We start from the raw sequence: 70,481 nt of genomic DNA, 5'->3' as shown, positions 1-70,481 counted from the left end.
AGGGTGGCTAGCGGAGAAGGAAGCGGATAGCAGGAGTGGCTAGCGGAGAAGGAAGCGGATAGCAGGGTGGCTGGCGGAGAGGAGGCGGATAGCAGGGTGGCTAGCGGAGGAGGCGGATAGCAGGGTGGCTGACTCAGAGGAAGCGGATAGCAGGGTGGCTGGCGGAGAAGCGGATAGCAGGGTGGCTAGCGGAAGGAGCGGATAGCAGGGTGGCTGGCAGAGGAAGGCGGATAGCAGGGTGGCTAGCGGAGGAAGCGGATAGCAGGGTGGCTAGCGGAGAAGGAGCGGATAGCAGTGGCTGACTCAGAGGAAGCGGATAGCAGGGTGGCTAGCGGAGGAAGCGGATAGCAGGGTGGCTGACAGGAAGCGGATAGCAGGGTGGCTGGCGGAGAAGGCGGATAGCAGAGCTGGCGGAGGAAGCGGATAGCAGGAGTGGCTAGAAGGAAGCGGATAGCAGGGTGGCTAGCGGAAGGAAGGCGGATAGCAGGGTGGCTGACTCAGAGGAGGCGGATAGCAGGGTGGCTAGCGGAGAGGAGCGGATAGCAGGGTGGCTAGCGGAGAAGGCGGATAGCAGGGTGGCTAGCGGAAGGCGGATAGCAAGTGGCTGAGAAGCGGATAGCAGGGTGGCTGGCGGAGAAGGCGGATAGCAGGAGTGGCTGGCGGAGAAGGAGCGGATAGCAGGTGGCTGGCGGAGAAGGAAGCGGATAGCAGGGTGGCTGGCGGAGAAGGCGGATAGCATAGCTGGCTGGAGAAGGAGCGGATAGCAGGGTGGCTGCGGAGAAGCGGATAGCAGGGTGGCTGGCGGAGAAGGCGGATAGCAGGGTGGCTAGCGGAGAAGGAGCGGATAGCAGGGTGGCTAGCGGAGAGGAAGCGGATAGCAGGGTGGCTAGCGGAAGGCGGATAGCAGGGTGGCTAGCGGAGAAGGCGGATAGCAAGGTGGCTGGCGGAGAAGAGCGGATAGCAGGGTGGCTAGCGGAGAAGGCGGATAGCAGGGTGGCTGAAGAGGCGGATAGCAGGGTGGCTGACTCAGAGGAAGCGGATAGCAGGGTGGCTAGCGGAGAAGCGGATAGCAGGGTGGCTGGCGGAAGGAGCGGATAGCAGGGTGGCTAGCGGAGAAGGAGCGGATAGCAGAGTGGCTAGCGGAGGAAGCGGATAGCAGGGTGGCTAGCGGAGAAGGAGCGGATAGCAAGGTGGCTGGCGGAGAAGGCGGATAGCAGGGTGGCTAGCGGAGGAAGGCGGATAGCAGGGTGGCTGAGAGAGGCGGATAGCAGGGTGGCTAGCGGAGAGGAAGCGGATAGCAGGGTGGCTAGCGGAGAAGGCGGATAGCAGGGTGGCTAGCGGAGAGGAGCGGATAGCAGAGTGGCTGGCTAGAAGGAGGCGGATAGCAGGGTGGCTGGCGGAGAGGCGGATAGCAGTGGCTGGCGGAGAGGAAGCGGATAGCAGGGTGGCTAGCGGAGAAGGAAGCGGATAGCAGGGTGGCTGGAGAAGGAGCGGATAGCAGGGTGGCTAGCGGAGAAGGAGCGGATAGCAGGGTGGCTAGCGGAGAAGGCGGATAGCAGGAGTGGCTGGCGGAGAGGAGCGGATAGCAGGGTGGCTGGCGGAGGAGCGGATAGCAGGTGGCTAGCGGAGAGGAGCGAATAGCAGAGTGGCTGACTCAGAGGAACGGATAGCAGGGTGGCTGGCGGAGAGGAGCGGATAGCAGGGTGGCTGAGAGGAAGGCGGATAGCAGGGTGGCTGGCGGAAGGAGGCGGATAGCAGTGGCTGGCGGAAGGCGGATAGCAGTGGCTGACTCAGAGGAAGCGGATAGCAGGAGTGGCTGAGAGGAAGCGGATAGCAGGGTGGCTAGCGGAGAAGGCGGATAGCAGGGTGGCTAGGCGGAGAAGCGGATAGCAGGGTGGCTGGCGGAAGGAGCGGATAGCAGGGTGGCTAGGAGAAGGAGCGGATAGCAGGGTGGCTAGCGGAGAAGGCGGATAGCAGGGTGGCTAGCGGAGAAGCGGATAGCAGGTGGCTGGCGGAGAAGCGGATAGCAGGGTGGCTAGCGGAGAAGGAGCGGATAGCAGGGTGGCTGGCGGAGAGGAAGCGGATAGCAGGGTGGCTGGCGGAGAAGCGGATAGCAGTGGCTGGCGGAGAGGCGGATAGCAGTGTGGCTGTCGGAGAGGAGCGGATAGCAGGGTGGCTGGCGGAGAGGAGCGGATAGCAGGGTGGCTGGCGGAGAAGGAGCGGATAGCAGGGTGGCTGGCGGGAGGCGGATAGCAGGGTGGCTGGCGGAGGAGCGGATAGCAGGGTGGCTGACTCAGAGGAAGCGGATAGCAGGGTGGCTAGCGGAGAAGGCGGATAGCAGGAGTGGCTGGCGGAGAAGGAGCGGATAGCAGGGTGGCTGGCGGAGAGGAAGCGGATAGCAGGTGGCTGACAGAGGAAGCGGATAGCAGGGTGGCTGGCAGAAGGAGCGGATAGCAGGGTGGCTGGCGGAGGAGCGGATAGCAGGGTGGCTAGCGGAGAGGAAGCGGATAGCAGGGTGGCTGGCGGAGAAGAGCGGATAGCAGGGTGGCTGGCGGAGAGGCGGATAGCAGGGTGGCTGGCGGAGAGGAGCGGATAGCAGGGTGGCTAGCGGAGAAGGAAGCGGATAGCAGGGTGGCTGGCGGAGAGGCGGATAGCAGTGGCTAGCGGAGAAGGAAGCGGATAGCAGGGTGGCTGACTCAGAGGAAGCGGATAGCAGGAGTGGCTAGCGGAGAGGAGCGGATAGCAGGAGTGGCTGGCGGAGGAGGCGGATAGCAGGGTGGCTGGCGGAGAAGGAGCGGATAGCAGGGTGGCTAGCGGAAGGAAGCGGATAGCAGGGTGGCTGGCGGAGAGGAAGCGGATAGCAGGTGGCTGGCGGAGGAAGGCGGATAGCAGGGTGGCTAGCGGAAGAGCGGATAGCAGGGTGGCTAGCGGAGAAGGAGCGGATAGCAGGGTGGCTGGCGGAGAAGGAGCGGATAGCAGGAGTGGCTAGCGGAGGAGCGGATAGCAGGGTGGCTAGCGGAGAGGAAGCGGATAGCAGAGTGGCTGGCGGAGAGGAGCGGATAGCAGGGTGGCTGGCGGAGAGGAAGCGGATAGCAGGAGTGGCTAGCGGAGGAAGCGGATAGCAGGTTGGCTGGCGGATAGCAGCGGATAGCAGGGTGGCTGGCGGAGAGAAGCGGATAGCAGGGTGGCTGACTCAGAGGAGCGGATAGCAGGGTGGCTAGCGGAGAGGAGCGGATAGCAGAGTGGCTGGCGGAGGAGCGGATAGCAGGGTGGCTGAGAGAGAGCGGATAGCAGGGTGGCTGGCGGAGGAAGCGGATAGCAGGGTGGCTGAGCGGATAGGAGAGGCGGATAGCAGGGTGGCTGGCGGAGAGGAGCGGATAGCAGAGTGGCTGACAGAGGCGGATAGCAGGGTGGCTAGCGGAGAGGAGGCGGATAGCAGGGTGGCTGGCGGAGAAGGAGCGGATAGCAGAGTGGCTGGCGGAAGAGGCGGATAGCAGGGTGGCTGGCAGAGGAGCGGATAGCAGGGTGGCTGGCGGAGGAAGCGGATAGCAGGAGTGGCTAGCGGAGAAGAGCGGATAGCAGAGTGGCTGGCGGAGAGGCGGATAGCAGGGTGGCTAGCGGAGAGGAGGCGGATAGCAGGGTGGCTGGCGGAGAGGCGGATAGCAGGGTGGCTAGCGGAGAGCGGATAGCAGGGTGGCTGGCGGAGAGGAGCGGATAGCAGGAGTGGCTGGCGGAGAAGGCGGATAGCAGGGTGGCTGGCGGAGAGGAGCGGATAGCAGGGTGGCTGGGGGAACGGAGCGGATAGCAGGGTGGCTAGCGAGAGGAAGCGGATAGCAGGGTGGCTGACTCAGAGGAGCGGATAGCAGGGTGGCTGGCGGAGAAGGAGCGGATAGCAGGGTGGCTAGCGGAGGAAGCGGATAGCAGGGTGGCTGGCGGAGAGGAAGCGGATAGCAGGGTGGCTGGCGGAGAAGCGGATAGCAGGGTGGCTGGAGAGGAAGCGGATAGCAGTGGCTGGCGGAGAAGAGCGGATAGCAGGGTGGCTGGCGGAGGAGGCGGATAGCAGGGTGGCTGGCGGAAGGAGCGGATAGCAGGGTGGCTGGCGGAAGGAAGCGGATAGCAGGGTGGCTGACGGAGAAGGAGCGGATAGCAGGGTGGCTGGCGGAGAGGAAGCGGATAGCAGCGTGGCTGGCGGAGAGGAGCGGATAGCAGGGTTCCTGGCAGATAGAAGCGGATAGCAGGGTGGCTGGAGGAGAGGAGCGGATAGCAGGGTGGCTGGCGGACAGGAGCGGATAGCAGAGTGGCTGGCGGAGAGGAGCGGATAGCAGGGTGGCTGGCGGACAATAGCGGATAGCAGGATGGCTGGCGGAGAGCGGATAGCAGGGTGGCTAGCGGAGAGGAGGCGGATAGCAGTGGCTGCGGAGAAGGCGGATAGCAGGTGGCTGGCGGAGGAGCGGATAGCAGGGTGGCTAGCGGGAGGCGGATAGCAGGGCTGGCGGAGAGGATCGGAGAGCAGAGTGGCTGGCGGAGAGAAGCGGATATCAGAGTGGCTGACGGAGAGGAGCGGATAGCAGGGTGGCTGGCGGAAAGGAGCGGATAGAAGGGTGGCTGGCGGAGAGGAGCGGATAGCAGGGTGGCTGGCGGAAAGGAGCGGATAGCAGGGTGGCTGGCGGAAAGGAGCGGATAGAAGGGTGGCTGGCGGAAAGGAGCGGATAGAAGGGTGGCTGGCGGAGAGGAGCGGATAGCAGGGTGGCTGGCGGAGAGGAGCGGATAGCAGGGTGGCTGGCGGAGAGGAGCGGATAGCAGGGTGGCTGGCGGAGAGGAGCGAATAGCAGAGTGGCTGGCAGAGAGGAGCGGATAGCAGGGTGGCTGGCGGAGAGGGGCGGATAGCGGAGTGGCTGGCGGAGAGGAGCGGATAGCAGGGTGGCTGGCGGAGAGGAGCGGATAGCAGGGTGGCTGGCGGAGAGGAGCGGATAGCAGAGTGGCTGACGGAGAGGAGCGGATAGCAGGGTGGCTGGCGGAGAGGGGCGGATAGCAGGGTGGCTGACGGAGAGGAGCGGATAGCAGGGTGGCTGGCGGAGAGCGGATAGCAGGGTGGCTAGCGGAGAGGAGCGGATAGCAGGGTGGCTGGCGGAGAGGAGCGGATAGCAGGGTGGCTGGCGGAGAGGAGCGGATAGCAGGGTGGCTGGCGGAGAGGAGCGGATAGCAGGGTGGCTGGCGGAGAGGAGCGGATAGCAGAGTGGCTGGCGGAGAGGAGCGGATAGCAGAGTGGCTGGCGGAGAGGAGCGGATAGCAGGGTGGCTGACTCAGAGGAGCGGATAGCAGGGTGGCTGGCGGAGAGGAGCGGATAGCAGGGTGGCTGGCGGAAGGTAGTGGATAGCAGGGTGGATAGCTGAGAGGAGCGGATAGCAGGGTGGCTGGCGGAGAGGAGCGGATAGCAGGGTGGCTGGCGGAGAGGAGGGGATAGCAGGTTGGCTGGCGGAGAGGAGCGGATAGCAGGGTGGCTGGCGGAGAGGAGCGGATAGCAGGGTGGCTGGCGGAGAGGAGCGGATAGCAGGTGGCTGGCGGAGAGGAGCGGATAGCAGAGTGGCTGACTCAGAGGAGCGGATAGCAGGGTGGCTGGCGGAGAGGAGCGGATAGCAGGGTGGCTGGCGGAGAGGAGCGGATAGCAGAGTGGCTGACTCAGAGGAGCGGATAGCAGGGTGGCTGGCGGAGAGGAGCGGATAGCAGGTGGCTGGCGGAGGAGCGGATAGCAGTGGCTGGCGGAGAGCGGATAGCAGGTGGCTGGCGGAGGAGGCGGATAGCAGGGGCTGGCGGAGAGGAGCGGATAGCAGGGTGGCTGGCGGAGAGGAGCGGATAGCAGGTGGCTGGCGGAGGAGGCGGATAGCAGTGTGGCTGCCGCAGAGGAGCGGATAGCACGGTGGCTGGCGGAGAGCAGCGGATAGCAGGGTGGCTGGCGGAGAGGAGCGGATAGCAGGGTGGCTGGCGGAGAGGAGCGGATAGCAGGGTGGCTAGCAGATAGGAGCGTATAGCAGGTTGGCTGGCGGAAGCGGATAGCAGGGTGGCTGGCGGAGAGGAGGCGGATAGCAGGGTGGCTAGCGGAGGAGGATAGCAGGGTGGCTGGCGGAGAGGAGCGGATAGCAGGTTGGCTGGCGGAAATGAGCGGACAGCAGGGTGGCTGACGGAGAAGAGCGGATAGCAGGGTGGCTGGGGGAAAGGAGCGGATAGCAGGGTGGCTGGCGGAGAGGAGCGGATAGCAGGGTGGCTGGCGGAGAGGAGCGGATAGCAGGGTGGCTAGCGGAGAGGAGCGGATAGCAGAGTGGCTAGCGGAGAGGAGCGGATAGCAGAGTGGCTGGCGGAGAGGAGCGGATAGCAGAGTGGCTAGCGGAGAGGAGCGGATAGCAGGGTGGCTGGCGGAGAGGAGCGGATAGCAGGGTGGCTGTCGGAGAGGAAGCGGATAGCAGGGTGGCTGGGGAGAGGAGCGGATAGCAGGGTGGCTGCCGGAGAGGAGCGGATAGCAGAGTGGCTGAGAGAGCGGATAGCAGGGTGGCTGGCGGAGGAGCGGATAGCAGAGTGGCTGGCAGAGAGGAAGCGGATAGCAGGGTGGCTGGCGGAGATAAGCGGATAGCAGGGTGGCGGGGGAAGGAGCGGATAGCAGAGTGGCTAGCGGAGAGGAAGCGGATAGCAGAGTGGCTAGCGGAAGGAGCGGATAGCAGGGTGGATAGCGGAGAGGAGCGGATAGCAGGGTGGCTGGCGGAGAGGAGCGGATAGCAAGTGGCTGGCGGAGAGGAGCGGATAGCAGGGTGGCTGGCGGAGAGGAGCGGATAGCAGGGTGGCTGAGAGGAGCGGATAGCAGGGTGGCTCGCAGAGAGGAGCGGATAGCAGGGTGGCTAGCGGAGAGGAGCGGATAGCAGGAGTGGCTGGCGGAGGAGCGGATAGCAGGGTGGCCGCCGGAGAGGAAGCGGATAGCAGGTGGCCGGAGAGGAGCGGATAGCAAGTGGCTGACGGAGAGAAGCGGATAGGAGGGCGGCTGACGGAGAGGAGCGGATAGCAGGGTGGCTAGCGGAGAGGAGCGCATGCAGGGTGGCTGGCGGAGAGGAGCGGATAGCAGAGTGGCTAGCGGAGAGGAGCGGATAGCAGGGTGGCTGGCGGAGAGGAGCGGATAGCAGGGTGGCTAGCGGAGAGGAGCGGATAGCAGGGCGGCTAGCGGAGAGGAGCGGATAGCAGGGTGGCGGAGAGGAGCGGATAGCAGGGTGGCTAGCAGAGAGGAGCGGATAGCAGGGTGGCTAGCGGAGAGGAGCGGATAGCAGGGTGGCTGGCGGAAGGTAGTGGATAGCAGGGTGGATAGCTGAGAGGAGCGGATAGCAGGGTGGCTGGCGGATTGGAGCGGATAGCAGGGGGGCTGACGGAGAGGAGCGGATAGCAGCGGGGCTGACGGAGAGGAGCGGATAGCAGCGGGGCTGGAGAGGAAGCGGATAGCAGGGTGGCTGGCGGAGAGGAGCGGATAGCAGGTGGCTGGCGGAAGGAGCGGATAGCAGGTGGCTAGCGGAGAGGAGCGGATAGCAGGAGTGGCTGGAGAGGAGCGGATAGCAGGGTGGCTGGCGGAGAGGAGCGGATAGCAGGGTGGCTAACGGAGAGGAGCGGATAGCAGGGTGGCTGGCGGAGAGGAGCGGATAGCAGAGTGGGTGACACAGAGGAGCGGATAGCAGGGTGGCTGGCGGAGAGGAGCGGATAGCAGGGTGGCTGGCGGAGAGGAGCGGATAGCAGGGTGGCTGGCGGAGAGGAGCGGATAGCAGGGTGGCTGGCGGAGAGGAGCGGATAGCAGAGTGGGTGACACCGAGGAGCGGACAGCAGGGTGGCTGGAGGAGAGAAGCGGATAGCAGGGTGGCTGGCGGAGAGGAGCGGATAGCAGGGTGGCTGGCCGAAAGGAGCGGATAGCAGGGTGGCTGGCGGAGAGGAGCGGATAGCAGGGTGGCTGACAGAGAGGAGCGGATAGCAGGGTGGCTGGCGGAGAGGAGCGGATAGAATGTGGCTGGCGGAGAGGAGCGGATAGCAGGGTGGCTGGCGGAGAGGAGCGGATAGCAGGGTGGCTGGCGGAGAGGAGCGGATAGCAGGGTGGCTGGCGGAGAGGAGGGGATAGCAGGGTGGCTGGCGGAGAGGAGCGGATAGCAGGGTGGCTATGGAGAGGAGCGGATAGCAGGGGTGGCTGGCGGAGAGGAGCGGATAGCAGGGTGGCTGCGTGAGAGGAGCGGATAGCAGGTGGCTGGCGGAGAGGAGCGGATAGCAGGTGGCTGGCGGAGAGGAGCGGAAAGCAGGGTGGCTGGCGGAGCTGAGCGGATAGCAGGGTGGCTGGCGGAGAGGAGCGGATAGCAGGGTGGCTGGCGGAGAGGAGCGGATAGCAGGGTGGCTGGCGGAGAGGAGGGTATAGCAGGGTGGCTAGGGGAGAGGAACGGATAGCAGGGTGGCTGGGAGAGGAGCGGATAGCAGGAGTGGCTGACGGAGAGGAGCGGATAGCTGGGTAGCTGGCGGAGAGGCGGATAGCAGGGTGGCTGGCGGAGAGGAGCGGATAGCAGGGTGGCTGGCGGAGAGGAATGGATAGCAGGGTGGCTGGAGAGGAGCGGATAGCAGAGTGCCTGATGGAGAGGAGCGGATAGCAGGGTGGCTGGCGGAGAGGAGCGGATAGCAGGGTGGCTAGCGGAGAGGAGCGGATAGCAGGGTGGCTGGCGGAGAGGAGCGGATAGCAGGGTGGCTGACGGAGAGGAAGGGATAGCAGGGTGGCTGGCGGAGAGGAGCGGATAGCAGGGTGGCTGGCGGAGAGGAGCGGAAAGCAGGGTGGCTGGCGGAGAGGAGCGGATAGCAGGGTGGCTGGTAGAGAGGAGACAATAGCAGGGTGGCTGGCGGAGAGGGGAGGATAGCAGGGTGGCTGGCGGAGAGGAGCGGATAGCAGGGTGGCTGGCGGAGAGGAGCGGATAGCAGGGTGGCTGGCGGAGAGGAGCGGATAGCAGGGTGGCTGGCGGAGAGGAGCGGATAGCAGGGTGGCTGGCGGAGGGGAGCGGATAGCAGGGTGGCTGGCGGAGAGGAGCGGATCGCAGGTGGCTGGCGGAGAGGAGCGGATAGCAGGGTGGCTAGCGGAGAGGAGCGGATAGCAGGGTGGCTAGCGGAGAGGAGCGGATAGCAGGGTGGCTAGCGGAGAGATAGTGCTGGCGGATAGGGAGGAGCGGATAACAGTGTGCGGAGGAGAGCGGATAGCAGGTGGCTAGCGGAGAGAGCGGATAGCAGGGTGGCTGGCGGAAGGAGCGGATAGCAGGTGGCTAGCGGAGAGGAGCGGATAGCAGGGTGGCTGGCGGAGAGGAGCGGATAGCAGGGTGGCTGGCGGAGGAGGATAGCAGGGTGGCTAAGCGGAGAGGAGCGGATAGGAGTGGCTGGCGGAGAGGCGGATAGCAGGGTGGCTAGCGGAAGGAGCGGATAGCAGGAGAGGCGGATAGCAGGATAGGCTGAGAGGAAGGATAGCAGAGTGGCTGGAGGAGGCGGATAGCAGGGTGGCTGGCGGAAGCGGATAGCAGGGTGGCTAGCGGAGAGGAGCGGATAGCAGGAGTGGCTGGCGGAGGAGGCGGATAGCAGGGTGGCTGGCGGAGAGGAGCGGATAGCAGGGTGGCTGAGCGGAGGAGGCGGATAGCAGGGTGGCTGCGGAGAAGTGCGGATAGCAGAGTGGCTGGCGGAGAGGAGCGGATAGCAGGGTGGCGGAGAGGCGCAGCTGGTGGTGAGATTGCAGGAGACCCCCAGGAGTGGCTCATGACAGAGGTGGACACAGGGTGGCTGTGGAGAGGACTTCCGGATAGCACAACCCCACCCTACACACCTTTCCTGCTTCACCCCAGGCTGGAGGTAACCTGCAGAGGAACTTGAACTCTGGGTGGCTGACGGAGGACAGACTGCAGGGTGGAGACTGTTGGGCTGCTGGACGTTTAGGACCCTGAGGAGCGGATAGCAGAAACTTGGGGTGGCTAGCTCAGAGAGGCGGATAGCAGGGTGGCTGTGGAGTTTTATGAAAATGATGCGCTGTGATAGCAGAGTGGCTAGCTCAGGAGGGCAGATGCAGAGTGGCTTAGTAGAGGCCAAGCAGAGGTGGCTGAATGAGTCAGGCCTGTGCCTCACCCACAGAGCTGTGCGCTGTGCTCAGCCAGCCCCAGGGCCTGTGCCTCACCCACAGAGCTGTGCGCTGTGCTCAGCCAGCCCCCAGGGCCTGTGCCTCACCCACAGAGCTGTGCGCTGTGCTCAGCCCCCCCAGGGCCTGTGCCTCACCCACAGAGCTGTGCGCTGTGCTCAGCCAGCCCCCCAGGGCCTGTGCCTCACCCACAGAGCTGTGCGCTGTGCTCAGCCCGCCCCCAGGGCCTGTGCCTCACCCACAGAGCTGTGCGCTGTGCTCAGCCAGCCCCAGGGCCTGTGCCTCACCCACAGAGCTGTGCGCTGTGCTCAGCCCCCCAGGGCCGGTGCCTCACCCACCGAGCTGTGCGCTGTGCTCAGCCAGCCCCCCAGGGCCTGTGCCTCACCCACAGAGCTGTGCGCTGTGCTCAGCCAGCCCCAGGGCCTGTGCCTCACCCACAGAGCTGTGCGCTGTGCTCAGCCAGCCCCAGGGCCTGTGCCTCACCCACAGAGCTGTGCGCTGTGCTCAGCCAGCCCCCCAGGGCCTGTGCCTCACCCACAGAGCTGTGCGCTGTGCTCAGCCCCAGGGCCTGTGCCTCACCCACAGAGCTGTGCGCTGTGCTCAGCCAGCCCCAGGGCCTGTGCCTCACCCACAGAGCTGTGCGCTGTGCTCAGCCAGCCCCCAGGGCCTGTGCCTCACCCACAGAGCTGTGCGCTGTGCTCAGCCCGCCCGCCAGGGCCTGTGCCTCACCCACAGAGCTGTGCGCTGTGCTCAGCCAGCCCCCAGGGCCTGTGCCTCACCCACAGAGCTGTGCGCTGTGCTCATCCAGCCCCCAGGGCCTGTGCCTCACCCACAGAGCTGTGCGCTGTGCTCAGCCAGCCCCAGGGCCTGTGCCTCACCCACAGAGCTGTGCGCTGTGCTCAGCCAGCCCCCCCGAGGGCGTGTGCCTCACCCAGAGTGCTGTGGGGTGTTCTCAGCCACCCCCAGGGCCTGTGCCTCACCCACAGAGCTGTGCGCTGTGCTCAGCCCCCCCCAGGGCCTGTGCCTCACCCACAGAGCTGTGCGCTGTGCTCAGCCCCCCCCCAGGGCCTGTGCCTCACCCACAGAGCTGTGCGCTGTGCTCAGCCCCCCCCAGGGCCTGTGCCTCACCCACAGAGCTGTGCGCTGTGCTCAGCCCGCCCCCCCAGGGCCTGGGCCTCACCCACAGAGCTGTGCGCGGTGCGCAGCCGCCCAGGGCCTGTGCCTCACCCACAGAGCTGTGCGCTGTGCTCAGCCCCAGGGCCTGTGCCTCACCCACAGAGCTGTGCGCTGTGCTCAGCCCCCCCCCAGGGCCTGTGCCTCACCCACAGAGCTGTGCGCTGTGCTCAGCCCCCCCCAGGGCCTGTGCCTCACCCACAGAGCTGTGCGCTGTGCTCAGCCAGCTCCCCCCAGGGCCTGTGCCTCACCCACAGAGCTGTGCGCTGTGCTCAGCCAGCCCCCCCCCCCGGGGCCTGTGCCTCACCCACAGAGCTGTGCGCTGTGCTCAGCCCCCCCCCAGGGCCTGTGCCTCACCCACAGAGCTGTGCGCTGTGCTCAGCCCCCCCGCCCCCAGGGCCTGTGCCTCACCCACAGAGCTGTGCGCTGTGCTCAGCTCCCCCCCAGGGCCTGTGCCTCACCCACAGAGCTGTGCGCTGTGCTCAGCCGCCCCCCCAGGGCCTGTGCCTCACCCACAGAGCTGTGCGCTGTGCTCAGCCAGCCCAGGGCCTGTGCCTCACCCACAGAGCTGTGCGCTGTGCTCAGCCCCCCCAGGGCCTGTGCCTCCCCCCCCGAGCGGTGCGCGGTGCTCCGCCCCCCCCCAGGGCCTGTGCCTCACCCACAGAGCTGTGCGCTGTGCTCAGCCCCCAGGGCCTGTGCCTCACCCACAGAGCTGTGCGCTGTGCTCAGCCAGCCCCCCAGGGCCTGTGCCTCACCCACAGAGCTGTGCGCTGTGCTCAGCCAGCCCCCAGGGCCTGTGCCTCACCCACAGAGCTGTGCGCTGTGCTCAGCCCCCCCAGGGCCTGTGCCTCACCCACAGAGCTGTGCGCTGTGCTCAGCCCCCCAGGGCCTGTGCCTCACCCACAGAGCTGTGCCCTGTGCTCAGCCAGCCCCCAGGGCCTGTGCCTCACCCACAGAGCTGTGCGCTGTGCTCAGCCCCAGGGCCTGTGCCTCACCCACAGAGCTGTGCGCTGTGCTCAGCCAGCCCCCAGGGCCTGTGCCTCACCCACAGAGCTGTGCGCTGTGCTCAGCCAGCCCCAGGGCCTGTGCCTCACCCACAGAGCTGTGCGCTGTGCTCAGCCAGCCCCCAGGGCCTGTGCCTCACCCACAGAGCTGTGCGCTGTGCTCAGCCCCAGGGCCTGTGCCTCACCCACAGAGCTGTGCGCTGTGCTCAGCCAGCCCCAGGGCCTGTGCCTCACCCACCTAGCTGTGCGCTGTGCTCAGCCCCCCCCAGGGCCTGTGCCTCACCAACAGAGCTGTGCGCTGTTCTCAGCCAGCCCCCCCAGGGCCTGTGCCTCACCCACAGAGCTGTGCGCTGTGCTCAGCCCGCCCCAGGGCCTGTGCCTCACCCACAGAGCTGTGCGCTGTGCTCAGCCCCCCAGGGCCTGTGCCTCACCCACAGAGCTGTGCGCTGTGCTCAGCCCCCAGGGCCTGTGCCTCACCCACAGAGCTGTGCGCTGTGCTCAGCCAGCCCCAGGGCCTGTGCCTCACCCACAGAGCTGTGCGCTGTGCTCAGCCAGCCCCAGGGCCTGTGCCTCACCCACAGAGCTGTGCGCTGTGCTCAGCCCCCCCAGGGCCTGTACCTCACCCACAGAGCTGTGCGCTGTGCTCAGCCAGCCCCAGGGCCTGTGCCTCACCCACAGAGCTGTGCGCTGTGCTCAGCCAGCCCCCAGGGCCTGTGCCTCACCCACAGAGCTGTGCGCTGTGCTCAGCCAGCCCCAAGGCCTGTGCCTCACCCACAGAGCTGTGCGCTGTGCTCAGCCAGCCCCCCCCAGGGCCTGTGCCTCACCCACAGAGCTGTGCTCAGCCCCCCACAGGGCCTGTGCCTCACCCACAGAGCTGTGCGCTGTGCTCAGCCCCCCCCAGGGCCTGTGCCTCACCCACAGAGCTGTGCGAGGTGCTCAGCCCCCCCCAGGGCCTGTGCCTCACCCACAGAGCTGTGCGCGGTGCTCAGCCCCCCCCAGGGCCTGTGCCTCCCCCACAGAGCTGTGCGCTGTGCTCAGCCAGCCCCAGGGCCTGTGCCTCACCCACAGAGCTGTGCGCTGTGCTCAGCCAGCCCCAGGGCCTGTGCCTCACCCACAGAGCTGTGCGCTGTGCTCAGCCAGCCCCAGGGCCTGTGCCTCACCCACAGAGCTGTGCGCTGTGCTCAGCCAGCCCCCAGGGCCTGTGCCTCACCCACAGAGCTGTGCGCTGTGCTCACCTCCCCCCAGGGCCTGTGCCTCACCCACAGAGCTGTGCGCTGTGCTCAGCCCCCCCAGGGCCTGTGCCTCACCCACAGAGCTGTGCGCTGTGCTCAGCCCGCCCCAGGGCCTGTGCCTCACCCACAGAGCTGTGCGCTGTGCTCAGCCAGCCCCCAGGGCCTGTGCCTCACCCACAGAGCTGTGCGCTGTGCTCAGCCAGCCCCCAGGGCCTGTGCCTCACCCACAGAGCTGTGCGCTGTGCTCAGCCCCCAGGGCCTGTGCCTCACCCACAGAGCTGTACGCTGTGCTCAGCCAGCCCCAGGGCCTGTGCCTCACCCACCGAGCTGTGCGCTGTGCTCAGCCCCCCCAGGGCCTGTGCCTCACCCACAGAGCTGTGCGCTGTGCTCAGCCCCCCCAGGGCCTGTGCCTCACCCACAGAGCTGTGCGCTGTGCTCAGCCAGCCCCAGGGCCTGTGCCTCACCCACAGAGCTGTGCGCTGTGCTCAGCCAGCCCCAGGGCCTGTGCCTCACCCACAGAGCTGTGCGCTGTGCTCAGCCCCCGCCAGGGCCTGTGCCTCACCCACAGAGCTGTGCGCTGTGCTCAGCCAGCCCCCCCCAGGGCCTGTGCCTCACCCACAGAGCTGTGCGCTGTGCTCAGCCCCCCCCAGGGCCTGTGCCTCACCCACAGAGCTGTGCGCTGTGCTCAGTCGCCCCCCGGGCCTGTGGCTCACCCACAGAGCGGTGCGCTGTGCTCAGCCCCCAGGGCCTGTGCCTCACCCACAGAGCTGTGCGCTGTGCTCAGCCAGCCCCCCAGGGCAGGTGCGTCCCCCACAGAGCTGTGCGCTGTGGTCAGCCCCCAGGGCCGGTGCCTCACCCACAGAGCTGTGCGCTGTGCTCAGCCAGCCCCCAGGGCCTGTGCCTCACCCACAGAGCTGTGCGCTGTGCTCAGCCCCCCAGGGCCTGTGCCTCACCCACAGAGCTGTGCGCTGTGCTCAGCCAGCCCCCCAGGGCCTGTGCCTCACCCACAGAGCTGTGCGCTGTGCTCAGCCCCCAGGGCCTGTGCCTCACCCACAGAGCTGTGCGCTGTGCTCAGCCAGCCCCAGGGCCTGTGCCTCACCCACAGAGCTGTACGCTGTGCTCAGCCAGCCCCAGGGCCTGTGCCTCACCCACAGAGCTGTGCGCTGTGCTCAGCCAGCCCCAGGGCCTGTGCCTCACCCACAGAGCTGTGCGCTGTGCTCAGCCAGCCCCCAGGGCCTGTGCCTCACCCACAGAGCTGTGCGCTGTGCTCAGCCAGCCCCAGGGCCTGTGCCTCACCCACAGAGCTGTGCGCTGTGCTCAGCCCGCCCCCCAGGGCCTGTGCCTCACCCACAGAGCTGTGCGCTGTGCTCAGCCCCCCCCAGGGCCTGTGCCTCACCCACAGAGCTGTGCGCTGTGCTCAGATCCACCCCCCCAGGGCCTGTGCCTCACCCACAGAGCTGTGCGCTGTGCTCAGCCCCCCCCAGGGCCTGTGCCTCACCCACAGAGCTGTGCGCTGTGCTCAGCCCCCCCCAGGGCCTGTGCCTCACCCACAGAGCTGTGCGCTGTGCTCAGCCCCCCCCAGGGCGTGTGCCTCACCCACAGAGGTGTGCGCTGGCCTCCGCCCCCCCCAGGGCCTGTGCCTCACCCACAGAGCTGTGCGCTGTGCTCAGCCAGCCCCAGGGCCTGTGCCTCACCCACAGAGCTGTGCGCTGTGCTCAGCCAGCCCCCCCAGGGCCTGTGCCTCACCCACAGAGCTGTGCGCTGTGCTCAGCCCCCCCCAGGGCCTGTGCCTCACCCACAGAGCTGTGCGCTGTGCTCAGCCCCCCCCCAGGGCCTGTGCCTCACCCACAGAGCTGTGCGCTGTGCTCAGCCAGCCCCCCCCCGGGCCTGTGCCTCACCCACAGAGCTGTGCGCTGTGCTCAGATCCCCCCCAGGGCCTGTGCCTCACCCACAGAGCTGTGCGCTGTGCTCAGCCCCAGGGCCTGTGCCTCACCCACAGAGCTGTGCGCTCTGCTCAGCCAGCCCCCAGGGCCTGTGCCTCACCCACAGAGCTGTGCGCTGTGCTCAGCCCCAGGGCCTGTGCCTCACCCACAGAGCTGTGCGCTGTGCTCAGCCCCAGGGCCTGTGCCTCACCCACAGAGCTGTGCGCTGTGCTCAGCCAGCCCCAGGGCCTGTGCCTCACCCACAGAGCTGTGCGCTGTGCTCAGCCCCCAGGGCCTGTGCCTCACCCACAGAGCTGTGCGCTGTGCTCAGCCAGCCCCAGGGCCTGTGCCTCCCCCACAGAGCTGTGCGCTGTGCTCAGCCAGCCCCAGGGCCTGTGCCTCACCCACAGAGCTGTGCGCTGTGCTCAGCCCCAGGGCCTGTGCCTCACCCACAGAGCTGTGCGCTGTTCTCAGCCAGCCCAGGGCCTGTGCCTCACCCACAGAGCTGTGCGCTGTGATCAGCCAGCCCCCCCGCAGGGCCTGTGCCTCACCCACAGAGCTGTGCGCTGTGCTCAGCCAGCCCCCCTGGGCCTGTGCCTCACCCACAGAGCTGTGCGCTGTGCTCAGCCAGCCCCAGGGCCTGTGCCTCACCCACAGAGCTGTGCGCTGTGCTCAGCCAGCCCCAGGGCCTGTGCCTCACCCACAGAGCTGTGCGCTGTACTCAGCCCCCCCCAGGGCCTGTGCCTCACCCACAGAGCTGTGCGCTGTGCTCAGCCCCCAGGGCCTGTGCCTCACCCACAGAGCTGTGCGCTGTGCTCAGCCAGCCCCCAGGGCATGTGCCTCACCCACAGAGCTGTGCGCTGTGCTCCAGCCCCAGGGCCTGTGCCTCACCCACAGAGCTGTGCGCTGTGCTCAGCCAGCCCCAGGGCCTGTGCCTCACCCACAGAGCTGTGCGCTGTACTCAGCCCCCAGGGCCTGTGCCTCACCCACAGAGCTGTGCGCTGTGCTCAGCCAGCCCCAGGGCCTGTGCCTCACCCACAGAGCTGTGCGCTGTGCTCAGCCCCCCCAGGGCCTGTGCCTCACCCACAGAGCTGTGCGCTGTGCTCAGCCAGCTCCCCCCAGGGCCTGTGCCTCACCCACAGAGCTGTGCGCTGTGCTCAGCCAGCCCCCCCCCAGGGCCTGTGCCTCACCCACAGAGCTGTGCGCTGTGCTCAGCCAGCCCCCCAGGGCCTGTGCCTCACCCACAGAGCTGTGCGCTGTGCTCAGCCCGCCCCCCCCCGGGCCGGGGCCGCACCCACAGAGCTGTGCGCTGTGCTCAGCCACCGCCCCCAGGGCCTGTGCCGCACCCACAGAGCTGTGCGCTGTGCTCAGGCAGCCCCCAGGGCCTGTGCCTCTCCCACTGTGGTGTGTGATGTGCTCCGCCAGCAGCCCAGGGGCTGTGCCTCACCCACAGAGCTGTGCGCTGTGCTCAGCCCCCCCCAGGGCCTGTGCCTCACCCACAGAGCTGTGCGCTGTGCTCAGCCCCCCCAGGGCCTGTGCCTCACCCACAGAGCTGTGCGCTGTGCTCAGCCAGCCCCCCCCCAGGGCCGGTGCCGCACCCACAGAGCGGTGGGCTGTGCGCAGCCCGCCCCCCCCAGGGCCGGTGCCTCACCCACGGAGCTGTGCGCTGTGCTCAGCCCCCCCCAGGGCCTGTGCCTCACCCACAGAGCTGTGCGCTGTGCTCAGCCCCCCCAGGGCCTGTGCCTCACCCACAGAGCTGTGCGCTGTGCTCAGCCAGCCCCCCCCAGGGCCTGTGCCTCACCCACAGAGCTGTGCGCTGTGCTCAGCCAGCCCCCCCCAGGGCCTGTGCCTCACCCACAGAGCTGTGCGCTGTGCTCAGCCCCCCCCCAGGGCCTGTGCCTCACCCACAGAGCTGTGCGCTGTGCTCAGCCAGCCCCCCCCCAGGGCCTGTGCCTCACCCACAGAGCTGTGCGCTGTGCTCAGCCAGCTCCCCCCCCCCCCAGGGCCTGTGCCTCACACACAGAGCTGTGCGCTGTGCTCAGCCCCCCAGGGCCTGTGCCTCACCCACAGTGCTGTTCGCTGGGCGCAGCCAGCCCCAGGGCCTGTGCCTCACCCACAGAGCTGTGCGCTGTGCTCAGCCCCAGGGCCTGTGCCTCACCCACTGAGCTGTGCGCTGTGCTGATCCAGCTCCGCCCAGTGGCTGTGCCTCACCCACAGAGCTGTGCGCTGTTCTCAGCCAGCCCCAGGGCCTGTGCCTCACCCACAGAGCTGTGCGCTGTGCTCAGCCCCCAGGGCCTGTGCCTCACCCACAGAGCTGTGCGCTGTGCTCAGCCAGCCCCAGGGCCTGTGCCTCACCCACAGAGCTGTGCGCTGTGCTCAGCCTCCCCCAGGGCCTGTGCCTCACCCACAGAGCTGTGCGCTGTGCTCAGCCAGCCCCAGGGCCTGTGCCTCACCCACAGAGCTGTGCGCTGTGCTCAGCCAGCCCCCAGGGCCTGTGCCTCACCCACAGAGCTGTGCGCTGTGCTCAGCCAGCCCCAGGGCCTGTGCCTCACCCACAGAGCTGTGCGCTGTGCTCAGCCAGCCCCAGGGCCTGTGCCTCACCCACAGAGCTGTGCGCTGTGCTCAGCCAGCCCCCAGGGCCTGTGCCTCACCCACAGAGCTGTGCGCTGTGCTCAGCCAGCCCCAGGGCCTGTGCCTCACCCACAGAGCTGTGCGCTGTGCTCAGCCCCAGGGCCTGTGCCTCACCCACAGAGCTGTGCGCTGTGCTCAGCCAGCCCCAGGGCCTGTGCCTCACCCACAGAGCTGTGCGCTGTGCTCAGCCAGCCCCAGGGCCTGTGCCTCACCCACAGAGCTGTGCGCTGTGCTCAGCCAGCCCCAGGGCCTGTGCCTCACCCACAGAGCTGTGCGCTGTGCTCAGCCAGCCCCAGGGCCTGTGCCTCACCCACAGAGCTGTGCGCTGTGCTCAGCCAGCCCCAGGGCCTGTGCCTCACCCACAGAGCTGTGCGCTGTGCTCAGCCAGCCCCAGGGCCTGTGCCTCACCCACAGAGCTGTGCGCTGTGCTCAGCCCCCCCCAGGGCCTGTGCCTCACCCACAGAGCTGTGCGCTGTGCTCAGCCAGCACCCCCCAGGGCCGGTGCCTCACCCACAGAGCTGTGCGCTGTGCTCAGCCAGCCCCAGGGCCTGTGCCTCACCCACAGAGCTGTGCGCTGTGCTCAGCCAGCCCCAGGGCCGGTGCCTCACCCACAGAGCTGTGAGCTGAGCTCAGCCCCCCCCAAGTGCCTGTGCAAAACCCACAGAGCTGTGCGCAGTCCTCAGCAAGACCACAGGGCCTGTGCCTCCCCCACAGAGCTGTGCGCTGTGCTCAGCCCCAGGGCCTGTGCCTCACCCACAGAGCTGTGCGCTGTGCTCAGCCCCCAGGGCCTGTGCCTCACCCACAGAGCTGTGCGCTGTGCTCAGCCAGCCCCCAGCGCCTGTGCCTCACCCACAGAGCTGTGCGCTGTGCTCAGCCAGCCCCCCCAGGGCCTGTGCCTCACCCACAGAGCTGTGCGCTGTGCTCAGCCAGCCCAGGGCCTGTGCCTCACACACAGAGCTGTGCGCTGTGCTCAGCCAGCCCCAGGGCCTGTGCCTCACCCACAGAGCTGTGCGCTGTGCTCAGCCCCAGGGCCTGTGCCTCACCCACAGAGCTGTGCGCTTTGCTCAGCCAGCCCCCCCGAGGGCCTGTGCCTCACCCACAGAGCTGTGCGCTGTGCTCAGCCACCCCCAGGGCCTGTGCCTCACCCACAGAGCTGTGCGCTGTGCTCAGCCAGCCCCAGGGCCGGTGCCTCACCCACCGAGCTGTGCGCGGTGCTCAGCCCCCCCCCAGGGCCTGTGCCTCTCCCACAGAGCTGTGCGCGGTGCTCAGCCAGCCCCCAGGGCCTGTGCCTCACCCACAGAGCTGTGCGCTGTGCTCAGCCAGCCCCAGGGCCTGTGCCTCACCCACAGAGCTGTGCGCTGTGCTCAGCCCCAGGGCCTGTGCCTCACCCACAGAGCTGTGCGCTGTGCTCAGCCAGCCCCAGGGCCTGTGCCTCACCCACAGAGCTGTGCGCTGTGCTCAGCCCCCCAGGGCCTGTGCCTCACCCACAGAGCTGTGCGCTGTGCTCAGCCAGCCCCAGGGCCTGTGCCTCACCCACAGAGCTGTGCGCTGTGCTCAGCCCCCAGGGCCTGTGCCTCACCCACAGAGCTGTGCGCTGTGCTCAGCCAGCCCCCAGGGCCTGTGCCTCACCCACAGAGCTGTGCGCTGTGCTCAGCCCCAGGGCCTGTGCCTCACCCACAGAGCTGTGCGCTGTGCTCAGCCAGCCCCAGGGCCTGTGCCTCACCCACAGAGCTGTGCGCTGTGCTCAGCCCCAGGGCCTGTGCCTCACCCACAGAGCTGTGCGCTGTGCTCAGCCCCAGGGCCTGTGCCTCACCCACAGAGCTGTGCGCTGTGCTCAGCCCCAGGGCCTGTGCCTCACCCACAGAGCTGTGCGCTGTGCTCAGCCCCAGGGCCTGTGCCTCACCCACAGAGCTGTGCGCTGTGCTCAGCCAGCCCCCAGGGCCTGTGCCTCACCCACAGAGCTGTGCGCTGTGCTCAGCCAGCCCAGGGCCTGTGCCTCACCCACAGAGCTGTGGCTGTGCTCAGAGGGCCTGTGCCTCACCCACAGGGCTGGGGCTGTGCTCAGGGGCAGGGGCTGTGCCTCACTCACGGGGCGGGGCTGGGAGCAGCAGGAGGCAGCCGGACACTCACACACGGGACCGGCTGGGAGCAGCCCCCTCCTCCCCGGGACTCACCTGGCAGCAGCAGCGTGACCCCAGGGCCAGAGCTCCGAGGAGCAGCAGCAGCAGGGCCAGGAGGCAGCTCACATGGCTCTGCGCAGCGCAGCGCCCCCCGGCGGCCGGGAGGAGGAATTACACCCTTCCCGGCCAGAGCCCTTCACAGCTTCCCTCGCAGGGCAGCCAGTTAACAAGCGGTTCTAAAACCGCTTCTCAATTTAACACCCGGTTCGTGTGAACCGGTGCGACCCGGCTCCAGCTCACCCCTGTATAAGGCTGATGTATCATCTCCATCTGGTCTTCACTCCTGCTTCTTCCCTCGGGAGGGACTTTGCTACAAGCTGAAGCTCTGCACCAAGGACTGAATGGCCCATCCCAGCGGGGGATGTTCCAGAGACTTGATTGGAACCTGCAGTTTATGCCATCGCTGCTGCAAGCCTGAACCAAGAACTTTGCCATTGCTGGATGGAGTTGATTCCATTTAACCAGTTCTAGCTCTCAGCTCTACCTTTTTCCCTTTGTAAATAAACCTTTAGATTTTAGATTCTAAAGGATTGGCAACAGCGTGATTTGTGGGTAAGATCTGACGTGTATATTGACCTGGGTCTGGGGCTTGGTCCTTTGGGATTGAGAGAACCTTTTTCTTTTATTGGGGTGTTGGTTTTCATAACCATTTCATAACCATTCATCCCCAGGACGAGTGCACTGGTGGTGATACTGGGAGACTGGAGTGTCTAAGGAAATTGCTCGTGTGACTTGTGGTTAGCCAGTGGGGTGAGACCGAAGTCCTCTTTGTCTGGCTGGTTTGGTTTGCCTTAGAGGTGGAAAAACCCCAGCCTAGGGCTGTGACTGCCCTGTTTGAGCAATTGGTCCTGATTTGGCACTCTCAGTTGGGTCCCGCCAGAACCGCCTCGTCACACATCCATGTGCAGAATGAATTTTGTAACGTGCACCAATATACAGGTGATGTGTCACACCTCACCTCCATATTGGTGCGCACAACACAATTCATTCCGCACACGGACAAAAAATTAGAGGAAACACTGCTCCTGACTTTCAACCTACCTGTCACATCTTGAATTTCATACATTCACTGATCAGAATAAAGTGCTCTCAAGTGAGCTATAGACCAACGGTGGTTCATAGTAATTATTCAGCAAGTATTTTAGAAAACTTAGAACATTAGAGGAAATCATGAACTGCCAAGAGACAATTAATGGAGAGAAGCAGCAAGATTAATCCCGTACATTGGATTGGTTGTGACTTCTTTGCCTGATCTGAAAAAAGACCAAAAGGACCTGAGTCTCCTCGCTGTCGATAGCCCCCTGCTCGGCCAATCAGCACTGAGACTCTGAGGGGCGGGAGGCTGAGGTCTCACCAGATGTGCCAAAGGACGGCCCAGGTCACCATCAGAGGAGATCACTCTCAGATCCAGCCCCACCTCTTGGTGAGGACCTCTGCAATGAGAGCAACCTCCCTCCCCCGCCCACACTCTACACACCCCTCCTTGGTAGAGGGAGGGAAGCAGGGGAAAAGAAGCAAGAGAAGAGGCGAAAGGAGGGAGGAAAGAGGAAAAGGGAAACCAAAAAGGACAAACCCCAATGTCCCCAGGGATTCCAACCATCAAACCCTAGGTAGGAAATCAAATTCTGGCACCTGAAGCCAGTGTTTCTTGGGCCTAGAATGCTGCCTGCGCCAGGTGGATCAGACTGAACAGGTTCCAAACCTCTCTCAGCCTCTTACCTTGTCAAAGGGAAGTTTGTTTTCGGCACAGTCAGTGGCAGGAAAGGAGAAAACTCCACAGAGGTTCCTCCTCATGCTCACAGCCGTGAATCCTAATTCTCTCTCAGCCCTCCAGGAGAGACCTCGCGAAGGAGACTTGCGGCAGCAAAGCCGGGGGCTCTCAGAGACAGGCCTGGCCCTGCACCTTGGTCCTGCCCGGCTGATGTCGGGGTCTCTCTGTGAGGTCACCCCCTCCCCACCACCTTTGCCCAATAGGCCGAGTTCCTGCAAAAGGCCTTTGTGATGTCACTGCCACACCCACCCCTCCCCTCAAAGCTGATGTCCTGCCCCTGGCCAGCCTCGTTGGGTGTTTGAGTTGTTTCCCCTGAATCACTGCACTCAATGACTGTTCAGTCTGTGGATGGAGCCGCTACACAATAAAACATCAGTTTTTCATAAATTAGTAGCCTTAAGGCCAGAAGGGACCATTAGAGCATCTAATCTGACTCCCTGCATATCCCAGCCCTTCTGTGTATCACAATAGCTTCTTTTTGACTAAAGCACCATCCCAAAGGTCTCTAGTCTTCATTGGAAGACATCAAGAGATGCAGAATCCATCACTTCTCTTGGCAGCTTGTTCCAGTGATGAATCACCCTCCCTCTTACAAATCTTGCCTTGCTACAATGAGAATTTTTCTGATTTCTGCTTCCAGCCATTGGTTCTTGTTATGCCTTTCTTTGCAAGACTAAAGAGCCCTTTAAATACTTGGTGTTTTCTCTCGCGAAGGCACTTGCACACTGCAATCAGCTCACCTCTAAACAGATTGAGCTTTTCAATGCCTCCTTATAAGACATCTTCTCCATCCCTCAAATATGGCTCTTTTCTGCACCCTCTCCAGTTTTTAAAACGTTATTTTTGAAACGTGGACACCAGAACGGGATGCAGTGTTCCAGTATCAGTCTCACTACAGCTGAATCACCTCCCTTTCCAGCCTCTGTTTATCTATTCATGGATGGTGTCACTGCCTCCCAGGACTTGTGCAGTCTCTCAGCCCCGTACAGTCCTTGGAAGGAACCCCCTTCAGTGTGACAGCCCTTCCTGGAGATTCACTCTCTCTCGAGGGTAAAGGCCCCTCTGCCTCCGTGAAAGGCACTTCTCTGAGACCTGAGCATGCCTGTCTGCCATGGGCCCCTCAGGGAGTCCCCTCCCTCTGGACCCTGGGGCCTCTACTCCCAGAGGAAGAATGCAGCCCCGATCTCTAGACTGCAGTGATGCTCAGCCAGTGTAAGAGAGGGGTTTATTGAGCATCTGAACATAGTACAGGAAACTCTCAGGGCCTCAGGCCTAACCTCCCTCTGCACAGTCCAGCTAGGTCTCTCCTGCATCCATGTGGGCTCTGGCTGTTTTCTCTCCCTGTGACGGAGCGATTCTGGCGGGACCCAACTGAGAGTGCCAAATCAGGACCAATTGCTCAAACAGGGCAGTTACAGCCCTAGGCTGGGGTTTTTCCACCTCTAAGGCAAACCAAACCAGCCAGACAAAAAGGACTTTGGTCTCACCCCACTGGCTTACCACAAGTCACACGAGCAATTTCCTTAGACACTCCAGTCTCCCAGTATCACCACCAGTGCACTCGTCCTGGGGATAAATGGTTATGAAAACCAACACCCCAATAAAAGAAAAAGGTTCTCTCAATCCCAAAGGACCAAGCCCCAGACCCAGGTCAATATACACATCAGATCTTACCCACAAATCACGCTGTTGCCAATCCTTTAGAATCTAAAATCTAAAGGTTTATTCATAAAGGGAAAAAGGTAGAGATGAGAGGTAGAATTGGTTAAATGGAATCAATTACATACAGTAATGGCAAAGTTCTTAGTTCAGGCTTGCAGCAGTGCTGGAGTAAACTGCAGGTTTAGATTAAGTCTCTGGAACATCCCCCGCTGGGATGGGTCCTCAGTCCCTGGTGTAGAGCTTCAGTTTGTGGCAAAGTCCCTCCAGAGGTCAGAAGCAGGATTGAAGACAAGATGGAGATGAAGCATCAGGCTTATATAGACTTTTCCAGGTGTAAGAATCTCTTTGTCTTCACTGTGGAAATTTACAGCAAAATATGGAGTCTGGAGTCACATGGGCCAGTCCCTGCATACTTTGCTGAGTCACAAGGCGTGTCTGCCTTCTCTCCATGGGTCCATTGTGTCCTTAATGGTCCTTAATGGGCCATCAAATAGGCTAGGCAGAGCTAACACCAGCTTGTCTGGGAGGCTTCCCCCAGAAGCACAGCACAAACTTGAAATACTGACAGCATAGAGCCAACATTCATAACTTCAACTAAAAATGATACAGACATACAGACAGCATAATTATAACCAGCAACCCGGAACCTGGTCTTAGACACCTTATATGACCCCCTTTACTTAGGATTTGGTGCCACTACAGGACCTTGGTTGCAACCCATGTTCTATATGGTCCCCATTTATATCAATAACGTCACACCCCCAACGCAAAATTGATGCAGGAAGGGATGACAAAACATCGCTGACTGCATCCCAAGAGCCCCCTTTCCTTGGGTCTGTCTCACTACAGCTAGTGTTGGGCTAGAGGCCATACCAGTGTATAACCGAAATGGTTTATCAAAGTCATGTTCAATAACATGAATGGATCTCTTTACAAACTCAAGGTATAACTTGGTTAGCTTTTGCAGCATGGTTCCTGTATGTTTCATGTGATCTTGCCAAGAGCTAAAGAAAATAGCTACTTTATCCATACCAGTTCTGGCCAATGTTTTGAACCCAATTAACATTAAACCAATGTAGATATTGAGGTTGTTCATAGTACAGGAATCTTGGCATTTAGCCATGAAAGCAATATGGTAGTGTGCCTCAGTTTCCCCTTTCATACAGCACATCAGGTCTGGAATGTATTTTCCCCTGTGAAAAGTTCCAACACTGTTTACATGCATTAACTGTGAAACATCAGTATAGCAAGGCCCTTTAACATAAAGTGTGTTTTCATGTATTCCTTTCAACATGTTTAAGGGATTTTCCAAAAGATTAGGCACATTGTACATTGTTACAGTTCTTGGCCATAGCAACACATTAGTTACAAAAATTAGCATTAGCAATAACAACAAATTCATTGCAAGTGTCCATTTACAATCATGTTTGTCATGCCACACCCTTGGCTCAATACCATTGGAATTTGGGCATTTTAGGGTTAACCTGTGGGTTCCCTTTGCAAAATTCAGTCTTCTCTTTCCTTCTTGTTCTTCGGGATTAAACCCTGATTTCTCTTGCTTAACAGAGATCACCGGCTGATGGGGTGGGCCCTCTGTGCTAACAGCTATTAGCAAGTCTTTCTTCTCCCTGCCAGCCAAGTAATTCGCATCAACACAGACACTAGCTTTTAACTTCTTAGCTGCTATGGATTCCACGGCTGGACTTTGTCTTACAGAGATACCACACAAATCCAAAGAGTCTGAGGGTGAGAGCTGGCTTGCTCTCCCCTGCCTCCTCAAGCATTCAGCCATAAAACTGTTCTGCTTTGAAAAACCAGTAACTGAATCTGTCCTCAGACCCTGAAGCACAGACTGCTCACTTACCGATTCAGCATGGAGACATTCCTGTCCCAACAGCATTGTCTCCCCAACAAGCTGGCCACACACAGCCAGGTGGTTATAGGGCTGCTCAACTTCCTTAACAGCTTCTACTCCACCTGAGACCTTTTCAAAGCTGCCCACACTGGATCTCTCAACAGGAAAGTCAGTGGATCCATTCACAACAGAAAATTTCTGGCTGTTAGGAACTGAAACTTTCTTGATTAAATCACTTTTACACCCTTCAGTTGCAGTAAACTGCTTGCACAGGCTACCATGAGGATTCCTTTCCCTAGGAGCTTCTCTAAGCAGCAATTCACCCCTCTTAGAAATTCTGCCCTTCCTCTTCACCTAGGGCTTGCTCTAAAGGAACACTTCCCTGAGCAACCACAGATGCTACAGACTTTCTAGATAACAGGTCAGAAGCAGTCTCCTTCCCTTGGCCATGAACAAGTTCAGGAATCTTTTCCTTCTTGCTACAAGTTGTCAAACTGTCAGTCGGTAACACAATTAAATCACCTTTATGCTCTCCTTGTGCCCTGGCTGGGGTATCACCCTGATCAGACAAAGTTGCTGCACCCTTTTCCAACCACACATTAGCAACTGGCAAACCACAAGCACCAGAATTGTCTGTTCTCTGGGATTTTGCTAAGACACTAACTGGATGCAACCTAGTCACAGTGCCATTCTCCCCAGCAGACCCAAACTCAGGACCATTCCCTTCCTGGGCTTTAGCTGTATTTACAACCAACTTCGAGACAACTGAATCACCCTCAACCATTACAGGCTGACAGGCACCTTCTGTCTGCTCCACAGACACAGAAGAGCCGGAGACACATTCTCCTTTACCAGACACACAGCTTGGGATTTTACTTCCCTTGTCCCAGCACACAGGGCTGTTCACAGACAACTGCTTGGAGACTGGGGTAGCTTCCTTTATAGGCAAGTCAATACTCCTGACAGACACAGGCACATTCCCTCCACTGTCACATTTCTCCACACAGGAAACAGGTAAGGGATATGGACACTCATCTTCCACTATCCCTCCCTTCCCAAACTGCTGATTAGACAAAGCCATCAGCTCACAAGGCTGCCTAGGCTCCTGCAAACTTTCCCTACCAGGCACATTGTCTCTCCCAACAGATAAGCTGCTGCTCTTTTCACTACACTGAGCTACTTTTAGCAAATCACAGTTACCCATTTCAGGTTTACTTCTACAAGCTGCACTAGCCACCAATCCATTACCCATTACAAATTTACCCTCTTCCTCCTCAGTTAGGGATTTAACCCGAGAAACATTTTCCTCCCCAATGAGATCTTTTTGCTCTTGATCTAACTCCAGATTCACTTCTGAGACATTAGACAGACATTCAGAAACTTCATTCCCAGACACACTGCTTTCTTGCACAGACAAACAGATATTTCTCCCCAGGTTAGAACTCCCATCTCCCCAGCCATAGCAAAACTGGTTAAACACAGAAAACTGCCCAGAGTAACCCCATATATCAACACAGTCATAAACTGGATTTTCAAGAGGATACAGTTTCTGCTGTTCTTCCATTGCTTTTTTGACTTGGAGTTGGAGTCTAGCTGTCTCCTGTTGCATCTGTCGAGTTTTCTCCTCAGCAGCCAGCAACTCCAGACGCCTCTTACGAGCTTTTACTTCCCTCTTAGCAACTTCTTTCTTTCTCTCATCAGCCTCTTTCTCCATTCGAATTTCTGCCAGTTCTTGCTCATAATCAAACTGCAGGCTGTCTCTCAAGGCTTGCAGTTTCCTTGCTTTTCCTGATGCTCTCTGTCTCATGGTCACTGATCTTTAACCAACCAAACTCTCAATCCCAAAGTTAAAATTTGGATAGCGTGGGGTTCTGACCCAAAGCTTAATTGACCTCGTTCTGTGGATCCTAGCACGACTACGCCACTGTGACGGAGCGATTCTGGCGGGACCCAACTGAGAGTGCCAAATCAGGACCAATTGCTCAAACAGGGCAGTTACAGCCCTAGGCTGGGGTTTTTCCACCTCTAAGGCAAACCAAACCAGCCAGACAAAAAGGACTTTGGTCTCACCCCACTGGCTTACCACAAGTCACACAAGCAATTTCCTTAGACACTCCAGTCTCCCAGTATCACCACCAGTGCACTCGTCCTGGGGATAAATGGTTATGAAAACCAACACCCCAATAAAAGAAAAAGGTTCTCTCAATCCCAAAGGACCAAGCCCCAGACCCAGGTCAATATACACATCAGATCTTACCCACAAATCACGCTGTTGCCAATCCTTTAGAATCTAAAATCTAAAGGTTTATTCATAAAGGGAAAAGGTAGAGATGAGAGGTAGAATTGGTTAAATGGAATCAATTACATACAGTAATGGCAAAGTTCTTAGTTCAGGCTTGCAGCAGTGCTGGAGTAAACTGCAGGTTTAGATTAAGTCTCTGGAACATCCCCCGCTGGGATGGGTCCTCAGTCCCTGGTGTAGAGCTTCAGTTTGTGGCAAAGTCCCTCCAGAGGTCAGAAGCAGGATTGAAGACAAGATGGAGATGAAGCATCAGGCTTATATAGACTTTTCCAGGTGTAAGAATCTCTTTGTCTTCACTGTGGAAATTTACAGCAAAATATGGAGTCTGGAGTCACATGGGCCAGTCCTGCATACTTTGCTGAGTCACAAGGCGTGTCTGCCTTCTCTCCATGGGTCCATTGTGTCCTTAATGGTCCTTAATGGGCCATCAAATAGGCTAGGCAGAGCTAACACCAGCTTGTCTGGGAGGCTTCCCAGAAGCACAGCACAAACTTGAAATACTGACAGCATAGAGCCAACATTCATAACTTCAACTAAAAATGATACAGACATACAGACAGCATAATTATAACCAGCAACCGGAACCTGGTCTTAGACACCTTATATGACCCCCTTCACTTAAGATTTGGTGCCACTACAGGACCTTGGTTGCAACCCATGTTCTATATGGTCCCCATTTATATCAATAACGTCACACTCCCCAGTCCAGACGCCCCTCTTTCCAGCCAAGCATCTGATCTCATCTTCCCACAAGCCTCTGTCCTTTGTCTTCTGTACCAGAGAAACTGGCTGCCTGGGTCTCCTCTCTCTCTTTAGCGCGAGGGGAGGGAGAGCTGAGATTTCAGGCTGTCGTGTTTATGGCTGGATTGCTGCTATTATTTGACAGAACCTGACAATTCAATGGCACAAACGGGGGAACGGGGCAGCGCTACAGCGTCAGGGAGTGAACTGGAGAAAATACAGGAAGGATTTCTAGCAAGGGCGCCGTGTAACTAACCAGAATGAAGACTATTCTCTGCCCCCCTCGTCTAACTCTGGGCCTGACTCTCTCCCGTGCTGAGGCCCCTTGCCCTGTCTCTGGCCGTGTCTGGGGCTTTATGCGCGGTAGAGCCCGAAGGTAAAGGTGTGATGTAGCCTCAGCCCCAACAAGACTCAGGCCCATGTCACTTCATCCTGGGTTTCAGATGAGTGACCCCTAGAAGTTGGGGGGCCACCGGTGCCCAGACCATGGCCCGGCCACAGAGGCCCTGCCCCTGCTCATCCTCTTCCCCCGAGGCCCCGCCCACTTGCTGTTCACTGCCCTCCGCCCCCTCCCCCAGACCCCCTACCTGCCCCTCACTTCCCCCAAGAGGACAGCTCAGTGGTTTGAGCATTGGCCTGCTAAACCCACGGTTGGGAATTCAATCCTTGAGGAGGTCGTTTTGGGAACTGGGGTAAAAATCTGTCTGGGGATTGGTCCTGCTCTGAGCAGGGGGTTGGATTAGCTGAGGTCCCTTCCAGTTCTATGATCTAAGACGCCACTCACCTGCTGCTTTCTCCTCTCTGCCCCTTTCCCCTAAGGGGGGCTGCCATGGGGCCAGGCACCCATCGCTTTTTCCTGCCTTTGGTGTGGGGGGGGTGGGGTGGGTCCTTGGGGCAGGAGGCGCAGCAGGGGCAGGAAGAGGCAGAGAGAGGGAGGGGGCTCAGGGGAAAAGGCCCAGCGGGGGTGGGGCGCAGGCCTTGGGGGAAGAGGCGGAGGGGATGGGAGGAGGCAGAGCAGGGCATCGGGTTAAGAGGCAGGGCGGAGCCGGGTGCAGGCGGAGACCCCACTTCTCTGGAGCTTGGCTTCCAGCACTCGAAAGATGACAATGGGCCCACGGAGGGGTGACCCGCCCCACATCCCCAGTGTTCCCCCCTGCATGGGCGGCCGTTTGGGGGAGACTCAGCTGCCCCTGGCCTCTTAGATGGGCTGTGGCTAAAACACTGGCCTTGCTGTGAGCAGGATTTGAACCTGCGCAGGGAAACAGACTAATGGCGTGTGCAGGGGGAGGAGCCACGCCCCATCTATGGGGCTTCTGACATCCTAGAGGGGAGAAAGGAGAAAAGACGCTCAGTTCCCCCATGCAACTCACACAGGGGGCAGGAACTTCTGTGGTCATTTAAACAGGCTCAAGGTCCCCGAAAGAGTGAAAGGTGTTAACGTGCCCCTGTCACCGTCCAACACTGAACGGGGGAAACAAGGCTGGTGGTTTGGTAGAGAGAGACTTCAGCCCGCTTAGTCCCATGGGAAACACACCTCTCACATCCCTGCTAGTGTGTTACTGAAACACAGAGAGAAACAGAGACAGAGTTAAAGCAATGGAAATGTAAAGGAGTCAGTAAGGCTTGTCTTTAACAGCATCCCCTGTGCCCTTTCTCTTCAGCTGGGAGAGTTTTTAGAAGGAAAGTTCCTTCAGTGATGGTCTCTTGGGTGGTTTTGAAGAAGGTAACAGCTGTCCTGGGGAGATCAGAGAGATCAGCTGAGATGGGCTGGAGCTGTCACTGTTGTGGTGTCTCTTGTTAAAGTCCAATCCCATAAAGTCTAAGATAAGGCGAACACACCCAAACGGGGAAAGAAGAGAACAGCAAAGATAGAAGATGCAGCTTCTGGCTCTGGCCTAGCACAAGGCCTTGCCAGCCGCTCAGAGACCTAGCAAGCTTGTACCCCCATTGGGCTGCTTGGGGCATGGCATTTAGCTGGCTTTCTGCTCACAGGCTTACAGCAGTGCTCAAAACACACAGTCTTGGCCAGCTAAGTCAGATTTTGATTGAACAGAAGCAGAAGGAGAGGGACAGGAAAAAGAAACTATAGGACTATAACAGCGTTTAAAAAAGAACTGGATAAATTCATGGAGGCTAAGTCCATTAATGGCTATTAGCCAGGATGGGAAAGGAATGGTGTCCCTAGCCTCTGTTTGTCAGAGGGTGGAGATGGATGGCAGGAGAGAGATCACTTGATCATTACCTCTTAGGTTCACTCCCTCTGGGGCACCTGGCATTGGCCACTGTCGGTAGACAGGATACTGGGCTCAATGGACCTTTGGTCTAACCCGGTACAGCTGTTCTTATGTTCTTATAAAAATAGATCAGGAAGGAAAAAGACAGGCTGGGAGTGGAGGTGTCTTACTTAGGCCTGGCTACACTAGAAAATTAGGTCGGCATAACTACATCATTGAAGGGTGAAATCCACACCCCCAAGCAGCCTAGTTGAGCCAACAGAAGTCCTTCCCCCGTCCTGGAGACAGTGCTAGGTCAAAGAAAGAATTCCTCCATCAGCCAGCTACTAGCAGTTGGAGATGGCATCCCATTGGCATAGGGGTGTTTACATGGAAGGACCACAGCTGTGCTGCAGCAGTGTTTTAAGTGCAGACAAGCCCTGAGTCACACATCCCAGGTGTTGTTTGGGATTCAGTTGGAACCAGTGGCAATGACAATGTCATCTAGCTCCCTCTCTCTGGCACAGTCTGGTAAGAATATCGCATGGGTTCACGACAAGCAAGGTTTGGGGTTTGAGATGAGCTACATACCCAGGTCAATCTACAACTCAGATCTGAGCCCAGTAATCATGCTGTTGCCAATTCTTTAGTATCTAAAATATAAAGGTTTATTTCTGGAAAGGAAGGAAGGTGACAGTTAAAATTGGTTGAAAGAATCAAATACATACAAGAATTGCAAAGTTCTTGGATCACGCTTGTAGCAGTGATGGAATAAACTGTTGGCTTTTTAAGTCTCTGGTTGCTTCTGAATCATTGGAAGGTCCTCAGTCCTTTGGTTAGAACGCTCCCATTAGTATAAGGTCATCATCAAGAGGTCTGAGCAGGAAAGAGGCCAAATGGAGATGTGTCCAGGGCTTTTTATAGCTTGTGGATGGAAACCCCCATTGTTTCAAACAAAGCCCTCAGTGGAGAGAGTGGAAAATGACAGGTAACGAGATGGTGTTTGGAGTCACATGGGCACGTCCCACGTCCATGCCTGATTTCGCTTAGTCACAGCAGAAGCCACGACCTAGACTCCAGATGGAACGTTCCCAGGCAAGTCCATTGAGAGCAGATAGGGTGTGACCTTACCTAATTGAACTATGACCATATAGACCATTATTGCAACCACTGTCATATAGTTGCAACAAATCTTGTACAAAGATGGTGAAGTGAGGTGTCTATGAAAAGGTTGTCATTTGCTGGTTATGCTTATGCTTTCGGTATGTGTGTATTATTCTTGTATTTGAAGTTATGAATATTGGCTCTGTACTTGTATTTCACTGTTTGCTTCTGAGTAGCACCAGTGAAACATTTGGCCAGCTTATTGAGAAGGGGCTAGTCAAGTTGAATGGCCCAATCAACAAGTACTTGACTGACAATGGAGCCTGGGAGACTCAATCCACATCCAATGAGCCTTCCTGGGAATGTTCAATGGCTGCTACCTGTAAGGAACCGAGTCATGTGTGGGCATGTGACATGCCCATGTGACTCAAGCTCCATCTTGCTGCTGTAATTTTCCACAGTAGGAACAAGGGGGTTTCCTGCCACATGACAAAGGATACAAAGGACCATGGACACCCCTCCATTTTGTCTTCAATCCTGCTTCTGACAACCTCTGGAGGACGTTGCTACAAACTGAAGTTCTGAACACAGGACTGAATGACCCAGCGCAGCTGTGGATGGACCCCAGAGAGTTGATTTGAGCCAGGAGTTTATTCCATTCACTGCTACAAGACTGACCAAGAACTTTGCCATTGTTGTATGTATTTGATTCCATTTAACCAATTTTAACTCTCATCTCTATTTCTTTCTTTTTATGAATAAACCTTTAGATTTTAGATTTTAAAGGATTGGCAAAAGTGTGATTTTTTTGGCACAATCTGATTTGTATATTGACCTGGGTTTTGTGGCTGGTCCTTTGGGAATGGGAGGACCTTTAACTGGGGACACTGGTTTTCATAATTAGTCATCCCTATAAGGAGTGGCGCTGGTGGTGATACAAGGGAACTGGGTATCTGAGGGAATTGCTTGTATGACGTCTGGTTGGCCAGTGGGGCCAGACCGAAGTCCTCTCTGGCTGGCTGGTTTGGTGCCTTAGAAGTGCAGGACCCCCAGGCTGGGGCTGCGGCTGCAGCTGCCCTGTTTCTTAGCAATTCACCCTGAACTGGTTCTCTCAGTAGAGCACACTTGTTACAAGCGGGTTACACATCTATTTGCTAAAGAGCAGTGGAATAGTAGAGGTCTGGACTGCTGAGTTAAGGGAGTGTGGTGTAGTGATTAGTGACAGGATAATCAAAGACCATAGATTTGACTCATTCAGTCTGAAAAGCACCACATTAAAGCTCTGGTTTCCATTCCTAGTCCTGCGCGATGTGACTTCTCAATTACCTGATAGGAAAAAAGAGGGAAGATGGTATCCAGCACTTGACTTCCATCTAGAGCTGTGACCATGATGCTCTGGTCAGTGAGTCGAGGTCTGTGTGAAGCGCGTGGAATTTTAAACAGCTCCCTGTGCAGGTGACATTGGAAGCGTTGGTGCCCTGGATCCTAAGCTCCCAGGGTATCTGGTGGGACACCGTGTCTATGGAACTCTGCCTGCCTTTGAGGTCCAGTGGGACAGGCAGCCAGCATCAACCCAAATACTGAATATCCCGCAAAATCTGTTAGCTTCAGCCCTCTGCTGGTGCAGCGGGGCTCCCTTGTTTCCAGATGAACAATTGCATTCACAGGCAGCACAGAGATACCAAACAGGCAGCGGATATTCCTTGTGCTTATCACGCATTGCTGGAGTGGCCAGAGGCGGGCTAATGGGAGGGGAGACGTCTCTGAAATTGGGTCCAAACTGTTAAAAAGTTTGAATGCCCTCTCCCCTGCTGTCAGGGCTTTGAATTTATTTCCTGTCTGCTCCTGATTTAAGTTGTGAAGATGTGGCAGCCAGCTGCCATGAGGCCTCTGGGCCTGGAGCAGGGCTGGCGCTTCCATTTAGTCGACCTAGGCAGTCGCCTAGGGCACCAGGATTTGGGGGGTGTGACGGTGCTGCCCATGGGAGCCAGCTGAGGTCACTCAATCAGGGTGAACTGCAAACCAAACGGGGCAGACAAACCCCAGAAGCTGGTGGTTATTCCAATACTTAGATTTACCAACCAGCACAAAACAGCTTCTACAGCACCTCACTGGTCACTTAGAAGTCCAAACCCCGCAGTTCCCTTAAAGTGCCCAGCCTCAGGCCTCCGTCCAGACACACCTGTCAGATATGATGATGATTCCTAAGAATCTTACTTCATCATATAAAAGAAAAGGTTCTTCCAATCCCAAAGGATCAGCCACATACCCAGGTCCAATTATAACTTAGATCTTACCCAAAATACACGCTATAGCCAATTCTTATTAACTAAGCTAAAATTTATTAAAAAAGAAAAGAGAGAGAGTGTTGGTTAAAAGATTAATCTACAGACAGACTTGAATTCAATTCTTGAGGTTCAGAAACACAGCAGAGATGAGCTTGTAGTTGCCAAAAGTCCTTTTAGAAATAGTCCATAGGTTATAGTCCAAGTTCCATATTCAGGGTGGCTCCAGTCAATGACTGGGGATCTCAATCCTTATGGCTTAAGGTCTCCCCCTCTTGAAACCCGAAGCAGATCTGAGATGAAGAAGGATCGTGTCCCAGGCTTCTTATACATTTCCAGCAGCCTTTCGGCCTGAGAAAACAATAAGCTTAACTCTCCTTCCAAACATCCTGGCAATTAGCACAGGGTAATTTATCCATTAAACAGTTCAGATACAGGTTAGCACAACCTTCAAAGAGACACAGAGACAATCATACTATTTCACTCAAGTATCATTATAAATGTTAATATTCCTTTTTTGATCTTTGAATTAAAACTATAGCAATAGACAAGACTTGTTTGCTGCCATCACAAGACCTGAGCAAACATCTCCCCTTCTACCTCTAACAATGCAGACTTGCATTTCAAAGCTCTAGTCATTTACAGATCTTCCTAACCAGTCCTCAAGGTTCACCCATGGGTCAGGTCAGTCTATGAGTTAATTAACTCTTTCTGGCCCTTTCCCCTTTCAATGAGATATTATATCACAGTCATAACGTCACACCCCCAACGCAAAATTGATGCAGGAAGGGATGACACAAACATCACTGACTGCATCCTAATGAGTCCCCATCCGGGACAATGCATCAGCTACAATATTTTCCTTCCCTCTTATGTGGATTAGATCCATTTCATACTCTTGAAGGGCTAAACTCCAGCGCAGCAACCTGGAGTTGGTACCTTTGGCCTTGTGCAGCCAGACCAAAGGGGCATGGTCACTCCACACAGTGAATTTTTGGTTGTACAAATAGGGCTTAAGCTGCTTGACAGCCCAGACAATGGCATAACATTCCTTCTCAATGGGAGCGTAATTTTGCTCAGTGGGGGACAACTTTTTACTTAAGTACGCCACGGGATGTCTCTTACCCCCCGCCCCCTCTTGCATTAGCACTGCCCCCAGCCCAATATTGGAAGTGTCTGTACACAGCAAAAAAGGCTTTTTGAAATCTGGGCTGACTAAAACAGGCTCTTTGGCCAAAGCACTTTTTATGCTTTGAAATCCCTGCTCACAGGCCTCCGTCCACTGCACCCGGTCTGGTTTTTCCTTTTTCGTCAGGTCTGTGATGGGAGCTACAACGTCACTGAATCCCTGAACAAACCTCCTGTAATAGTTGGCCAGACCAATGAACGATTGGACCTGTTTCTTAGTTCTAGGGACAGGCCAGTTCTTAATGGCCTCCACCTTCAAAGGCTCAGGGCGTAGTCGCCCATTGCCCACCCTGTGCCCCAGGTAGGTCACCTCAGCAGCTCCCATTCTGCATTTAGACACCTTAACAGTTAGATTGGCCTCTCTGAGCCGGTGCAGCACAACCCCTATGTGGTTAAGGTGATCTTGCCACGAACTGCTGAATATGGCCAGGTCGTCTATATAGGCCCTGGCAAAAGACTCTAATCCCCGTAGGACCTCGTTTATAAGTCTCATGAAAGTAGCCCCTGAATTACGCATCCCAAAGGGCAACACTTTGAACTCATACAGGCCAGATTCCACTATGAAAGCGGATTTTTCTTGTGCATCATCATCTAGGGGAATTTGCCAGTACCCCCTAGTCAGATCCAGGGTGCTTATAAACTTGGCCCCTCCCAGCGTATCTAACAGATCCTCTATTCTGGGTGTGGGGTAAGGGTCAGGCTGAGTGATTGCATTTAGCTTCCGGTAATCCACACAAAATCTCATGGTTTTATCCTTTTTTGGCACCATCACAATGGGAGAGGCCCAGGGCTCATGGATTGGGTAATTACCCCCATTGTCAGCATGCTTTTCACCTCTTCCTGGATCTGCCTTTGCATCTCTCCCTTGGCCCTGTAAGCTCTGCTGGGAGCTGGGCGGGGACCCACCGTCTGAATGGAGTGTGTCATCCTATCAGTGAGCCCTGGCCTGTTGGAGAAGGTTCGCTTGTGGTGTTTTAATAACATTAGCAGCTCCTTTCTTTGAGGGGGGGATAAACCCTCCCCCATCTCAATGCTCTCAAGAGGCGTCTCTTCTTGGCTTTCAGCAACCATGTCAATCAAAGGGACAGACACTGCCTCTTCCTCAGCACAACAGATCATGTTCACATTTACCTCCCTTGCATGGTAGGCCTTCATTCTGTTCACATGCACTGTCTGCACACTTCCCCGGCCATGGGGTTTCCTCACATCATAGGTAACCTCATTAATCCTCTCCACTACCTCCATGGGTCCGGTCCAAACATCCTTCATTTTGTTCCTCCGGACAGGATCTAGCACCAACACCATGTCCCCTATTTCAAACGCTCTCTCCTGAGCATCTCTGTCATACCAGGCTTTCTGAGTATCCTGGCTCTCTTTCAGATTCTGCTCAACCAACTTCATCATCTCTTGCAAACTCTCCTTGAACTGAGCCACATATTCTGCCACGGGCTGCTCTGTCTCCTCCACATTACCTTCCCATGAGTCACGGACCAAATCTAGGGGTCCCCGGACCTGCCTCCCATAGAGCAGCTCAAAGGGAGCAAACCCTGTAGACTCTTGGGGCACACTCCTGTACGCATACAATAGATACGGCAGCAGAACATCCCAGTCATTCTGGCGTCTATCAACGTACATTTTCAGCATAGACTTTAGGGTTCCATTGAACCTTTCCACTAAGCCATTAGTCTGGGGGTGGTAGGGAGCAGCTTTCAGGTGCTTTACCCCACATAACTCCCACAACTGCCTGAAAACCACAGACATGAAGTTAGACCCACGGTCAGACAATATTTCCTTGGGAAAACCCACTCTGCTAAAAATAGAGAACAAAGCCACTGCCACTGTCTCTGCCTCAATATTAGCCAAGGCTACAGCCTCAGGATATCTGGTAGCAAAATCTACCAACACCAGAATGTATTTCTTCCCATTTCTGGAAGGTTTGGGGAATGGCCCCACAATATCCACAGCCACTCTGGCAAAAGCCTCCCCAATAACGGGCAGAGGCTGGAGGGGCACCTTGCTAGGCCCCCTTAACCCCTTACGCTTCTGGCACAGTTCACAGCTCCTGCAGTAATCTCTCACCGACCCAAAGAGGTGGGGCCAGTAGAAAGTTTGCTCTAGTCTGTTACACGTTTTGCCTACACCCAGATGTCCTGCAAAAGGACCATCATGAGCCAACTTCAACACATCATTGCGGTAACTCTCAGGTACCACAAGCTGCTTGCGAACTGCTGCTTGGGAATTCTTCCTTCCCCTAGGAGGTTCCCTATACAACAGCCCATCCTGCATAAAAAACCTGCCTCTCTCTTTACTAACTGGGATCTGACTCTGAGCATCATTCCTGGCTTTCTCTAATGACACATCACTCTGCTGAGCCACAATGAATTTACCCTGGGTTTCGTTTAAATTCAGAACCATCTCTGATATTTCAGGCAAACCCTCGCCTGATCCATCTTGAGAGACACTCTCTGTCTGTTCGCCATCCCCCTCACTGCAGTCAGTCAGGGTATCTGCCACAGACCCACAGTTTCTCTGTGATCTGGTCACCACATTAACTTGGCCAGGCACCCCCAGTATGTTATTTCCTACCAAAACATCAGCCGGAATCAAATCCCGGACAGCAGCCTTCACATCCCCTTTAAAGCCATCCCACTCCAGGTGGATTCTAGCCATTGGCAGGTCCACGGAGTACTCAGATAGGGCCACTATCGTCACGTACTCCCCTGGCAACATGTCCTCTGGCTTCACCAGATGTCCCTTGACTATAGTTACATCCGAGCCAGTGTCTCGCCATCCCATGCATTCAACACCATTGACCTTTGCCTCCTTAATAAACCTCTCACTCCCTTGCCAAGCCTCAGTCCTGACATAACTGGTGAGCTTATACCCTAGCGCCCGGCCACTGGAGACGATGGGGTTGGCATTAGCCACTGCTCTGCTTGCACCTGGAGTTAAGGTGGAGCTGTTGGGACTTGGTTCAGCCTGGGAGCTCAGGGTAATGGAGTTGGCATTTACTGTGGCTTTTGGGGTTGCTGTCTTTGGGCTGCTCTTTAGGGTCGGGCAATCTGGTCTTATGTGGCCAAGCATACCACAGTGATAGCATTTAACCGGTTTATTCTTGGGGTGAGAGTTCCCACCCTCTGGGCCCCTGTGAGCAACCTTATAAGAGTCAGGGCCCGGTTTACCTTTAAATCCTTCCCTCCTCTTGAACTGCGGAGAATGGTGATTAGTTTTCCCCAGGGGTTTACACCCTTCTTGAGCCCTGTTTTGGGTATGGGCATCCGCAATCTCTGCCGCCCGTAGGACTGACTCAGGGTCCCTATCACACACAGCTGCTCTCACCTGGTCAGGCACAATGTCTAAGAACTGTTCCAAAGTTATTAAATCCAGCAGCTTTTCAAAACTCCCATGTGCCTTTGCTCCCATAACCCATTTTTTAACAAAACCCATCAGCTTATGAGCACATTCCACAAAAGTACAATCATTAGACATCTTAAACTTTCTAAACTTAACTCTGTAAGAATCAGGAGTAACCTTGAACCGCCTTAACACAGAATCTTTAAACCGCCCATAATCCAAGGCTTCTTGTTCCCCCAATTCGTTAAATACCTCCCTGGCTTTTCCAGTCAGTCTGGTCAGCAGGACAGGCATTTGCTGATCATCGGGGATCCAGTACAGATTGCAGAGGCGTTCAAAGGTAGACAAAAACTCCTCTATATCCTCAGTATCGTTGTAGATGGGACATATCCTTTCCCAGCTTTTCTCCCGGTGGTGGGTAAGTGGAGTACCAGGGGGTGATGACTTTTTCTGCTCTTCCATTACTTGGAGCCGGAGTTTAGCTGTCTCCTGTTCCATCTTGTGAGTCTCCTGTTGCCTCTGTAGAGCTTTCTCCTCAGCAGCCAGTAGCTCCAGACGCCCCTTACGAGCTTTTTCTTCTCTCTCATCAGCCTCCTTCTTTCTTTTAGCAGCTTCTTTCTCTCTTTCAGCAGCTTCTCTTTTGAATTCAGCTATTTTTTGCCTTTCCAGCAATCGAAGATCTGCTAGTTTCTGTTCATGCTCCAGTTGCAGTTTATTTGCTGCCTTTCTCATTGTAATTGTTTCTGCAGTTTCTACAGCATCAGGCAAGGGCTGTGCTCCTGCCTCCTGATCACTGGCCGTTAACAGATCTCTCATTTCTTGATTTGTAGCTTTCTTTCTAAAGCTTATCCCCTTTCCTGAACACAAATCTTCCAGGGCTTTTTTGTCAAGACCCTCATATGCTCTTTGCTCATCCATTGCAACTGCTCCTTAACCAACCAAACTCTCAATACCAAAATTCCAATTTGGATAGCGTGGGGTTCTGACCCAAAGCTTAATGGACCTGGTTCTGTGGATCCTGCCGACTACGCCACTGTGATGGTGCTGCCCGTGGGAGCCAGCTGAGGTCACTCAATCAGGGTGAACTGCAAACCAAACGGGGCAGATAAACCCCAAACGCTGGTGGTTATTCCAATACTTAGATTTACCAACCAGCACAAAACAGCTTCTACAGTACCTTACTGGTTACTTAGAAGTCCAAACCCGCAGTTTCCTTAAAGTGCCCAGCCTCAGGCCTCCGTCCAGACACACCTGTCAGATATGATGATGATTCCTAAGAATCTTACTTCATCATATAAAAGAAAAGGTTCTTCCAATCCCAAAGGATCAGCCACATACCCAGGTCCAATTATAACTTAGATCTTACCCAAAATACACGCTATAGCCAATTCTTATTAACTAAGCTAAAATTTATTAAAAAAGAAAAGATAGAGAGTGTTGGTTAAAAGATTAATCTACAGACAGACTTGAATTCAATTCTTGAGGTTCAGATACATAGTAGAGATGAGCTTGTAGTTGCCAAAAGTCCTTTTAGAAATAGTCCATAGGTTACAGTCCAATTTTCATATTCAGGGTGGCTCCAGTCAATGACTGGGGATCTCAATCCTTGTGGCTTAAGGTTTCCCCCTCTTGAAACCCAAAGCAGATCTGAGATGAAGCAGGATCGTGTCCCAGGCTTCTTATACATTTCCAGCAGCCTTTCGGCCTGAGAAAACAATAGGCTTAACTCCTTCTCCCAAATATCCTGGCAATTAGCACAGGGTAATTTATCCATTAAACAGTTCAGATACAGGTTAGCACAACCTTCAAAGAGACACAGAGACAATAATACTATTTCACTCAAGTATCATCATAAATGTTAATATTCCCTTTTTGATCTTTGAATTAAAACTATAGCAATAGACAAGACTTGTTTGCTGCCATCACAAGACCTGAGCAAACATCTCCCCTTCTACCTCTAACAATGCAGACTTGCATTTCAAAGCTCTAGTCATTTACATATCTTCCTAACCAGTCCTCAAGGTTCACCCATGGGTCAGGTCAGTCTATGAGTTAATTAACTCTTTCTGGCCCTTTCCCCTTTCAATGAGATATTATATCACAGTCATAACGTCACAGGGGGGGGCAGCATTTTGCCGGGAGGGTGGCAGGCGGCCCCGGTGGACCTCTCGCAGGCGTGCCTGCGGAGGGTCCGCTGGTCCTGCGGCTCCTGCGGGAGGTCCACCGGAGCCGCGGGACCAGCGGAACCTCCGCAGGAACGCCTGCGGCAGGTCCACCAGAGCTGCGGGACCGGTGGCGAAATGGGTAGAGCTGGCCCTGCGCCTCGGGCGCCAAAAACCCTGGCGCCGCTCCTGGCCTGGGGAAGTTAATTCACATCAATGTAGCAGTTCCCACTACACAGGTGCCAAGAACAATGTGATAAAACAGTGGTAATGATGCATCAGACTCCCCTCGGTGAAAATCCATGTACCTCCAGTGACTTCAATGGATCTAGGCCAACTTGCACCACGTGAGAATCTGGCCCAACATTGTACCCAGTTGTAGAGCAGCCCATGTAAGTAGCTGTGTCCTCGGCAGCATCTCCAGTCACCAGTCCCCCCCGGCAGTGGGGTTTCCTTTTCTGGTTCCAGAGGGCTGCTCCTCAGGTTCCCTGTTGAATCTCATAGTGACATTGCTGTATTCCAGACAGTACAGAACGAAGGGCCCAGGAACACGAGACACAGCATGGTGAATGTGTTTGACTGATGACTACGGATCTCAAGCAATGCACCCTGTGGGAAAAGAGCAGCATGTGAGACCTTCTCCTCAAAGAAAAGGATTTCAGCTCACACCACCCTTCTGCAACAACATATCAGTTCTGCAGTGCAATGCATTAAATAGCTGCTATGTGGTACCCAGTCACAAAGCAGCCCATGGAACTAACTGTCTCACTACCAGCCTCTCTGGTCATCCCTCCTTTCCTTCCCAGTTCCCTTTTCTGGCCTCACACGACCACTCCCCAGATCTCCTCCTGCAGCCAGAATGGACAGGTGGCCTGAGAGCTTCGGAGACTTGAGTTCTCTGTTCATCCCATACCCTGTGCAGTGCTGGGTCCCAGTGCCAGCTCCCCTCACACACGCTGCCTCAGCCACTGGGCCGCAGCCCGGACCTGGGGGTTGAAGAGTTTGTCTCCATGGTCTATAGGGTCCTTGGATTCTCTTACAGCAAGGGGAACAATCAGTGCAGGCTCTGCTGGTGACATTCGTGTGCAATGGGGACAGGCTGAGATCCCAGCACATGCCACTTTCAGCAACTGCCCACAGGGGTCAGGGTTGGATTATTAAACTGAAACTAAACCCAAGGCACTGTGGGGAGGAGTTCCTGTTAGGGAAGGGAGCAGCTCTACCTGCTCACAGCTGCAAGAGGTTTTTTTAAAAAACTTTCCACAACAAAAGCAGCAGAGATTGGGGATAATGAAGTCATAGAAATGTAGAAGTGGAAGGGACCTCGAGAAGCCATCTAGTCCAGTCCCCTGCACCGAGGCAGGACTAACTATTATCTAGACCACCCCTGACAGGAGTTTCTCTAGCCTGTTCTTCAAAACCCCAGTGACTGGGCTTCCAATCTCCCTGGAAAGGTTATTCCACAGCTTAAGGACCCTTATCATTGGACAGCCCCTCCCCAATATCTAACCTAAAGCTCCCTTGCTACACATTAAGCTGATTACTTCTTGTCCTGCCCTCAGTGGACATGGAGAACAATTGATCACAGTCCTCTTTATAACAGCCCTGAGCAGATTTGAAGACTTTTATCAGGTCCCTTATCAGTCTTTTCTCAGGACTAAACATGGCCAGTTTTTAACTTCTCCACTGTCAGCTTTTCTAAACCTTTTACCATCTTTTTTGTTGCTCTCCTCTGGACTGTCTCCAATTTGTCCACCTCAGAGACTCATAGACTTTAACGTCAGAAGGGACCATTACGATCATCTAGTCTGACCTCCTGCACAATGCAGGCCACAGAATCTCACCCACCCACTCCTGTAACAAACCCCTAACCTATGCCTGAGTTATTGAAGTCCTCCAATCGTGGTTTGAAGACCTCAAGCTGCAGAGAATCCTCCAGCAAGTGACCTGTGCCCCACGCTGCAGAGGAAGGCGAAAAACCTCCAGGGCCTCTGCCAATCTGCCCTGGAGGAAAATTCCTTCCCGACCCCAAATATGGCGATCAGTTAAACCCTGAGCCTGTGGGCAAGACTCACCAGCCAGCACCCAGGAACGAATACTCTGTAGTAACTCAGATCCCACCCCATCTAACATCCCATCACAGACCACTGGGCATACTTACCTGCTGATAATCAAAGATCAATTGCCAAATTAATTGCCAAAATTAGGCTATCCCATCATACCATCCCCTCCGTAAACTTATCAAGCTTAGTCTTAAAGCCAGATATGTCTTTTGCCCCCACTACTCCCCTTGGAAGGCTGTTCCAGAACTTCACTCTTCTAATGGTTAGAAACCTTCATCTAATTTCAAGTCTAAACTTCCTAGTGTCCAGTTTATATCCATTTGTTCTTGTGTCCACATTGGTACTAATCTTAAATAATTCCTCTCCCTCCCTAATATTTATCCCTCTGATATATTTATAAAGAGCAATCATATCCCCCTGTGACAGTGCTGCCCGTGGGAGCCAGCTGAGGTCACTCAATCAGGGTGAACTGCAAACCAAACGGGCAGACAAACCCCAAACGCTGGTGGTTATTTCAATACTTAGATTTACCAACCAGCACAAAACAGCTTCTCTAGTACCTCACTGGTCACTTAGAAGTCCAAACCCCGCAGTTCCCTTAAAGTGCCCAGCCTCAGGCCTCCGTCCAGACACACCTGTCAGATATGATGATGATTCCTGAGAATCTTACTTCATCATATAAAAGAAAAGGTTCTTCCAATCCCAAAGGATCAGCCACACACCCAGGTCCAATTATAACTTAGATCTTATCCAAAATACACGCTATAGCCAATTCTTATTAACTAAGCTAAAATTTATTAAAAAAGAAAAGAGAGAGAGTGTTGGTTAAAAGATCAATACACAGACAGACTTGAATTCAATTCTTGAGGTTCAGATACATAGTAGAGGTGAGCTTGTAGTTGCCAAAAGTCCTTTTAGAAATAGTCCATAGGTTACAGTCCAATTTTCATATTCAGGGTGGCTCCAGTCAATGACTGGGGATCTCAATCCTTGTGGCTTAAGGTTTCCCCCTCTTGAAACCCAAAGCAGATCTGAGATGAAGAAGGATCGTGTCCCAGGCTTCTTATACATTTCCAGCAGCCTTTCGGCCTGAGAAAACAATAGGCTTAACTCCTTCTCCCAAACATCCTGGCAATTAGCACAGAGTAATTTGTCCATTAAACAGTTTAGATACAGGTTAGCACAACCTTCAAAGAGACACATAGACAATAATACTATTTCACTCAAGTATCATCATAAATGTTAATATTCCTTTTTTGATCTTTGAATTAAAACTCTAGCAATGGACAAGACTTGTTTGCTGCCATCACAAGACCTGAGCAAACATCTCCCCTTCTACCTCTAACAATGCAGACTTGCATTTCAAAGCTCTAGTCATTTACATATCTTCCTAACCAGTCCTCAAGGTTCACCCATGGGTCAGGTCAGTCTATGAGTTAATGAACTCTTTCTGGCCCTGTCACCTTTCAATAAGCAACAAAGAATCCTGTGGCACCTTATAGACTAACAGACGTTTTGCAGCATGAGCTTTCGTGGGTGAATACCCACTTCTTCGGATGCAAAGAAGTGGGTATTCACCCACGAAAGCTCATGCTGCAAAACGTCTGTTAGTCTATAAGGTGCCACAGGATTCTTTGTTGCTTTTACAGATCCAGACTAACACGGCTACCCCTCTGATACTTGACACCTTTCAATGAGATAGTATATTATACTCATAACGTCACACCCCCCTCAGCCTTCTTTTGGTTAGGCTAAACAAGCCAAGGTTTTCCATTCCTCGGCTCATCCTAGTAGCCCTTCTCTGTACTTGTTCCAGTTTGAATTCATCCTTCTTAAACATGGGAGACCCGAACTGCACACAGTATTCCAGATGAGGTCTCACCAGTGCCTTGTATAACGGTACTAATACCTACTTATCTTTGCTGGAAATACTGTGCCTGATGCATCCTAAAACTGCATTAGCTTTTTTAACGGCCGTATCACATTGGTGGCTCATTGTCATCATATGATCAACCAATACTCCAAGGTCCTCCTCCTTCTCTGTTACTTCCAACTGATGTGTCCCCAATTTATAACCAAAATTCTTGTTATTAATCCCTAAATGCATGACCTTGCACTTTTCACTATTAAATTTCATCCTATTACTATTATTCCAGTTTACAAGGTTATCCAGATCTTCCTGTATGATATCCTGGTCCTTCTCTGTGTTAGCAATACCTCCCAGCTTTGTGTCATCCGCAAACTTTATTAGCACATTCCCACTTTTTGTGCCAAGGTCAGTAATAAAAAGATTAAATAAGATTGGTCCCAAAACCGATCCCTGAGGAACTCCACTAGTAACCTCCTTCCAGCCTGACAGTTCACCTTTCAGTACGACCCGTTGTAGTCTCCCCTTTAACCAGTTCCTTATCCACCTTTCAGTTTTCATATTGATCCCCATCTTTTCCAATTTAACTAATAATTCCCCATGTGGAACCGTATCAAATGCCTTACTGAAATCGAGGTAAATTAGATCCACTGCGTTTCCTTTATCTAAAAAATCTGTTACCTTCTCAAAGAAGGAGATCAGGTTGGTTTGGCACGATCTACCTTTTGTAAAACCATGGTGTATTTTGTCCCAATTACCATTGACCTCAATGTCCTTAACTATTTTCTCCTTCAAAAATTTTTCCAAGACCTTACATACTACAGATGTCAAACTAACAGGACTATAGTTACTCGGATCACCTTTTTTCCCCTTCTTAAAAATAGAAACTATGTTAGCAATTCTCCAGTCATACGGTACAACCCCCAAGTTTACTGATTCATTAAAAATTCTTGCTAATGGGCTTGCAATTTCATGAGCCAGTTCCTTTAATATTCTTGGATGAAGATTATCTGGGCCCTCCGATTTTGTCCCATTAAACTGTTCGAGTTTGGCTTCTACCTCGGATATGGTAATATCTACCTCCATATCCTCATTCCCGTTTGTCATCCTACCATTATCCCTAAGCTCCTCATTAGCCTCATTAAAGACTGAGGCAAAGTATTTGTTTAGATAATGGGCCATGCCTAGATTATCCTTAACCTCCATTCCATCCTCATTGTTTAGTGGTCCCACTTCTTCTTTCTTTGTTTTCTTCTTATTTATGTGGCTCTCTCTCCTAAAGCTGAGGCCTCGCTAGTACAATATGGACTGGGACAATTATCTCGAGTGTCTTATATAACAATCTGGCCAACACACCCCAGGATGCTATTAGCCCTTTTTAGCAACTGCAGTGCACTGCTGGCTCACATGCCGGTTTCGATCCATGATAATTCCCAGATCCTCTTCAGCAGTGCTACTGTTTTACCGGTTATTGTCCATTTTGTATACGTGTGTTTGATTTTTCCTTCCAAAGTGTTGTACGTTGCACTTGTCTCTGCTGAATGTCCTAGTGTTGATTTCAGACCAATTCTCCAGATTGCTGAGTAGAGGCAGTGATGTGCATTCAGAGATATCCTGTGTATTTTAGAATAGGCCTGAAAAATCATGTTTTTCACTTCATGTAATCAATTCTTGTCCACTATTTCCACCCCAGAGTGCATATGTCTGGCCTACTGTCGGGGTGGGGGAGTTAAGGTGGTAGTGAGAGAAGAGAGAAAGTTCTGTTCCTTGCTCTGTCAAGCTTTTTCTGTGGACTTTAAGCAAATCCTTATTCGCTTTGTGCCTCACTGTCTTCATCTGTATAAAAAGGGGATAACAGCCCTTCTCTGCCTCATACAGCTGTTGTGAAGTAAGTGCTCAGATACTATGAGGACAGAGGCTTTCTACCTACCTTGGAGAGTCAGCAGTGCCGGCCTTTCCACACTGGCCTTGTCCCCAGCTCTTTCCATTTTATCCCAATTGTTTTCTAAGAGCCCCAGCTCTCAGCCTGCCGTGCTTGGATGAGAAGAGCAGTTTTCACTAAAATAAAATCTAGTCTAGCAGAAAATCTTGAGAATGAAACCAGAGTGACACCCAAAAGCTCACAAACAAAATAAATAAATCAAGGAAATGTAGGTTTTGTTTGTTCTCATAGAATCTCAGGGTTGGAAGGGACCTCAGGAGGTATCTAGTCCCACCCCCTGCTCAAAGCAGGACCGATCCCCAGACAGATTTTTGCCCCAGTTCCCTAAATGGCCCCCTCAAGGGCTGAACTCACACTCCTGGGTTTAGCAGGCCAATGCTCAAACCACTGAGCGAGCCTGTTTTAAAGCTCATAAATCTGAAGCTTGGGGAACAATTTCAAGGTTTCCACTTCAGCCACCAGGGCTAGAAACTTCCTTATTTTAGAAACTGACAGGCAAGAGTCTCAGCTAGTCACATGCTCCCAGGAGCTGGGGGTTAAAGCAGCACTAACTAGCCTAGACTCATGATAACCCTAACTCTTCACCACGGCCCCCACGGCCCCCACCTGCCTCTCATGCTTCTCTGTCCCTTCCCCGGCACCCCCCACACCTGCCTCTCACATGTCTCTGCCCCTTCTCCTCCCCCTTCCCCTGTTTCCCCCCCGCTACCGTCTTGTGACTCTTCTCCCCCAGAGAGACAGAGGCACTGGTGACAGGACGGGGGCCCTTGGGGGAGGGGGCAGCGGCACGGGTGGCAGAGCCCCTCAGGCGGAGGGTGTGGGTGGTGGGACCCCTTGGGGGAGGGGGCCGAGCAGGATCGGGGCTGGGGTGGAGTGGGGGTGGGGTATAGGCAGGGCCTCAGGGGGAGGAGGCTGAGCAGGGCTGGCCTCAGGTGGGGCAGGGATCGTGGCCACAGTCCAGGCACCGGTGGCCCCTCCCACTTGTAGGGAGCTTCCAGTGCTCAGGCTTAGCCTCCCCAAATGTAGGAGTCACTTACTGCCCCCACCTCCCCACACAGCTGCCAACTCCATGGGTGCTCCGGGGCTGGAGCACCCGTGGGAAAAACCAGTGGGTGCTCAGCACCCACCGGCAGCTCTGCCAGTCAGCTCCTCCCCTTCCCCCCAGTGCCTCCCACCTGCTGCAATCAGCTGTTCAGTGGCATGCAGGAGGTGCTGGGGCGGGGGGTGGAGCAGAGACAGGAAGAGGCGGGGGAGGGGGCAGAATGGGGTGGGAAGAGATGGGGTGGAGTGGGGGGTGGGACGAGGCAGGACAGGAGTGGGGATTTGGGGTGGGGGGGGAGCCTGGGGCAGAGCAGGGGTCCAGCAACCCAGGGAATTTGGGAAGTCGGCGCCTCCGTCTCCCCCGCTCCTGGCTGACATAGCTATGCCAACAGGCGCCTGTGGTGTAGATCCAGTGATGAGCTGCTAAAATCTTAATAACCGGTTCTCTATAAAAAGTTCTGATTTAAGGGATGTGCCACAGTATGTATTTTTTGTACCAATAGGGTTACCATACGTCCGTATTCTCCCGGGAGGAATTATTAAAATTTGCCACCCAGACAGCGATTTAAGAACCTAAATGCCTGACATCTCTGGGAAAATACGGATGTATGTTAACCCGACCTAAAGTTCTTTTTTAAAAAGATGGGCCTGAACTAGAAATGAGCTCCTTTTCACATGTGTGGGTCCCTGCCACTCCCTGGGGGTCTGCTAGGGTGACCAGATGTCCCAAATTTATAGGGACAGTCTCAATTTTGGGTCTTTTTCTTATATAGGCTCCTATTACTCCTCACCCCGTCCCAATTTTTCACACTTGCTGTCTGGTCACCCTCGGGTGTGCACATGTGTGGGTCCCAGCTGCTCCCTGCCCCCCCTCCTTGAAGCAGGTGTGCAGGGTTAGTGCCCTGGGAACTGCAGGGCACCAGTGGACGTGGGGCTGGCTGCAGACAGGGGCGTGGGGCAGGGCTAGCTGGAGGCAGGGAGTGTGACATGGGCTGGCTGCAACAGGAGCTGGCTGTGGGCAAGTGGTGCAGACAGGGGCTGGCTGTGGGCAGGTGGTGCAGACAGGCTGTGGCGGGGAAAGGGGCTGTGGCAGGGGTCAGGGGGGTGGCAGGGGCTGTGGGCAGGGGCTGGGGCTGGCTGCGGACAGGGGCTGCGGGCAGGGGGCGGAGGGGTGGCAGGGGCTGTGGGCAGGGGCTGGCTGCAGGCAGGGACTGTGGCAGGGGGCAGGAGGGATGGCAGGGGCTGTGGGCAGGGGCTGGCAGGGGTGGCAGGGGCTGTGGGCAGGGGCTGGGGCTGGCGGCGGGCGGGGGGGGGGGGGGGGGCTGGGGCTGGGGGCCGGGGCTGGCTGCAGGCAGGGACTGTGGCAGGGGGCAGGAGGGATGGCAGGGGCTGTGGCAGGACAGATGGCAGGGGCTGGCTGTGGGCAGGGGCTGGCTGTGGGCAAGGGGTGCAGGCAGGGGGTGGCCCTGGGAGGGGGAGGGCAGGGAGGGGCTGGCTGTGGGCAGGACGGATGGCAGGGGGTGGCAAGGGCTGGCTGCGGGTGGGGGAGGGTGGCAGGAGGGGTGGCAGGGGGCAGGCGCTGTGGGCGGGGGCAGGAGATGTGGCACGACGGATGGCAGGGGCTGGCTCTGGCCAGGGGGTGAGGACAGGGGCTGGCGGGGGGGGCAGAGGCTGCGGGCGGGGGAGCGTGGCAGGGGGCAGATGTGGGCAGAGGGGGAGCGGGGGGCTGCAGACACTCACACAGGGAGAGCGGCTGGGAGCAGGAGGTGGCTGCAGGCAGGGGCGGGGGCAGGGGGTGCAATGGGGGTGGCAGGGCAGGGGTGCAATGGGGGTGGCAGGGCAGGGGTGCAGGCAGGGGTGCAATGGGGGGGTGGCAGGGCAGGGGGTGCAGGCAGGGGGTGCAATGGGCGGGTGGCAGGCAGGGGGTGCAGGCAGGGGGTGCAGGCAGGGGGTGCAATGGGGGGGTGCAGGCAGGGGGGCAGGCAGGGGGTGCAATGGGGGTGGCAGGGCAGGGGTGCAGGCAGGGGTGGCAGGGCAGGGGCAGGGTGGCAGGGCAGGGGTGCAGGCAGGGGTGCAATGGGGGTGTGGCAGGGCAGGGGTGCAGGCAGGGGTGCAATGGGGGTGGCAGGGCAGGGGCTGCAGGCAGGGGTGCAATGGGGGTGGCAGGGCAGGGGTGCAGGCAGGGGTGCAATGGGGTGTGGCAGGGCAGGGGTGCAGGCAGGGGTGCAATGGGGGTGGCAGGGCAGGGGTGCAGGCAGGGGTGCAATGGGGGGTGGCAGGGCAGGGGGTGCAATGGGGGGTGGCAGGGCAGGGGGTGCAGGCAGGGGGTGCAATGGGGGGTGGCAGGGCAGGGGGTGCAGGCAGGGGGTGCAATGGGGGGTGGCAGGGCAGGGGGTGCAGACAGGGGGTGCATAGGGGGGTGGCAGGGCAGGGGTGCAGGCAGGGGTGCAATGGGGGTGGCAGGGCAGGGGTGCAGGCAGGGGTGCAATGGGGGTGGCAGGGCAGGGGTGCAGGCAGGGGGTGCAATGCGGGGGTGGCAGGCAGGGGGTGCAGGCAGGGGGTGCAATGGTGGTGACAGGGCAGGGGGTGCAATGAGGGGGTGGCAGGGCAGGGGGTGCAGGCAGGGGGTGCAATGGGGGGTGGCAGGGCAGGGGTGCAGACAGGGGTGCAATGGGGGTGGCAGGGCAGGGGCTGCAGGCAGGGGTGCAATGGGGGTGGCAGGGCAGGGGTGCAATGGGGATGGCAGGGCAGGGGTGCAGGCAGGGGTGCAATGGGGGTGGCAGGGCAGGGGTGCAGGCAGGGGGTGCCATGGGGGGTGGCAGGGCAGGGGGTGCAGACAGGGGGCAGGGTGACAGGGCCTGGCTGCAGCAGGGGGTGCAGGCAGGGGGAGCGGGGGAGGGGTGCAGACACTCACAGGGGGAGGGGGGAGCAGCCTGAGCAGCAGGAGGCAGCCAGGCCCCCACCAGGCAGCAGGAGGAGCCCCAGGGCCAGAGCTCCGAGGAGCAGCAGCAGCAACAGGGCCAGGAGGCAGCTCACATGCCTCCCGCAGCGCAGCATGGCGCTCCCTGGCGGCCGGTTTGTGTGAACCAGTGCGAACCGGCTCCAGCTCACCCCTGTGTAGATCTGCTCTTCCTGTTCTACAAAGAAAATACGACCGGAGGCCCTGACCCTGCAGACCCCGATCTGCACTGCTGGGCATTGTCCCCTGGACATCAACAGTCATTCCGGTGCCCAGGCTAGAGAGACTTAGACACACACTGAGCTTCCTTCTCAAGGTGTTGTCCCGTTGAAGTCGTGGCGCTCAGCGGGGTTACAGTAAACTGCCCGTTAGGGATTGGGGTCAAAGTAATCAATTAGAGGGCTTATGAACGCTGAGCTTGAGAGCCATATGCAATGAAACAAAGCTCGGGATAGGCTTTCATTTACTTATCTAGTTCTTTCCCTTTGTTTTCAAGGTGAACTCCAAGAAGAAATTAGTAAGTTGTGACCTCCTCTGATGCAATGGTTTGTGTGGAGTTGCATGCTAGGCTGTGTCTACTCTGGCGACTGAACAACAAAACTGTTGTCGTTCAGAGGTGTTAACCCTCTTTCCCCCCCCGAAAGACAAACGTTTTGCCACAACAGGTGCCAGTGTGAACAGCACGTTGTTGGCAGGAGAGAGCGAACGCTGCTCATTGGGAGTGGAAATAGTTTGTCAGCCAAAGAGCTACCAAACAGCAGCTACGCTGCCCAGCTTTTAGCGACAGGGCTTTGCCGACAGTCCTGTCGCTAAAAGCTGCGTAGTGTAGACAAAGCCCTAGTGAGCACTGTAGGCTTAATTCACCTGTAGGGATATGGCAGGACACCCCAGGATCTGTGAATACATTTAAAGTCTGGGATTTTCAAAAGCACCTAAGGCAGTTAGGCGCTCACTTGCCATTGAATGTCAGTGAAACTTGGGTCCCTTCAAACCTGGAAAATCCAAGCTCAGATCACAGCACCTAGCACAATGTTGAGAAGTTGAGTACACCAGGTCCGGGCCTGCTAGGGACTCCATCACACCAGGGAAGCCTTCGGCATGGGAGATCCAATTGCTTTTTAGTCTAGACATCAAAGGGGCCCCCCAGAGTAGCAGAAAATCCAGTCTTCTGCCTCAGCCACATCATTATTAATTATTGTTATAAAAATGCTGGAATGTGTTGCCCAAGGTGTAATCTTTGGCATAAGGTGTACAGCTGGGCTGGGGGGGGGGTTCTTTTCTTTTCTTTTCTACTTTTGAGGGGGCGATTGTAAATTCACTGAAATATGTTTTTCAGGGCCCTGAAACTATTTGCAAATTTGGGCTGAATTCACTGAATAATTTCAATGGAAAACACTTAAGAATTCAGAAATGGTAAAATGGTTTGTTTAAAAAATGTGAATTCAAATCAATGTTTCATTTCAAAAGTGTCAATCTGAATTGATATTTTGTTTCAAAATAGCAATTCAAATTGATATTCAAAACAGTTTGTTCAATCAAACTGTTTTGTTTTTTTCATTCCTCATTTTGTGAAGGAAAAAACAAACTGAAACAACAAACGTTGGGTGGGGGGGGCGATGGTCAGTTTGGCCACTGGTCAGAAAAATCAACAATTCACTGAGTTACACAGCTGCTAACAGCTCTTATTCTGTTAACAAGAAAAATAGAAAAACAAGCCATATCCTCAAATTGTTAGTAAAGTATTAGTGATTTTAAGGTCTAGTTTTTCATTCTTTCCACATGTATAACTCCCAGAGTAGTTGTTAGGAGTTTGGAATGCACAAAAAAATGGAAAAAAATTCAGTAACAAGTGAGTAGACAAAAACATATTCCACCCATCAAAATAGTAATGCTTTTAAAATAATTTTAAGAGCCCGACCCTACACAGGATTACACATGTGAATAATGCTCTTCCTGTGCATAAAGATTTGCAAAATTGGGCATATCTAACACATTTCTGACATGTAACCTTAGGGGAAACATATAGAATAATACGCGTGAATAATTTTGTGCTTATAATGAAAACTGTATCTGTAGGCACCTGGACAGGAGCAGGGCATTATAGCTATTTGTATCTGGTTTGCTTTTTCTTCTTTCCGTAGGGAGATTACAGGCAGAAATGGGTAAGTTAGCTTTTTCCTCATTTTCCCTTCTGTAAATAGTCATCTCACATTAAGGATTTTAACTCTGTTCTCCAGCGCAGTCCCCCTTCCTCCCCAAGGTTCACTATGCACTAAGGTCACCAAAAGGCAATGGAAGAAACATGAAAGGGAACAGAAATAAAGTTTCCAACAGAAACTCTGATGCTGTTTTATTGTTCGCTGTAGCATCCAAGTGATTAGAGGCCGAGGCCCCAATTCAGCATAGCACCTAAGCAAGTGTTTAACTTTAGTCTTGAAACACATGCTTAAGTGTGTTTAAGCTTACTAAACTGCTCAAGACAGTTAAGACCAAAGCAGACTGTGAAGAACTTCCAAAAGCTCTCACAAAACTAAGTGATTGGGCAACAAAGTGGCAAATGAAATTTAATGTGGATAAATGTAAAGTAATGCACATTGAAAAAAATAACCCCAACTATACATACAATATGATGGGGGCTAATTTAGCTACAACGAGTCAGGAAAAAGATCTTGGAGTCATCGTGGACAGTTCTCTGAGGATGTCCACGCAGTGTGCAGAGGTGGTCAAAAAAGCAAACAGGATGTTAGGAATCATTAAAAAGGGGATAGAGAATAAGACTGAGAATATATTATTGCCCTTATATAAATCCATGGTACGCCCACATCTCGAATACTGTGTACAAATGTGGTCACCTCATCTCAAAAAAGATATTCTAGTGCTAGAAAAGGTTCAGAAAAGGGCAACTAAAATGATTAGGGGTTTGGCGAGGGTCCCATATGAGGAAAGATTAAAGAGGCTAGGACTCTTCAGCTTGGAAAAGAGGAGACTAAGGGGGGTATGATAGAGGTATATACAATCATGAGTGATGTGGAGAAAGTGGATAAGGAAAAGTTATTTACTTATTCCTATAATACAAGAACTAGGGGTCACCAAATGAAATTAATAGGCAGCAGGTTTAAAACAAATAAAAGGAAGTTCTTCTTCACGCAGCGCACAGTCAACTTGTGGAACTCCTTACCTGAGGAGGTTGTGAAGGCTAGGACTATAACAGGGTTTAAGAGAGAACTGGATAAATTCATAGAGGTTAAGTCCATTAATGGCTATTAGCCAGGATGGGTAAAGAATGGTGTCCCTAGCCTCTGTTCGTCAGAGGATGGAGATGGATGGCAGGAGAGAGATCACTTGATCATTTCCTGTTAGGTTCACTCCCTCTGGGACACCTGGCATTGGCCACTGTCGGTAGACAGGATACTGGGCTAGATGGACCTTTGGTCTGACCCAGTACGGCCGTTCTTATGTTCTTATGTAAGTGCTTTCCTGAATTGGGCCATAACGTAATTGAGTTGTGGCATACAAGGGACAGTCTAAACCTATTAGATTGGCATTATCAAAAGCACCTGGGACTGGCCTAAATTTGCTCTTACTGAAGTCAGTGGTGAAACTCCCACTAACTTCAGTGGGAACAGAGCTAGGAAAATACTGCCATCAATCTTTATAGTAAAAGCAACAGCACTGATAAAGACCCAGAGAATTGTAGAAATGCAGAACTGGAAGGGACCTCAAGAGGTCTTCTAGTCCTGCCACTTCCCCCCATCCTGCCTTGGTACATGTGGGTGAAGCATACCTAGACCGTCCCTGACAGTGTTTGTCTGACCTGTGCTTAAAACCTCCAGTGATGGAGATTTCACACCCTCCTAGCTAGAAAAGCAAATAAATATTGAAGGCTCAAGTCATATCAACAAACTCTTCGCATTTTAGGATTTGATCCTGCTGTCTTTGCACTCTCGATTACCAGTGAAGCCAACAGGAGATTAGGGTCTGTGAAGCAGGATTGGCCTGAATCCTACAGATAATTCAGAGCTGCCAACCTTTGAAAGGATTGATCTGTATGTGTAGTGAATCCATAAGGGTAATGCAACACGAAAGAAAATGTTAGTACTGACGATCTTGATACTGGGAATTAATTTAAAAATGAAAAAAAAATCCTTGAAATTTTTATTCACTTAAAGTTCTTAAATAATTTAAATGAAAATATTAAATGAATGATATAATTTGTATTTGTTTTTGTTTTATTTTAGGGAAACACCTTGACAATATCAGTAAGTTCTATTTTTCTTCTAATGAAACATCTACGTTTTAGGCAGTAAAGAAAAATCCCATGTAATAACAATTGAACCCAGATATTGCAAAGACTTAAGCCAATATGTAACTTTACGCAATTCAGTGGGACGACTACACATGAATAAGTGTTTGCAGGATCAGGCCTAAATCTGGATGCACTCGGATCAAATATTACAAGCGTCTAATTATTTATGTGGATTTCTTTCTCTCTCTTTTTAGGTGAACTCCATGAAGAAATTAGTAAGTTATATTTCCCCCAGTCGAAACTTTTTTTGGAGGGTGAAAGTAGAATGAATTATATTACAAAAATAGATAGGATTAAAGAAATGCTGTCTGTACCTTTAAGGAAAATCGCTGGAATGCTGGAGTCCAGGTGTCAGGAAAACAGACATTAACATAGAACAATTGCACCGTTTAAGGGCAATTGGTGAAGCATTAGCCTTAGATCGATAGGAGTTAGTAAGGAAGTAGGATATGCATGCTATGCCCCAGGTGAATTTTGCTGTTTTCTCCTTTGTCCCTTTGTTTGATTCCCGCTCTTTTATCTGTATAAATAAGACTGTTTGGGTCTTGCATGGCCACTCACATTATCTGAATGTTATTGGCGGAGCGCTGCGCTAATAAAAACAGAGTGGTCTGACAAATTGTGAGTCTTGATTCTAACTTTGACAGGAGGGTGTTACTTTCCATTATAACATCATTTTATTTTTCTACCCTCAAAACTCCTGCAGCTTTAGATTAGACATACAGTGAATGATTTGATGTAAAGAAGCAATGTGAGAAAATGTTTAAGTGACTAGAAGTCAGGGGTACTGACTCAGAATGCTGACTGAGAGTTGCAGCAGCACCTGGGCAGAGAAGTCAGTAATGGCTCCCTGGCCAGTTCTACACAGACCCCAGTCTTACTGAAGAGTAGAGTAGAGGGGTGGAATTTTTTAACCAATTTTATTTTTAGGGGGGGGGAAGGAAATTCAGTGACATTAAAATGTTTTGAGAATTCATGTTGAATTTTCCAAATTGTTTGGGTGTAAAAAATCTGAAGAAATTGAAACGTTTTGTTTTCACATTTTCAAAATGAAACATTGAGTTTTGATTCAAAGTGACTTTTTGTTTTGAAAATGCCTTTATTTTTTTAAGAAGATGCTTGAAATCAGAACAAGACATTTCATTTCAGGTCAGACAAAATATTTTGGTCAAGCTGGAACTAATTTTTTACTGAGCTTTTTATTCACTGAGAGTAACTAAATAAAAAATCTTTGTGGTTCAAGCTGAAATGCACCACTCCCCGCCAATTATTTGGAATTGCTGAGATCTGAAAAACATGTTATTCACCCAGCTTTAGATTACAGCAGCCTATGGGCTGTTCTACTCCCTACCACCTGGCTGCAGCTAATATAAATCTTGTCCACCAGCCAGAGGTTACCAGCCGGCAGTGCTTTCTAGCCACACCCACTCCTTATTTGTTGCATGGTCCCATTGCGGTGGGCTGCAGAGTGGTTGTGCAGAAGCTGGCCAGGCTAGTTCAAATCCTGCTAGAGACTTGCCTGTGCTGGGGAAGACGTCAGCTGCTTCCTGGCTCTTTTGAACCACGCACATGACATGAAGGCTCTAGACTGCATGACAAATGTCTCCCCTACCTCAGCCATATCAGCATTAGCCTCCAGATGCTGTGATAGTGTTATTTGGAGTACTGTGTCCAGTTTTGCCCTGACCCACTATAGAAAGGATGTGGACAAATTGGAGAGAGTCCAGCGGAGGGCAACAAAAATGATCGAGGGCTGGGGCACATGATCTATGAGGAGATGCTGAGGGAACTGGGCTTGTTTAGTCTGCAGAAGAGAAGAGTGAGGTGGGATTTGATAGCAGCCTTCAAGTACCTGAAGCAGGGTTCCAAAGAGGATGGAGCTCGGCTGTTGTCAGTGGTAGCAGAAGTGGCTACAACTTGGAAGAGAGAGAGGCAACACTGGAGCCAGAAGGAGGGGAAAGGGTATAATGGAGAGATGTCCCAGTTTAGAAGAAAGTTAAACCAATCCATATGAAGGATAAGGAAAGTAGAAAGGCTAAAGACGGAGTTATAGAACCGAATGAATATTAACTGTTCAAGTGGTGTTAGTGGTTACCATTCTAGGGCCTACTCTTGCAATCTCTGCACACCTCAGACTCCCAGAAGCAGAACGGGGCCCCACTTCTAGAAACAGTTCAAACCTGTAAACCTTTGAATTTTTATTTTCACTTGTAGCCAGAAAATCCACAATATGGACAGAAATGTAATTAACGATTATCTAGACAATATAAAATGGAGAATATAAATCTTTGTTCATTGAAAAAACTCTTAAATAGTTTGTATTTATTTCTGTTTGCTTTATTTTAGGGGCACATCTTGAAAATATTAGTAAGTTCAATTTTTATCCCAATCTAACCTCTCCGTTGAAGTTGTACACAGTTAAATTGTTGTTGTTTTTAATTAAAGGAATAATGTCAATTTGAAAATCAAATGCACGAACTTTGGCCGCTATTCAGATGGCACAGCAGCTCGGTCATTTGCAGGATTGGGGTGTTTGTAACAAATCGTTGTCTATAAAATGGTACGTCAGAATAAAAACAGACTTTGATAATAATGTTACGGTCTGTCCTTTCATTCCTTGCACACATGCCACTCCCAGTGCAATCAAAGGGTGATGGGCTGGGAGGAATAGTAATCAAAGTATTCTGAATTTTGATTTTTCATCATCATTTTTATTTCCAATGACCAAAAAGGGGCAGGGAAAATGTCAACCAAATTGTCACATGCCCTCCCCCCCCAAACACAGACTATTTTCTCACCAGCTCTAACAATTAATAATCAGACCTAAAGACACCTTGCGCTGCAAAACTGTAAATCTTAAAAAAATTATATTGGAGCCCTGAGCCGACACATTCTTAAACGTATGCTTCATTTTCAGCACACAGATGGTCTTGCTGAAGTCAATGGGAGTACTCACATGCTTAACATTGCGTACGAGCATCACTCTTTACAACCCACTGGTGAATGTGTTACAGGCCTGCCTGCATGCTGCTCTACATACAATATGAGTCTGCTACAGACCGTTGCTAAATCTACAGCAATTTGGTCTTTTTTTTTAGCTCTGGAAGTCCCCACTTAAATCCCTGGTGAATCAGCCAAGATGGCGGCCATCACACTTGCATATGGTTAACTTTAAGTATGTGATTACTTCCACTGAAATAAATCAAGGCCTATGTACGTGAGCTGAATGACTATAATGAAAAGTGATCTATACATTTCCATGTATGCTAAGAGAATTTTTAATTGCCTTTTCCCTTTCTTTTTATTTAAGGTGAACTGAATGAAAAAATTAGTAAGTTATATTTTCTCATTTCTGTGTGGATTGCATCTTCTCATGACATTGTCCATCTACTTTTCTCCCCAGACAGGAACTGCAGGCTGAATTCAAACCCACACAGGGCCGGCTCCAGACCCCAGCGCGCCAAGCGCGCGCTTGGGACGACGTCCCGCGGGAGGGCGGCAGGCGGCTCCGGTGGACCTCCCGCAGGCATGCCCGCGGAAGGTGCGCTGGTCCCGCCGCTCCGGTGGACCTCCCGCAGACGTGCCTGCGGAGGGTCCGCTGGTCCCGCGGCTCCAGTCGAGCATCCACAGGCATACCTGCGGGAGGCCCACCGGAGCCACGGGACCAGTGGACCCTCTGCAGGCACATCTGCAGGAGGTCCACGGGAGCCGCGGGACCGGCGACCGCCAGAGCACCCCCCGCGGAGTGCCGCCCTGCTTGGGGCGGCGCAAATCCTAGAGCCGCCCCTGAACACACAACAAATGATTTGTCACCAAAAAGATTGTGAGATAGTGATTAAAACTGAGAGTATTGAATAGATATGCTGGTCCACATTCTCAGCCACCTAATGAAACTGTGTGACAGACGTTCTGAGTTTTGACAAGCTCTAGTCTGGGGTATTGTAGTACTTCCTGTGGAATCACAGACATGTACTGGAACGCTGCGAGTAACAACTCCAACACACACACGCAGGGCTTGACTTTGTACTAGGGTCCCAGATCAGATACAACAATATAGTAACATAGGAGACAACAATTTAACAGTAAGATAAAGATACAAGACTATCTGTTGGTAAGGAGTTTGTCTACAGTGATCATCTGTGACGTTATTGATATAAATGGGAACCATATAGAACATGGGTTGCAACCAAGGTCCGGTGGTGGCACCAAATCTTAAGTGAAGGGGGTCATATAAGGTGTCTAAGACCAGGTTCTGGGTTGCTGGTTATGATTATGCTGTCTGTATGTCTGTGTATCATTTTGTAGTTGAAGTTATAAGTATTGGCTCTGTACTGTCTGTATTTGGTATTCTGCTCTGCCTCTGGGAAGTGTCCCAGACAAGCTGATGTCAGCCCTGCATAGCTGGCTTGATGACCCATTAAGGGCCATCAGCTACACAATTGACCCATGGAGAGAAGGCAGACATGCCTTGTGACTCAGCAAAGTATGCAGAAACTTGTCCATGTGACTCCAGACTCCATTTTATTTTTGCTGTAAGTTTCCACCGTGAGGACAAAGGGATTCTTACACCTGGAAAAGTCTATATAAGGCTGATGCATCATCTCCATCTGGTCTTCAATCCTGCTTCTGACCTCTGGAAGGACTTTGCTACAAACTGAAGCTCTGCACGAAGGACTGTTGACCCATCCCAGCGGGGGATGTTCCAGAGACTTAATCTGAACCTGCAGTTTACTCCAGCACTGCTGCAAGCCTGAACTAAGAACTTTGCATTACTGTATGTAATTGATTCCATTTAACCAATTCTACCTCTCATCTCTACCTTTTTCCCTTTGTAAATAAACCTTTAGATTTTAGATTCTAAAGGATTGGCAACAGCGTGATTTGTGGGTAAGATCTGATGTGTATATTGACCTGAGTCTGGGTCTTGGTCCTTTGGGATCGAGGGAACCTTTTTCTTTTATTGGGGTGTTGGTTTTCATAACCATTCATCCCCAGGACGAGTGCACTGGTGGTGATACTGGGAGACTGGAGTGTCTAAGGAAATTGCTCGTGTGACTTGTGGTTAGCCAGTGGGGTGAGACCAAAGTCCTTTTGTCTGGCTGGTTTGGTTTGCCTTAGAGGTGGAAAAACCCCAGCCTAGGGCTGTAACTGCGCTGTTTGAGCAATTGGTCCTGATTTGGCACTCTCAGTTGGGTCCCGCCAGAATCGCTCCGTCACATCATCACATTACATAAATTCACTGCCTACAATCCCGTCCCACCCTGTGTAGTGGTTGTGTAAAGGATGTGGCCTTTAACCCCACGTAGGACTAGAATAATTGATACTGGAAGATTTCAGAGGTGCCTTATCCATGGTTTGGAAGGGAATCGTTCCCCAAAGACTGATTAAAAAGTCTTGGCATGAGATGGTTTTGATGAAGGGGTTGGGCTTAATTTAATCTTGGGAGAAAAGCTCTTCCATAACATCTTTATTTCTGATTTTTTAAATTATTATTACTATTATTATTATTTAGGTGGACTTCAAAGAGAACTTGGTAAGTGTTTCCCTCCCCCTCCCTTTTTCTGTAATGCATCCTTTTTTATTAATCAGATTCATCTTAACAATGAACTTATTCACATGAGTGCTCACCTTCATTTGATTTGCTTGGTTTCAGAATGGAGAAAAGCCCTAGTTTGTCCAAGTAAGTAAAGTTTGTATTTAGCTAATGTCCAAATTTCACTTTCTGGAGAGATCCTTGCTCCCTTTCTTTGTAGAAATAGTTTAAAACAACACAAAACACAAATAGGAGATAATGCAATAGTTTCTCTGGTTGAAATTTGAATGGTGAAGGTGGTTCCCCAAGTGAGCTGTATTGCTGGGGAATCTTCCTTTGGGAACATGGAGAGAAGTGAATTAATATTTTTCTGGATAATACATGCTCAGGTAGTACTTGAATGGGATGCTGTCCTGATGTTATTCTGTGCACATTCATAGGGGAAGGACAGCCCAGTGGCTAGCGTGTTAGCCTAGAATTCTGAAGGCCTCAGTTCAGATCCCTTCTCCTGTGTGACATTGGGCAAATCACTTAGTTTCTTTTTTGCCAGAAGCTGGGAATGGGTGACAGAGGATGGGTCACTTGATGATTGCCCGTTCTGTTCATTCCCTCTGGGGCACCTGGAGTTGTCAGAAAACAGGATACTGGGTCAAACAATATATGCCACTCAACCCAAAACAAACACATTTTAAGATTTTTGGTTGACCCAAAATTATTATTTTTTATTTATTTTGGTGTAAACCTAAAAATCAGTTATTTGCACAGTTCTGGGAGAAGAAGCCAAAGATGCACAAAACTTCCCACACCGGATTCACCTGCTGCTCTATGGGTCTGCTCTTATATACATCCAGTGCTTAATGTGTAATGAAAGAGGTTCCGGGGCTCAAGCGTTTTTCCTACATTCATAATTGATGAAGCAAGCCCAGAGGTACCAGGTCTACAAACTGCCAAGCCTAGAGATGCCGGGGCGCAATGCTGGCGTGCCCTGGCACAAATTTAAGCACTGAACACATCCCCTTCCCCACACAGACCTCCTTATTCCTGATGTACGATTTGATAGGAATTTTTATTGTCAGCTATCCTAGTGATCAGGCTATACTGGGAGTTTTGTCTTCAGAGGAAAAGACGACTTTGTCAGTTTTTGTTAAAGTTGGATTCTATAGCAGTTTCCTCTCCTCTGCTGAAAACAGAAGATGATCTTCTCCTTCCTCCTTAGATAATGTCGTGAGGAGACCTGGGTGAAAAATGGATATTTCAGTTCATTGGCAATTTCAAAAAAATGAAGACAAATTTGTTTTGGGTCAGACCAGAAATGAAAATTTTTAGAAAGTTAAAAAAATGATTTAAACAAAATGTTATATTTTGAGCATTATAAACTTTTTTTTGCTTTTTTAAAAATAAAATTAAGGGAAATTTTGAAATGAAATATTGTTCCCTGCCTAAAAAATCAAAATATTTCATTTTTAAAAAGTCAAAACAAAATATTCTGATTTTTTTTGAATATTTTTATTTGTCTTAAACAAATAATTTGGCAAAATTGACATGGATTTGGAAAATGTTTGTGTTGTTGAATCTGCATTTTTCACCAACAAAAGTTTTGGCCTAACAATGTCACCAACTCTAGTTGTGAGAGCGACCCATTGTGTTTTATTCCACTTTAACCACTGTTTGGGCTAAAATCTCTCTCTGCTTCTTCAGACTGTCCTAACGCCCTTTTCTGGTGGCTCGCCTCACTCTAGAGAGTTGGCCTCTTGGCTGGTAGCCCTTTGTACCTGGCCTTCATTATTCCCCATGGAACTGAAATTAGGGGTATATCAAACCATGCTATGGTGTGACCTGACTTTAAATATTAGGAAGGAGGAGCACAGCAGGGGTTCTGTTCATGAAAAAGAAATGGGAATAAAACCTGCTGGGGCTCCCCAGCGTTCCTGGGTCTCTGATCCCCTCTCTGGGGAGAGGCATCTGCAGGAGAGGAAAGATTCTGCATCTCAGACCTGGCGCAGATGGCCTTTCGCTTGTGTTACTGACCTGTTCCTGCTCGGGTTTGTGACTCTGTCCTGCACTCTGCTGAGGGCAGATATGATTGCTCTTTATAAATAGATCAGAGGGATAAATATCAGAGAGGGAGAAGAATTATTTAAGCTTAGTACCAATGTGGACACAAGAACAAATGGATATAAACTGGACACTAGGAAGTTTAGACTTGAAATTAGACGAAGGTTTCTAACCATTAGAGGAGTGAAGTTCTGGAACAGCCTTCCAAGGGGAGTAGTGGGGGCAAAAGACATATCTGGCTTCAAGGCTAAGCTTGATAAGTTTATGGAGGGGTTGGTATGACGGGATCAGGGCCGGCTCCAGAAGGAGGGTTGAGCGCAGCCCCTGGCTAGGGTGACCAGACAGCAAATGTGAAAAATTGGGACGGGGGTGGGGGTAATAGGAGCCTGTATAAGAAAAAGACCCAAAAATCGAGACTGTCCCTATAAAATCAGGACATCTGGTCACCCTACCCCTGGCCCATGTCCTCATCCCCTGGGTCCCCACCAGGGCAGGTGGAGGGTCTGCAGCTCCCCACGGCTGCCCGCATGGCTCTTACCCTGACCCAGATGCAGCTTCCAGCCTGGCCTGGGGACAGGGCCTCGGGGGCCAAAGAGCTGCCACCAGGCCATGGTAAGAGACACCCGGGCAGCTGCTGTGGAGAGCCACAGACCCTCCATCAGCCCTGGGTGGGGGGTCATCTGGGGGGCAGGGACATGGGCCAGGGGCTGCTCTCGCCCCCCACCTCCCTCCACGGCTCCCCACAGCTGCACAGGTTCCCCGGTCAGGCTCCAGCTTCTGGGCCTTTGGGGGAGGAGAAGGGGCAGGGGGCAAGGCCCGTGGGGAGTGGGAGGGCCAGTCCCTCATTCCTGCACCTCTGGCTCTGCCTTTAGCATCATGATTCTCTCTTTCCACTGCAGCGAATGTGACCCTGGATCCAAACACAGCAAATGCCCAGCTCATCGTGTCTGAGGATGGGAAAAGCGTGAGGCGTGGAATTGCACGGCAGGAGGTGCCGGACAATCCAGAGCGATTCCATTCTTTCTGTTTGCTGGGCTGTGAGAGGTTCAGCTCAGGGAGACATTACTGGGAGGTGGAGGTGGGAGATGGAGGGTTTGGGGCTGTGGGTGTTGCCAGAGAGTCTATGAGGAGGAAGGGAGGGATCAGATTTAACCCTGAGCAGGGGATCTGGGCTGTAGAGCGGTGTGGGGATCAGTACCGGGCTCTCACCTCCCCAGAAACTCCCATGCCCCTGAGTGAGAGACCTAGGAAGATTGGGGTTTATCTGGACTATGAAGCGGAGTGGGTGGCATTTTATGATACTGGTAATGAGACCCTGATCTTTTCTTTCATGTCAGCATCTTTCACAGGGGAGACAATCCTTCCCTTCTTCTGGGTGGGGATTGGAGTCCTGCTCAGAGTCTGCCCCTGAGGCCTGGAGATGCGGAGGTAGCAATATCCCACTGGGGTTCACTCTGGTTCTGGACCAGAAATGGACTGAACTAGTTGTTGTCCTGGGGACAGCTCAGGTGGTTTAAAACACACTGCTGTGGTTCTAGAGAGGGGGATTGGGGAGACAGAGAAGATGTCATGGGGGGGTTGTAGGGAGCATAGGCACCGACTCTGTGGGTGCCGCAGGGCTTGAGCACCCACAGGGAAAAATTAGTGGGTGCTCTGCACCCACCGGAAGCCAAGCTCCCTTCACCCCCCACCCAACTCACCTCCTCCTCCTGCCCTGAGCACGCCACGTCCCCACTCCTCTGCCTACCTCCCAGTGCTTCCCGCCGCCACACAGCTGTAGCAAGCTCCGGGAGGGAGGGGGGAAGAGGCAGGGGCGGGGGCGGAGATTTGGGGAAGGAGTTGGACGAGGGGCAGGGGTGGAGGTGGGGTGGGGTGGGGCCGGGGCCGAGGGGGGTTGAGCACCCACTGGCGCTGTTAGAAAAATAGGCCAATGCAAGCCTGTTAGCAAAGATTAGGCCCTTAGCATGGGTAGACTCAAGGCCCTTAGCATAAGTAAAATCAAGGCCTTGAGATGCAAGCAGAGAGAAAAGCCTGTGTCAGCTATTATCAGCTTAATGCTTGGTTTGTACTAGTCCATGCTTATCAGCAAGGCCCACGCTTGGCGTAGCATATGTGCAGCTGTCTTTTTCTGCTTATGGCCAAAAAGCAGTTAGCCTAATGGGTCATTTTCTCATGCATGAAGCCAAGAGTAGTTAGTATGATAATATAAGGGGTTAAAGGGGATATCTTATGTCTTCCTTACAATGATAAATGTATCCGTGCAGCTGCACTGTTATCATGATGGATGTATCCGTGACAGTTATGCATATCTTGTTCCTTTTTGATTGATATATGTATTCTATGTACTTCAATATTCCCTATAGATACATTTACAGGACCTATAGGGTCAGCCAAGTAACGCAAATAAGACGTCAACAAAGTTGTTTGTTTCGGGGTATAAAGGTAAGCCCATCCGGCCATGTAAGGTGTGTCTCTCTCGGGCATTAGCCGGGACGAGAACACCCGCTCAGCTGATCGATCAATAAAGCTAATGGTACTCGTCTACGTGCTTCCTTGGCGTAATTGGGTAAGCTCCAGGGAGAATCGGGCCCTTTTGGCTAACAAATTGGCGACTCCACGCCGGGACTTCTCTCCCTGTTGGGGGCGTTGACCGGCGGCCGAGGACGGCTCAGGAGAGTGGCCACCTTGAGCTATTGGTTTGCTTGAGCTCCGGGTCGCCGCAATCGGCCGGGACGGCTACGCCCCCTCTATAGAGAACTCCAGCCGACACGGAAGCAAGACAGTACCAGAAGAGGGGAGTCCACCTGCCGGACGCGGCCACTCCGGGCGCGGTAAGTGCGTTTACCTCTTGGGTTTGAGGATTAACGCCCCCGAAGAGTGAGGGTTGGGACATTGGGCCCCTAATGGTAAAGGAACCCACAGATAGGAAGGTGTGTGGGTAAAAGTTTTCTGATAAGGTACCTAGGTTCAGGCACGGCAAATGTATAACTTTACTAACTCCACTGATTCGTGGACCGTGCTGAATGAGTATTGGAATGTAAATACTACCCTCTTGTGTTTGTTTGCGATAGTAATACTTGTGTTTTACATTGTACTGACAACTTGGAAACCGCGGTTGCACTAGCCTGGTCTAGGACTTAAGCCAATTCTAGCCGCCCCAAGACTTCCGCGAGGGGAATTTCCCCAGGGACCGGAATATCTTGAAAGCAAGGGGAGTTGGCCGAACCCGTGACCAGGCTGATATCTAGGTGTAATGGGGTCCGGACAAAGCATGTCTACCCGGACACCCCTAGGATGTATGTTAGAAAATTGGCCGGAGTTTAGACGCCAAGCAGATTATGGAATGGTACTGTGTAAAGATAATCTGGAAAAATTCTGTACCTTAGAATGGCCAACGTTTGGGGTGGGGTGGCCCGCAGGGGAACACTCAAACTGGAAACAGTGCAGGCTACACATAACGTTGTCACTCGGGATGGGCATTGGGATCAATACCCCTATATAGATATCTGGCAGGATCTCGTGGCCAATCCCCCCCCCGTGGCTACGGGAATGCAGAGCACAAGCTATCAGAGCCTTATTAGCCCGCGCCCTGTTAAAAGCCCTGCCCCCTTATGATACCCCCCGTCCGCCTGCCGTGCTTCCTTCTGCCCCTGACCCAATGCTTCCTCCTCCTGTATATCCTGGTCTCCCGGTCTTGGCAGCTGCAGCAGCACCACAGGCTCCAGCTCTCGCTTCCCCTCCCCCGAAGGCGGAAGCCCCGGCCGTAGTGGCAAAACCCTTGCCTGACACACAGGAGGCTGCAGGGATAGACTCGGCCACAGAGCTAGGGGATGAGCCGTCTGTTTCAGAGCACTCTGATAAGGGTGACTCAGTGGCAGACCGAGTTAAACAGAATCCTAGGACAGGGAGCTTCACGTTTGTTGCCCCTTACGGGGACTCCCCGGGTAAGGCTGGCCCAGTTTTTCAGTGCCCTTTACGGGAGACTATGCTTCCTGGCGGTGAGGGGGGTACTGGTGTCCTGACTATGGTATATGTCCCCTTCACCACCAGCGATCTGTATAACTGGAAACACCAGAATCCCCCGTTTACGGAAGACCCTGCCCCGCTGACTGCCGTATTTGAGACCTTGGTTACAGCCCATAAGCCCACCTGGGGGGATATGAGGGTTGCCCTAGATACCCTTCTTACTGCAGAAGAGAGACGCTTAGTTTTCTCCCAAGCCCGTAAGTGTTTACGAGAATCAAAGTGCGGGAAGAGGATTTAGCTGGACGGCTCCCTACTGCACCACCTGACTGGGGACATACAGCGGTTCCAGACATAACAAAACACCATGACTATGCCGTGGCAGTGGTACAGGGAATGAAACGCTGTATTCGGAAAACCACAAATTGGGCTAAATTGTATAATGTGAGACAAGAGAAAAATGAAAATCCAGCCGCTTTTTATGAGCGCTTGTGCGATACCTGTAAAAGGTATACTGACCTCGATCCAGAGACTGCCAATGGAAAGCAGGTATTAATCCCCCTTTTCATTGGACAGTCCTATGAGGATATCAGAAGGAAATTACAGAAGCTAGATGGAGCTGCAGGCAAAAATATAGAGGAGCTCCTGGGGATTGCGGTGAAGGTTTATGATCGCAGGGATGACAAGGAGCAGAGGAAAGGGGCTCGCGTACTGGCTATGGCTCTGAGAGAAGGAAGAGAGGAAAAGGGGGGCAAGGGAAAAGGACGCTCCGGCTCAATTGGAAGGGGAAAGGGCTCCCGGTTGGGTCGGAATCAGTGTGCCTATTGTAAGGAAGAGGGACACTGGAGAAATGAATGCCCCCGCCGACAGGTTAGAGGAGAGGGACACAAGGATGGGACTTCACCCGTGCCTGTTTTCTATGGTGGCACGGGGGAAGGGGCTACCCTATAGGGAGGCCGGGGGACCCAACGGCCCCTCCTGGCAGCACAACCCGCCAGTCTGGATCCCACGGTAAAAATTAAGGTAGAGGGCCGCCCGATTACAGCCCTTATTGATACAGGGGCTACTCTTAGTTTACTACCCCTCGACACGGCACCACGAGCCAGAGCCCAAGGGTGTGTCACGGTCCAAGGAATAGAGGGGCAGCACATTACACTAAAGAAAACCCTCCCCCTCTTAGTGAAAGTAGGGGACCGCCAAGTATCCCATCAATTTGTTTGCAGCCCTTCCTGCCCCATTGCGCTGCTAGGGCGAGACCTCCTCACTAAATTACAGGCGGAGATCTCGTTCACTAATGGGGCTATGGAGGTTAGGCTCCCAAAACAACAAGCTTCCAACTATCAGATGGCCCTACTTAATGCTGCTGTAAAACCTGCCCTAGCACACCACGGGTTGACGAGGCTTCCTGCCAGGCATCAATGCCAGAGTTGGGCTGAGGAGGAGGTCATGCCCGTGCCAAAATGCCTCGCCGGTACACATCACCCTTAAGGAAGGGAGTTGCCCCGTCCGAATCCGACAGTATCCCCTTAAGTTAGCCACTCAAATCGGGTTAAAACCTCTGATCCAAAAGTTTGTACAATGTGGGTGGCTAAGGGAGGGCACGTCCCCGTATAACACCCCGATAATGGGAGTGCCTAAGCCTAACGGACAATACCGGCTCGTGCAGGATCTAAGGCAGGTCAATAAGCTAATAGAGGCGCCTTATCCTGTTGTCCCAAACCCCCACACGATTCTAGGACAGATACCCAAAAGCCATGGTTGGTTCTCAGTAATAGATTTAAAAGACGCCTTCTTTTCCATCCCCCTTGATCAGGAATCTCAAAAGCTGTTTGCCTTTGAGTGGGAGGATCCCGACACCCATTACAAAGCCCAATACCTCTGGACTGTTGTTCCGCAGGGGCTTACCTGTGCACCGGAAATTTTTGGGAGTCAGCTACGGAGGGACCTTGCTCCCTTCCTAGCTCGACACCCTGCGTGCAACGTAGTCCAGTACTGCGATGATTTACTTTTAAGCACTGAGACAGAGCAGACTTGTAAGGAACAAACTGTAGAACTCCTTAACTTCCTGGGGGCACAGGGATACAAAGCCTCTAAGGAAAAAGCACAACTGGTTAAACAGCAGGTGACTTTCCTAGGGTACCGCCTTAGTCAGGGGAGTCGAAGTTTAAGTAACGATAGAATCCAGGCTATACTCGACAGCCCTCAGCCCCAGAACCCCAGAGAATTGAGAGCTTTCCTGGGACTGACCGGCTTTTGCCGACTCTGGATCCCTGACTATGGGGGAAAAGCCAGACCCCTATATGAAGCCCTAACTAAAGAAGGTCTGCTGCATTGGAAGTGGACTAAGGACAAAGAGAAAGCATTTCAAGAGCTTAAAAGAGCTTTAATTCAGCCTCCTGCTCTGGCTCTCCCAGATCCACGGAAACCATTTACTTTGTATGTCCACGAAAGAGCCGGGGTAGCGTCTGGGGTCCTCTGTCAAAAGTCAGGACCGACCTGGAGACCCATCGGCTATTATTCCAGAGTCTTAGATCCCGTAGCCAGGGGATGGCCAGCCTGCTTGCGGGCTGTTGCTGCAACTGCTCTCCTCGTACAAGAAGCCGAAAAGTTAACCCTTGGTGGGGACACTGAGGTTGTGGTGCCTCACGGAGTGCCCCAGATACTAGGAAAAGGGGCGGGGGATAGACATCTGAACCCCAGTCGGCATACAAAATATGAGGTGGGACTTTTACTAGCCCCGAACCTCACCTTTAAAACAGTCAGTTCTCTCAACCCAGCTACCTTACTGCCTGACCCTCAGGCTCCCAGTGGTGCTGTTGATCCGACCCATGACTGTGTCGAAGCCCTGCAGCAAGAGACTAAACCCCGTCCCGATCTTTCAGATTTGCCCTGGCCCAACCCTGATCTTGAGGCATATGTCGATGGTTCTAGTTATGTACTAGATGGAAAGCGGTACACAGGGGCTGCTGTGATAATTAAAAGCACAGAGGTGGTGTATCCCTTTAAACTCAGCTCCTCTCTATCCGCTCAAGCAGCAGAACTAGTTGCTCTCATCGAAGCTCTTCGCTTGGGGGCTGGGAAGACCATAAATTTATACACTGACAGTTGCTATGCGTACATGGTAGTACATGCTCATGGGACCTTGTGGAAAGAAAGGGGTTTCATTACAGCCTCGGGCCAAAGAATTGCCCATGGGACCCTTATCAAATTGTTGCTTGAAGCCTTAATGCTTCCCCTGCGGGTCGCTGTCATCCATGTCCGTGCACATGGGAAAGCTCCTGATGCAGAGCAGCGCAAGTATAATCGTTTGGCTGATCTGGCTGCGAAGGAGGCAGCACGCAGGGGAACTGTGTGGCTTCTTTTAGTTCAGGACACTGAGGCCGAAACTCCTGTCCAAGCTGCAGGGGCCCGGCAAACCCCCTCTGGGTGGTGGAAACTACCCGGGGGAGAAATATTCGTTCCCCGTCCGGTGCTCCAGGAGATTCTTCAATCCCTGCATAAAGAGGGACATTTAGGATCGGGAGCGATGGTTGATTTGGCTGCCCGATCCCTTAGAGCAGTGGGTATGCATACAGAAGCCCAGAGAATTGTCAATAATTGCTCTGTTTGTCAGCGCACTAACCAGAAGGGATCTGGCCCCCCTGTTCCACTGGGAGGCCGACCCTGGGCTGCCTACCCCTTTCAAAGGTGGCAAGTGGATTTCGCTGAAGTACCCCCTTGCCGAGGCTACAAATACTTGCTTGTTTTTGTTGATCAGCTTACCGGGTGGGTGGAGTGTTTCCCTACCCGACACTGTCAGGCTCGAGCAGTT

At 54.0% G+C, this 70,481-nt stretch overlaps 1 long non-coding RNA gene across 1 annotated transcript; it reads left to right on the top strand.

The window, feature by feature from the left end:
• The first annotated feature begins 21,671 nt into the window (after positions 1–21,671).
• On the top strand, positions 21,672–41,739 carry LOC120394501. Its single transcript, XR_005592318.1, has 3 exons — positions 21,672–21,727; positions 33,252–33,364; positions 41,465–41,739. It is a non-coding gene; the product is annotated as an uncharacterized LOC120394501 (long non-coding RNA).
• Positions 41,740–70,481: the final 28,742 nt, after the last annotated feature.

Source organism: Mauremys reevesii, unplaced genomic scaffold (genome assembly GCF_016161935.1).
Source record: "Mauremys reevesii isolate NIE-2019 unplaced genomic scaffold, ASM1616193v1 Contig62, whole genome shotgun sequence".
In the NCBI taxonomy this organism is placed as follows: Eukaryota; Metazoa; Chordata; order Testudines; family Geoemydidae; genus Mauremys; species Mauremys reevesii.
Note: the sequence above shows the minus strand (reverse complement) of the source record. Positions and strands in the feature narration are given on the sequence as shown.